We start from the raw sequence: 68,920 nt of genomic DNA on the forward strand, positions 1-68,920 counted from the left end.
CCCCTCTGCTGTTCATCTTCTGTTGCCGCCCACCGTCTGTATACATCCCATGTTTCTTGTATCAAGGATTAAACCTTTGTCTCACAGCCCTCTGTCTCCTCTTTCTGATGAGTTTACACCGAGGCCTGTACTCTGGAGCGGGATCGATTTGGAGTTGGAGGGTCCGTCATGGTCTGGGACGGTGTGTCACAGCATCATCGGACTGAGCTTGTTGTCATTGCATGCAATCTCAACGCTGTGCGTTACAGGGAAGACATCCTCCTCCCTCATGGGGTACCCTTTCTGCAGGCTAATCCTGACATGACCCTCAGCATGACAATGCCACCAGCCATATTGCTTGTTCTGTGCGTGATTTCCTGCAAGACAGGAATGTCAATGTTCTGCCATGGCCAGCGAAGAGCCCGGATCTCAATCCCATTTAGCACGTCCGGGACCTGTTGAATCGGAGGGTGAGGGCTAGGGCCATTACACCCCAGAAATGTCAGGTAACTTGCAGGTGCCTTGGTGGAAGAGTGGGGTAACATCTCACAGCAAGAACTGGCAAATCTGGTGCAGTCCATGAGGAGATGCACTGGAGGAGTACTTAATGCAGCTGGTGGCCACACCAGATACTGACTGTTACTTTTGATTTTGACCCCCCCCCTTTGTTCAGGGACATATTATTCCATTTCTATTAGTCACATGTCTGTGGAACTTCTTCAGTTTATGTCTCAGTTGTTGAATCTTGTTATGTTCATACAAATATTGACACATGTTAAGTTTGCTGAAAATTAACGCAGTTGACAGTGAGAGGACGTTTCTTTTTTTACTGAGTTAATGTTGCATTCATATTTTTGTTAAGTATAAATCGGCTTGAAAATATAATGAAAATGGCTGTCTAGCCATGTTGAACAACCAACTTGACAGAGCTTGAAGAATTTTTTCAACTAATAATGTGCAAATATTGTACAATCCAGGTGTGCAAAGCTCTTATAGACTTACCCAAAAAAGACTCACAGATSTAATCACTGGCAAAGGTTATTCTAACATATATTGACTCAAGGGTGTAAATACATATGTAAATTCATATTTCTGTATTTAATTTTAATGTGCTAAAATGTCTAAAACATGTTTTCACGTTGTAATTATGGGGTATTGTGTGTAAATGTGTGAGAAAAACATATTTAATCAATTTTGAATTTCAGGCTGTAACACAACAAAATGTGGAATAAGTCATGAATACTTTCTGAAGGCACTGTAAATTGAAAACACCATGTTAAAAACTYTGTTTGTGTGAGTATCCCTTGCCAAAAGACAAAAATAGCTGTGAATGGATCAGTGATTCACAATTTGGGGCCTTGATTGCCCTGGCAACTGTAACACGCCGTAATGTGTAATGAAACCATATTCATGAACATCAGGAAACGTCTTGACAACTGGAACACAGAATTGTTCTTGCAACTTTCCAATGAAACATGTCTATAACAATATGTTACATTCTGAGAAAATGGCAACRGTGTTTGGTGGSACGTTTGGTGGGATGTTGATGGAATGTTCTCCTAACCCTCAAAAAAACTGGATGCAGGAATGTTCTCGCAGCGTTCTCATGAAACGTGTCTACAACATTAATATCTAATATTGTGAGAACATGGAAACCATGTCCTGTGTATGTTCGGTGGGACGTTGATTAAATATTCTCCTAACCCTCAGAAAACTGGACACATGAATGTTCTTTCAACGTCCCATGAAACTTGTTTAGAACATTAATATTGTACTGTATATTCGGAGAACATGGCAATCATATTCTGTTTATGTTTGGTGGAACGTTGATGGAATATTCTCCTAACCCTTCAGAAATCTGGAAACATAAATGTTCTTGCAATGAAAACGTGTCTAGAACATTAAAGTACTGCTTGACATTAAGGGAATGTTCTAATAACTTTCACACCTCAACATGCTAAAAYGGTTCTGAGAAGGTTTTTGCTAACATTGATAGAATCTTCCCCTAACTAACTGAATACTGGACTGTCAAACATTAGGGACATTTGGCTTCCGAGTGGCGCAGCGGTCTAAGGCACTGCATCTCAGTGCAAGAGGCGTCACTACAGTACCTGGTTCGAATCCAGGCTGCATCACATCCGGCCGTGATTGGGAGTCCCATAGGGCGGCGCACAATTGGCCCATTGTCGTCCGGGTTTGGCCGGTGTAGGCCGTCATTGCTGGCCTTCACAGCAGAGTTGCAAAYAAAAAGCCATATCTCAGACTGGCCAATAAAAAGAAAAGATTAAGATGGGCAAAAGAACACAGACACTGGACAGAGGAACTCTGCCTAGAAGGCCAGCATCTCGGAGTCGCCTCRTCACTGTTGACGTTGAGACTGGTGTTTTGTGGGTACTATTTAATTAAGCTGCCAGTTGAGGACTTGTGGGGTGTCTGTTTCTCAAACTAGACACTCTAATGTACTTGTCCTCTTGCTCAGTTGTGCACCGGGGKCTCCTACTCTTCTTTCTATTCTGGTTAGCGCCAGTTTGCACTGTTCTGTGAAGGGAGTAGTACACAGCGTTGTACGAGATCTTCAGTTTCTTGGCAATTTCTCGCATCTTATAGCCTTCATTTCTCAGAACAAGAATATACTGATGAATTTCAGAAGAAAGTTCTTTGTTTCTAGCCATTTTGAGCCTGTAATCAAACCCACAAATGCTGATGCTCCAGATACTCAACTAGTCTAAAGAAGACCAGTTTTATTGCTTCTTTAATCAGGACAACAGTTTTCAGCTGTGCTAACATGATTGCAAAAGGGTTTTCTAATGATCAATTAGCCTTTTAAAATGATAAACTTGGATTAGCTAACACAATGTGCCATTGGAACACAGGAGTGATGGTTGCTGATAATCGGCCTCTACCCCTCTAGATATTCCATTAAAAATCAGCCATTTCCAGCTACAATAGTCATTTACAACATTAACAGTGTCCACAATGTATTTCTGATACATTTTATGTTATWTTTATGGACGAAAAAATTGCTTTTCTTTCAAAAACATGGACATTTCTAAGTGACCCCAAACTTTTGAACGGTAGTGTAAATATTTGGACAAGGAATGTCGGAGCGGCATAGACTAAAATATAGTAGAATAGAATAGAGTATATACAGTGAGGGAAAAAAGTATTTGATCCCCTGCTGATTTTGTARGTTTGCCCACTGACAAAGAAATGATCGGTCTATAATTTTAATGGCAGGTTTATTTGAACAGTGAGAGACAGAATAACAACAAAAGAATCCAGAAAAAAGCATGTKAAAAATGTTATAAATTGATTTGCATTTTAATGAGGGAAATAAGTATTTGACCCCTCTGCAAAACATGACTTAGTACTTGGTGGCAAAACCCTTGTTGGCAATCACAGAGGTCAGACGTTTCTTGTAGTTGGCCACCCGGTTTGCACACATATCGGGAGGGATTTTGTCCCACTCCTCTTTGCAGATCTTCTCCAAGTCATTAAGGTTTCGACYTTTGGCAACTCGAACCTTCAGCTCCCTCCACAGATTTGCTATGGGATTAAGGTCTGGAGACTGGCTAGGCCACTCCAGGACCTTAATGTGCTTCTTCTTGAGCCACTCCTTTGTTGCCTTGGCCGTGTGTTTTGGGTCATTGTCATGCTGGAATACCCATCCACGACCCATTTTCAATGCCCTGGCTGAGGGAAGGAGGTTCTCACCCAAGATTTGACGGTACATGGCCCCGTCCATTGTCCCTTAGCAGAAAAACACCCCCAAAGCATAATGTTTCCACCTCCATGTTTGACGGTGGGGATGGTGTTCTTGGGGTCAAAGGCAGCATTCCTCCTCCTCCAAACACGGCGAGTTGAGTTGATGCCAAAGAGCTCCATTTTGGTCTCATCTGACCACAACACTTTCACCCAGTTGTCCTCTGAATCATTCAGATGTTCWTTGGCAAACTTCAGACGGGCATGTATATGTGCTTTCTTGAGCAGGGGGACCTTGCGGGCGCTGCAGGATTTCAGTCCTTCACGGCGTAGTGTGTTACCAATTGTTTTCTTGATGACTATGGTCCCAGCTGCCTTGAGATCATTGACAAGATTCTCCCGTGTAGTTTTGGGCTGATTCCTCACCGTTCTCATGATCAATGCAGCTACATGTTCAACTCTTTTTCCTAACGACATCTCTCCACAGGCACCCCAGCCACTATGAACCAGGTGATGGGCAGCGGAACCTAAGCACGATCAGAGGAAGCAAATGGGATTGGAGGTGTGTGGATCTCAATTTTACTCCTTAACCTGCCTACGTTTTTGGGCATCTAAGTAATAAAACGTATCTAATGTCGTTGATACTTCTGATGGATGCCAATGATGGTACTTTTGCTATTTCTCTTCTCWACAGCTATTCATGGAGTCTGCAATTTTGGTACCATTGGTCTTTTACATGAAGAGAGACAGGTGGTGAGACCAAAATAAGACAACTTCATCCAATGCTTTTGATCCCTCTGGTGGCAACGCTGCACTTTTGATTGACTACCGGAATACTCCTTCAGAATTATTCACATTATTCCTGTTTCTTTAATCTACCCATTTCATCCGCTGATATTTAGCTAAGTATTTCACCCATTGATATTTAGTTTAATATTTGTCTTTTTAAAAAAAAATACTGTGATCAATAATTTCAAGCAGTTCTTCCCTCACTGATAATGACTCCTTTTAGGTCAGGCTTCATGATCGACAGCACTATATCAACATGGGGCAGGTGTTAGGAAAACTGGCCCATTATCTCACAAACATTCTGTAGAACTGTTATGTGTAAATACTTGAGTCGTTCCAACAATTCGGTGCCTTTGGAGAAGTGTAAGTTTGCAAAGAAAAAAAAAAAAATCGAATTCACCAAATTATAACATTGTCATAAAGAGCACATGTTCAAAAAAACTAGTTTTCCCATTTTAAGAAGTTAAATAAATAAAAAAGTGCCTATTAAGTGTCAAATAAAGTAACAGGGTTGACAATTTCATCTTAAATCAGCCATAAATCCCCCTGTGACAGYAAGCTTGTGTGCAACCGGGAGTGGCAATTAAATGCAAGCTTCACAAAAAATGAAATTGTTAAAACAGTTCTAGCCTATCTATGGGTAACAGGGTTGACATGTTATGCTTGACCTGCTCAGTTTTCCTCCACAAAACACCAGAAAATGGCCAAATACAGAACCAGCTCCCCTGCCTTTACACTATGATTTTACTATTAAAAAAAATCAAATTTTATTGGTCACATACACATATTTACCAGATGTTACTGCAGGTGTAGCAAAAAGCATTTCACTATTAGATGTCCAATGTTTCTTTAAAAAAAATCATTTAAAAATGAACCATTTCACCACATTAAAGCAAGCATTCCGTTCATGTAACAGGGTTGAKCTTTAAAATAAAGTACAAAACCAATACTGACTGAGGTACTGAGGGCTAAATAAAGGGAGAGTAATCAAGGTGATAATGAGGTCCAGGTGTGTGTAATGATGGGAGCAGGTGTGCGTAATGATGGTGCCAAGACCGGTGGTTAGTACACCGCTGACAGCTAGCATTGGAGAGGGAGTAGGTGTGACACTTGGAGACATTTTGGGGTTAAGAGGTGACACAAAGTTGATGGAGCGACATATCAAAATGCTGAATTTTGGCACTTCAAGTCTTTATTCATATTAAAAATGAGATTTGTTGAATTCTCCATGTTGTCTAAATTACAGAGCACTTCATATAATATAACAGGCTTTTAAAATGCAATATTGGTGCACAATTTCTACTTAAAATATCAAAGGGACGGAAAAGGAACCCATTTCGTGGAACGACCCACTTAATGTGTAATAAATCCAATGCATTTTCAATGACTAGATGTGTGTTTTTTGGGGGTAAGGAAGGGGAAGGGTGATTAATTACTTTCTTCATAATGTATATGAATGGAAGTTGGGAATTATGGGCCCCTGAAACATGCAATGACTTGGGGCATGTGAATGCATGCACAAAACAAAAAACTGGATGAACAGCACTGCATTAATGCAATGTACATATGTATGAGTCAACTGTATTGTTTGAAAGGAAGTCATTGTAAGATACAGAACACTACTCTCTCTGCTCATCTTCCTACTGGCTCYACATACTCACTGTAAAATGTCCTGATCGTCAACTGCACGTTGCATTGAGTAGAGAAAAAGTATTCCAGTAGCTAGGATTTTGAAAGCAAAGCCCATCTATACTGCAAGTACACACCTGAACTTTGCATATCTTAAAACACTGCCCAAGTGCATTTGTTTTTCACGCTATCTTCAACAATATTTCAACGCTGTGATGAGATTTGTCCCCCAACTATATTAGTAATATTGAAATATAATTGCTTCATATGTTCAGGTGCATCCAACATGCATTGCAATCAGTGCTAATTTGAAGATACTGTATGTGTATAGCTGTTCCTCTTACTACCCAAAACACACTGCATTGTCCTGGTTTAAATAAGGAMTTGAATGTCTCGCATTGAGTGTTTTGACAATAAAACATAGTAGGTAGCTGAATATAAATGATTAAACCCAATCGATGTCATGTCTGTTATAGCGTGAAGTATTTTGTTGACATGAAGCTAACTTTAGCTAGCTAAAGGAAACAGAAGTGTCAATGTAGCGGAAGTGGTACTGCCCTGAACGATTCGAGGAGAGAGACGGAGGACGGAGGCTGCATCGTCCAGAGAAAAAGCAGGAATTAGAGCCGTAAAAATTGTGAGTTTGCATACTCGGGGACCCGAGAAAAGTTCATTTATGTCTTATGTTTTTATTTCGTGTGTTCAATATTACACAGTATATCCGTTTCGGTGTAATTATATTCGTTAGCCATCATGCTAGCTCGCTAACTTAAATTATACAACGCTCCTCGGTGAAGTGTGCTGAACAAGGACTTGTTTTCTAGGTGGCTAGTAAACTAACTGAGCTCATGCCAAACTAGCTAGCTAGGCCATGTACGTGAATTGAAAATGGTTAGCTAACTTATCAGCTAACTGATAAAACGGGTAACATTAACTAAATCGTAGTAGAAAATAACCATTGACTTATTCCTACTGAAATGCACATTCGAAAAGTCGATAACCGCAAACATCGTATTTTACAGATAGCTAGCTACTCCTAGCCATTTGACCGACCCTCCACTATTCTGAGGTGGTGTGCTACAGCTAGCTGTCGACTAGCATCTATAGCTAGCTTCTAACAGGCAGAACACAGGCCTTTGCGGCTAATGTAATGTCACAAGCTGACCCGCAACGTTAGCCGGATAATTGTTTTGATTCAATAAGAACTCATGTCTAAGCCAGCTAGTTAACTACTTTAAATTATATCGTTTGACAAGGATAGTAACCAACGTTACCGTTTGCGAGTTAAAGTTAGTTACATCAAGCCTCTTTCCGCAACGTTAACTAGCTAGCAAATGCCCCGCCATTCAACCACCGTTTTAATATCGCATTAAATTGGCTAACGTTAGCTAGTAATAACCAACACGTTAACGTTAGATGGCAAAACAATATACATAACATATGCCCCATAACATAAAGAGCTTAGGTAGCTTATATATATATATACCAATCGACATTAACCTTTCTATATATTTATTTATTGAAATGAGCAACTATATTTATTGATTTCAAACGGGGTAGCTAGCTAGGGGCGGGTGAAGACACATCGAAAGGTTATTAATGTCGATTGATTGTTCTGTCAGAGTTGGATAGCAGTAAAGTTAACTAGCTTCTAGATAACTCAACGATATGTAAAGGTAGCTTGCTAAATTGATTAAATTAACAACCCATTAATATATATCCCTGGTTAGCAATTTTATGCATGTAGTCTTACAAGTTATGTAGTAGGTGGTGCCGCCCTACGGCCCCACAACGCATTACTGCAACTACTATCTAGTACAAGCTTGCGTGCAAAAACACAGGACATGAACACTAATGCCTAGTTGTATGGAACTCGTACAATGGCGGCCATGCACCAGTAAAACATTAAGGCTAAGTGTAGTTCTACATAGCTACCTGTTTTAGCTAACATTCAATTGCAATCATTCAAATTCATAGAAAATTGCATAATCATGGCGCAAATCGCAGAAGTAAATTATTTAGCTATATTTCAAATGGCCTTAGTCCTGGTAATATGAAAGTAGGCAATATCAGAGTCCCCTAGACATTAATTCATAAGAATGGCGTAATCTAACCAATCTATCTAAAAACCAAAAGAAGGAACATGAACATTAATCAGTTAGATTAACCTACTGCCCTGTCACCTCTCAGCAGTTTYAATAAATGCTGTAATTGACTAGTCATATGTAGGGTGCTATAGGTATATCTAATATCAATAGTRCTTTCCTTCATCTGCACAGATATGAGAAAAAGGCCCACCAGACTATTTCGATACACTCCTAACATTCTGCTCTCTTTTCTTCTCACAGACTGAAAAATGGACAAGAACGACCTGGTACAAAAGGCCAAGCTCGCTGAGCAGGCTGAGCGCTATGACGATATGGCTGGGGCCATGAAGTCTGTGACGGAGCAGGGTGGGGAGCTCTCCAATGAGGAGCGCAACCTGCTGTCAGTGGCCTACAAGAACGTTGTGGGGGCACGCCGCTCATCCTGGCGGGTCATCTCCAGCATCGAGCAAAAGACAGAGGGCAACGAGAAGAAGCAAGCCATGGCCAAGGAGTACCGGGAGAAGATTGAAACCGAGCTGCAGGACATCTGCAACGATGTGCTGGTAAGAACTTTTGTGGTCCACCCTCTGAATTATAACTTAAAATTTCTCTCTGGGTAGGTATGCTGATTTCAATCATTTTTGTCTTCTCTTACAGGGACTTCTTGACAAGTACCTGATTGCCAATGCAACTGCAGCTGAGAGCAAGGTGTTCTACCTGAAAATGAAAGGCGATTATTATAGATACCTGTCTGAGGTAGCAGCTGGCGACGCAAAAAAGAGTAAGTAAACAAGACAGAGTTTATTTAGTTATATGAAATACACCAAATCACATCAAATCACTGCTAATGGATCAGATGTGTGGATAGAGGAATATGTTAAAATATTCCCTAAAGATGTGATGAATTGTACTGCTACACACTAAGTGCTCAAATTCATCCTCTCCCTTCTTGTTGCCTTTAAAGCCACCGTGGATAATTCCCAGCAGGCATACCAGGATGCTTTCGACATCAGCAAGAAGGAGATGCAGCCAACACACCCCATCAGGCTCGGCCTGGCCCTCAACTTCTCTGTKTTTTACTATGAAATCCTCAACAACCCTGAGAAGGCCTGCACCTTGGCCAAGACGGTGAGAGAGCGACTTCAAGTGCCAAATCATGCCGCCTCAGCTTTCACCCCAAGACAATCAAAAAGTGCTTCACTCAAAGAATGCAGAGCCATTGTGACATGTCTTATCTTGCCAGTTTCTGCATTTGTAAGAAGGCACTTTGGCTCAGTTTGCAAACATGAAATTGGATCTAAAAATGTYCCCATCCTGCAGTTATTTCAGCATACCACTATTTTAACAAATGACTGGCGTGACAATAACTTAATGCATTTGTATAGCAAAGGGATAGCTGTGTACTGGAATAACTGGTGGCAATTTAGCATTCTATTCTTAGTGTAATTTCCTCTTTACAGGCATTTGATGAAGCCATCGCTGAACTCGACACCTTAAATGAGGATTCCTACAAAGACAGCACCTTGATCATGCAACTACTAAGGGACAACCTGACTGTAAGTATTTTCTTTTTCGTTTCTTTTTTGTATAATTATTAAATGGCTTGACACCAATTCTTCTTATTGTAATTTCTTCAAGTCGACCCATTGATGCTTCCAGTTACATGCATGTTTTGTTCATTTATATGGCATGGTGTAGAAGATACCAAATTCAGTTTGGGGAGTATAATGTAACAAACATGATTWAATTTTTTTTGCAGCTGTGGACATCGGAAAACCAGGGAGATGAGGGAGAGACCGGAGAAGGGGAAAACTAATGGAATTGCACTGTTAATCTACCTACACTCTTAAACACAAACAGCTTATAAACATCCCCCTCCACTCCATCAACCCCTCCCCCTCTGTATGACAAGCAGCCGGAATTGTTCCTGACCAACTAGTTTATCCKTCTCAGGTCACTGAGGCGACAGGGTAATGTCCAGTTGTTAGCAGGTTGTCATTTTGTTTGTGAAAATAATGTGGTTGTATTGAGTAGCGAGTCCATGTTGCTGTTATTTTTTMTGTGTGTATGTGTGTGCTAAATTGGGTGTGTGAATGACTGACTGTGTTGGGGGCGGGGGTTGTTAATTCTAATCGTCCTTAATTCCTTTGTCCCACCTAGCTGGTTGTGCATTTTTCATCACTTTTGTTACGGTCATTTTTTTTGTGTGATTTGTCATGGTATTGCAGGTTTAACYTGTGGTTATTAAACTGGCAGTTCATTTTCACCAACACTGTGATGCTAAGTGTTATATTTTCTTCCCCACGTCACTATTGCTTGCTTTTGAAATTCAGACACAGTACAATCCTGTATTTAACTAACAGTGCAATTCTGCTGTGGGCTCATACAGAAAGGAGGCAGGCTGTATTGTGACACTGGCATCTGGGCGTTTTGCTCTATAATCACTTTCACAATTTCAAGGTTTGATTAAGAGACCCCTTCGCCATGTTAGATTTCCTCCATTATAAGACATTCCACCAGAATTGTATTAGGCTTTATGAAAGGCAGAACTCTTTTTGAACAAAGTGGATTATTGTCCTAATGGTATAACTCACTGTTCAAGATCAAGCGCTGCTTGAACTCAATACAATGAAAATTGTATGTGCTTAAATGTTGTTKCATGTATTTTGCAAGATTGACTATCTTTCTGTAAAACCTAAAGTAACTGAACCTTTTTTCGAAAATGTCTTATCACACTGTATCAACCCTGCTTGCAAAAATATTCCTCTTAAAGCGGTTGTTTTCTCCAATGAATCTGCCTGGTTTTCTATGAGACACTTAAATGGAAGACGGTTTATGTTGCTTGTTTGACTGCCAAGAAGTTGAAATTAAGCTTAGACCGTCTTCTGTTCTCTCTTAGAATCTCAACATATTTGTTATGTTTGTTCTATGGTTTGTAAGGTATGATGTCATAATTTGCTCTCATGCCCCTAAACTCCACTGCTTTGAACATAAGCCTCTGAAGCCATTGCTGTACAATTTATTGTGAAGCAGCACATTGGAGACCCAACCCATACCACAACCCAAGTAAGAAGCGGTGTCACAAATTCACAATATCAACACCACCATTACATCCCACATAGAGTAAGAAACCCATCTACATATAGCGGCCAGTCTGCTTTCTTAGAGTCAATTCTCATCTTTATCTGAATAAATAAAATGTGGAACAGGCTATCTTGCTTTGTTTTTACTGACCAGTATTCTTTCTGGCCAAAAATGTGCTCCTATAACCAGGTTTTTATCAAACCTTTTCATGCGATTTAAAGTACATGTTGGAGAATTGGTTTTAATGACGGGCCTGATGGAAACAGCTGATTTGTTGGTAAACTTTCCAAATTTCGACAAAACAAAATATGCTAGACAAGGAGGGTCTTTTTGTATTGGTAAAATATATTATACGAGAAATGCTTTTATACATATCGACATAAGCATTATATCGAAGTAAACTTGCAGTCTCACGATATGCTGTGTGGTACTCCCACTGACTCGGGAAAGATATGGTTGATGCTTGGCTGCCTTTTGACAAATGCAAATTTCATGTAGTATAGGCTATCCTACTTGCACTGTATCTGCGAGCTGTTGTTTAGAGCACACTTGCCAAGAACACAATATAGCTGAAAATGTTTTGTGACAAAATCATCAGTAAAGTTAATCATTCGATGGAAACCCATTTAACTTTTAGTCATTATTTGGTACATGGGAATTTAACAGCAAAGTCGTTTTTATGTGTACTACGTTATTGTGTACTACGTCATCACGCACGTCAATTTGATGGGAAAATGCACATTGTATTTATGTTTTTTTTATAATATTGTTATGAAAATCTGTGGCCAATTGGATGGAAACCTAGCTTGAGACAGTCTATTTGCACAGTGTGCACATGGTTGTCAAAAGTTAGAATAGCTAAAAGTAGCTATTAATGAAATTGGGAAAACAGGTTATAGATAAAATGTTTGTCTTCCAAAAAACATCCCAGTTTCACTTAGGTAATAATTTGTAAACTGTCAAAGTCCAAGTGAAATAAGGTTGTGTTTAAGATTTTTTTTAAAAGGCAGAATGTCTTCATCTTTATTTTTCAACAGTATTTACAAAGTACATTACTGTACAATTGTACAATCATTGGTTTTTGCCAATTATCAACCTGGTCTCTGAGCATTTCGTATTATTCTGTATGTAAATCCGAGATAACATAGTAAATAGACTATATTTCATATGGCATGTATTAATTTTGTGGATGTCCATCTCCCATRTCGTATGATATGTTATGAATTCTAGCAAGCTGGCTAACATTAGCTAGGCTAGGGTTAAGTTTAGGAGTTACATTAATAAGGGCAAGGGTTAGATAAAGGGTTAGAGTTAGAAAATATYATAAGTAGTTGCAAAGTACCTACTTGCAACAATTTCAAATATTTTACTAAGTTACAGTTCAAATCAGTCAATTTAAATAAATAAATTAGGCTCTAATCTATGGATTTCACATGACTGGGAATACAGATACTGTATGAATCTGTTGGTCAGATACCTTTAAAAAAATAGGTAGGGGCATGGATCAGAAAACCAGTCAGTATCTGGTGTGACCACCAATTGCCCCATGCAGCACTACAAATCTCTTTRGCATAGAGTTGATGAGGCTGTTATAATTGTGGCCTGTGGAATGTTGTCCCACTCTTCTTCAATGGCTCCGCAAAGTTGCTGGATATTGGCGGGAACTGGAATACGCTGTAGTACACATCAATCCAGAGCATCCCAAACATGCTCAATGGGTGAAATGTCTGGTGAGTATGCAGGCAATGGAAGAATTGGGACATTTTCAGCTTCCAGGAATTGTGCATAGATCCTTGCGACATGGGGCCGGCCACGCATTATCATGCTGAAACATGAGGTGATGGCGTCAGATGAATGGCATGACAATGGACCTCAGGATCTCGTCACGGTTTCTCTATGCATTGAAATTGACATTGATAAAATGCAATTATGTTCATTGTCTGTAGCTTATGCCTGCRCATACCATAACCCCACTGCCACCATGGGACACCAAATTCATAACGTTTACTTCAGCAAACCGCTCGCCCACACAACACAATACACGTGGTCTGRGGTTGTGAGGCCAGTTGGACATACTGCCAAGTTCTCTAAAGCGACGTTGGAGGTGGCTTATGGTATAAKAWTMTACACATTTTCTGTCAATAGCTCTGGTGGACATTTCTGCAGTCAGCATGCCAATTGCATGCTCCCTCAAAACTTGAGACATCTGTGGCATTGTGTTGTGTGACAAAACCACATTTTAGAGTGGCCTTTTATTGTGGCCTTATATTTTTGTTCAGTGTAGTTGAAAAGTTGAAAAGTTGCTAATTAGCTAAAATTATGAGATTCAAACGCTCAACCTTTTATACACCCACCCATCCACCCTACTTTTGTTTTTTGCCTAAAGTAACCATCTGTCTTATGTAACCATACAGTACCAAACATAACATATTCTAATTTAGTATAACGAATTTACATTTACGCTACGTCTAGTATATGAGACGAGGCTGCAGTGATGTATACACCTGTCACTCATTTGTTTTAACAAATGTTGGACTTTTACTAAGTGCATATGATTAACAATGTTCCATTGTACATTTCCTTATCCTTTAACTGTTTGCAAAAACAAGTGTCGGGGACCCAGTTTTCTATTTTTTCGAATCCCAGAATGTAGCTTTTCAATGTACGTGGACTACTTTTTCACGCAGAACATTTAGTCTGGCCGCGTCGACATAGTTTATAATATTGTAGCGAACCGCACAGACAGCYGTGTGTTATGTGGTAGGCTATTAGTGTTGTACTTACCACTTTTCGCTTGGTCCGACATGCCAATCAACCTGCTATCTGCCAATCACGGGGATGCCTGGAATGTTCTGATGCCGGGCATCCTGGTGTTTGGCGGAGTGGTGTGGAGGGGATTTTGGCAGGTGTATGGAGCATTGGAAGTTAATACCAGGTTTAYCCATTGTTCTCTCTCTTACGTRTGGGCTTCACAAGAGAAGGTCGCGGTTGGCTTGTGGGGTATATTTTGTTTATTTGGCGTGGGCTACGGCCAAACAGTAGCCTGTGTAAAGTTGGGTTAATAAACCGTCAATTCYGTAACTCAACCCTCTGTCTGGACAATTGTTCCTTTYTGATCTAGTCAGGTCATTACAATATTCATGGTCACGGAGTGACAAGGTTGGTGATTCACAAGGGAACGCCGTTGGGGTCTTTGAGTGTCAAAAAAGATACACGTCAAAGAACACTATTTGAGGAGTCAATAAGCTTTTAATTTGATACGTCAAATAACACACTTCTATTATAGAATGTTGTGTGTGCTGAATTTGCACTTGCAAGCCAAGTGCTGRCACTACTATTAGTAGCACTGTCAAAGCTGTACAAAAAAAGTCTGCGAACAACACAGGCGAACGATGTGTTTACAATACCGAGTTGGTAAAAATGCCTTATTTGTTCCACCAAATGGGAAAACGTATGTGTGAGCATTTGGAATAAGATCAGGATAAAAAAAGGAAATATATTTGATACAGATGTTATTAGCAACATCTGGAGTAGCTAGCTAGCTTTAGCTTGGTAACGTTACCTAGCTAGCGTCAATGCAACCAGCCTGAAACTGCAGTCACTTTCAATATTCTTAGCAATGATGTATGAATCGTTGTAAGTATTAGCTAGGTAGCCACTTGTTGTTCGCCTATTGAAACTGAATTTAAGTTCATGAAAATAACTAGCTAGCCATCTACTTAATCCTGTTGCCCATAGCTAAAATGATAAGCAGCCAGCTAGCTTCGTTCGTGGACGGTGGGTGCTTGTTTGAATAKTTTTTTAGTACAGCTTTGACAGTGCTACTGAWAGTAATGGTGGCGCTTGGCTTGCACGTGTAAATTCAGCACACACAACATTCTACAATAGAATTGTGTTATTTGACGTGTCAAATTAAAAGCTTATTTGAAGCGTCAAGTGGTGTTATTTGACATATCTTTTTTGACACGCAAAGACCCAAACGGCGTTCCATACTGTAGTTTAATGACAAAAACATGTTTTTTTTTATAGGCCAGCACTTTGTAAATTAAGTAATCTGACTGAGCTCTGTTTCCACCTTGGGCATTTGAATAAGGTCAGTCATTCTCCAATAATATAGATTTATAAATGCTATTTTCTGGAATTTATTTTGATTTCATTAGTGATGCTGGAATTGATTGGCAATCACGAGTCCGCCAACTTGGCTAGTAACCGTACCTAGCTAGCTGACATTAGCCTAACGTTAGGCTTATAACAGTTAGGATCAGCTTGATCTCCCCCTTTAATAAATAAAGGACTAACCGTGGCTGCCTTCCAAGCAATGGGAATCTCCCCAGAGAGAAGACAGGTTAAAAAGGTCAGGGATAGGCTTGGCGATGACAGGGACAGCAACCTTAAAGAAGAAACGGTCTAAACCATCTGACCCAGATGGTTTTTTGGGGTCAAGTTTAAGGAGCTCCTTTAGCACCTTGGACTCAGTGACCGCCTGCAGGGAGAAACTTTGTAGCGGGGCAGGGGAAAAAGAGGGAGCGTCACCTTTGGCACCAGTTGTGAAACTGGGCTGCACTGGTCCGGGTTTCCATCAACCCAGCTCGAATTTCAGAATTCCATTTGAGCCAGCTCAAAACTTGGCCCTAATTTTAAATGCCAATGGAGACAAGGCTTTGGAGTCACGCTATGGCATGTTGTGTGGTCCTCCCACTACAACTCTTCAGGAAAGCGTGCTGTTTATTAGGCTACAGATTAATAAGGGCTAATAAATTATGAACTTCCCAGGGTGCTGAAAGTGCAAGGTGATTTGCTTGATGCTCCTTTCGTATACAAATCTAAAATCTTATTCTGGTGACATGATCATCGATGCTTGGTACGCAGTGAGTTAAATTAACTACTGTAGCTAACTAGCAAATCGGTATTGCTTACTAGTTCGTCGTTGAAACAGATTGCAGATTTCTAGCAGGTAGCATTCAAACGGTCCGGTCATTTGTTTGAAATACAATTTGTTTGCTTAGCTACATGGCTTACTAGCTAGCTATTTAGCTACGTACATAGATAGCTAGTTATCTATTTCTATTTTGCCCTGTTTATCAAACGTGTTGGAAAAAGTTGTAAATAATCAACTGACTGGCTTTCTTGATGTCTAGTTTTCTCTCTGGTATGTAATCTAGTTTCCGCTCAGGTTATGGATGTGTTACCATTGCCCTTGATTCTAAGCAATGTTGTCCTGCTCTTTTTATTGACTTGGCCAAAGCTTTTGATACGGTAGACCATCCCATACTTGTGGGCTGGCTAAGGWGTATTGGTGTCTCTGAAGGGTCTATGGCCTGGATTGCTAACTAACCCTCTGAAAGAGTGCAGTGTATAAAGTCAGAACATCTGCTGTCTCAGCCACTGCCTGTCACCAAGGGTGTACCCCAAGGCTCAATCCTAGGCCCCACGCTCTTCTCAATTTACATCAACAACATAGCTCAGGGAGTAGGAAGCTCTCATCTATTTATATGCAGATGATACAGTGTTATACTCAGTTGGCCCCTCTCCGGATTTTGTGTTAAACTCTCTACAACAAAGCTTTCCTAGTGTCCAACAAGCTTTCTCTGCCGTTAACCTTGTTCTGAACACCTCCAAAATAAAGGTAATGTGGTTTGGTAAAAAGAATGCCCCTCTCCCCACAGATGTGTTTACTTCTTCTGAGGGTTTAGAGCTTGAGGTAGTCAGTCACCTCATACAAGTACTTGGGAGTATAGCTAGACGGTACACTCCTCTCAGCACATTACAAAGCTGCAGGCTAAAGTTAAATCTAGACTTGGTTTCSTCTATCGTAATCGCTCCTCTTTCACCCCAGATGCCAAACTATCCCTGATTCAGATGACCATCCTACCCATGCTAGATTATGGAGACATAATTTATAGACCGGCAGGTAAGGGTGCTCTCGAGCGGCTYGATGTGCTTTACCATTCGGCCATCAGATTTTCCACCAATGCTGTTGCTGCTTTGCGTGATGTATTGTTGTCTCTACCTCCTTGCCACTTGTGCTGTTGTCTGTGCCCAATAATGTTTTGTACCCTGTTTTGTGCTGCAACCATGTTGTGCTGCTGCCATGTTGTGTTGCTACCATGTTGTTGTCATGTTGCTACCAAACGCTATGTTGTTGTCTTAGGTCTCTCTTTATGTAGTGTTGTCTCTTGTCGTGATGTCTGTTTTGTCCTATATTTTATTTAATATGTTTTTATTTTTAATCCCAGCCCCTGTCCCCACAGGAGGCCTTTTGCCTAGTTAAATAAAAAATAAAAGATGCTGTTACTWTGCAACCACTATGTTGATCACTGCTGGATGCTGACACAACATTAGCTAGCACGTCTGGGCTTGTTGCTGTTAGCTAGCACATGGACAAGCAGTACTGCGGTAATCCCACATTACACAAATTACCACCATAGCTGTTGGTTCATTTTTGCACTACACAAATGTTTTTGTGAGAACAGTCAGCCCTCAAATGCTAGCTACCTAACATTAGCTAGCAGGAATTTTAGCTGTCCAGGTCATATTGAAAGCTAGCTAGGTACATCATATCAAACCTGTCGTCTGGTTTGCTTGGTTAGCTTGCTAGCTGATAATCAACTCCATGGCAAGCAAGGTAGGAATTAAGATAGCTAGCTTGTAATGCTAGTGAAGACGCTAACCGTTTAGCTAGATAGCTAACGTCAGCAAGCTAAATATATGGCTCTGGCTGGCACCCTGCTGTAATGTTAGTTACAGCATGGTGAGGTTGAATAAAATTCTTCAACATGCTAGCTAGCATCATTAGAGAAGCCGACTGCAGTCACACAATGGCTACTTAGCAACATTACATAATTTGTCATTTCTGGAGGCAGTGGAAATGCAATTTGAGCCAGCCCACCAAGGCCTGCCAAACCTGGTTTGACTTTAAAGTGATAATGGAAACGGGCCTCAGGTTTACTCCAAGTTTACTTCGATATAATGGTTGTTATATTTACAGACACAAAATGAGCTTGTCTACCGTATTTAGTTTTGTCGACATTTGGAAAGTTTATCGGAATTTATAGGCCTGTCATCACTTTTTTTTTTTTATCCAGCATGTAAATTACTTTACTTGCATAAAAAGGTTAACATAAACTCACCCCATTCCGTACAAATGTGCGCAACCGCAACATTCAAACGAGGCTACAAAGAAAACTAATGGGACTGTAGCGACTGTGTTGACTTCAAAATCGGGGGTGTGAACTAGGTTTCTATTTAAGCGTTGATCGACATGGTAATGGCTCTATAGTATTGGAGAAAAGTAGAAAAAACGGACCCTCTGTTACATCGTGACGTGTCATGTCGTAACGTACAGCACGGATAAAGCAACTATTTCTGTCTTACAATCTCTCTCTACCAGGTGTAGCACTTCTCTCATAGTTTAAAAACAAGAAATGGACAGTGACGGGAGTAAGGGCTCATTGAATTATGCTTGAATTATGCAGAAACGGGCAGCGTTTAGGTCATGTAATTGATTCTGTTGGAAAGGGGAGAAATTGTGCTTTACAATGGTATTGACATTACAGTTGATCTGGAAGTATTACGTTTTTGGGGCGCTAAAATAAGGGCAATTGTACGGACCAAGGGGATGTACGAGTTTACGTTAGATGGAAACCTGGTTACTGTGCCAAAATGGATGAACAAATTTTCAAGTCTGACATGTTAAAATGATCTTGGCAACCGGGGCTCTCAAATTATGGATAAAAATATACAGTARCAGTCAATAGTTTGGACACACCTACTCATTCCAGGGTTTTTCTTTATTTTTACTATTTTCTATATTAAAGAATAATAGTGAAGACATCAACACACTGAAATAACAKATGGAATCATGTAGTAACCAAAAAAGTGTTAAACAAATCAAAATATACTTTATATTTGAGATTCTTCAAAGTAGCCACCCTTTGCCTTGATGACAGCTTTTCACACTCTTGGCATTCTCTCAACCAGCTTCATGAGGTAATTACCTGGTGTTCTTTGTTAAAAGTTAATATGTGGCATTTCTTTCCTTCTTAATGCGTTAGAGCCAATCAGTTGTATTGTAACAATGTAGAGGTGGTATACAGAAGATAGCCCTATTTGGTAAAAGACCAAGCCCATATTATGGCAAGAACAGCTCAAATAAGCAAAGAGAAACAACATTCCATCATTACTTTAAGACATGAAGGTCAGTCAATCCGGAAAATTTTTATAACTTTGAAAGTTTATTCAAYTGCAGGGGTAAGCCAAGACATAACACTACTGAACAGGTAGACAAATGGCTACCCGGACTATTTGCATTGTGTGCCCCCCCCCAAACCCTCTTTTACGCTGCTGCTACTCTCTGTTTATCATATATGCATAGTCACTTTAACTATACATTCATGTACATACTACCTCAATTGGGCTGACCAACCAGTGCTCCCGCACATGGGCTAACCGGGCTACCTGCATTGTGTCTGGCCACCAACCACCCGCCAACCCCTCTTTTACGCTACTGCTACTTTCTGTTCATCATATATGCATAGTCACTTTAACCATATCTACATGTACATACTACCTCAATCAGCCTGACTAACRGGTGTCTGTATGTAGCCTCMCTACTTTMATAGCCTCGCTACTGMATATAGCCTGTCRTTTTACTGTTGTTTTATTTCTTTACTTACCTATTGTTCACCTAATACCTTTTTTGCACTATTGGTTAGAGCCTGTAAGTAAGCATTTCACTGTAATGTCTACACCTGTTGTATTCGGCGCACGTGACAAATAAACTTTGATTTGATTTGAAAAACCATCAAGCGCTATGATGAAACTGGCTCTCATGAGGAACGCCACAGGAAATGAAATCTGTCCTTTGGTCTGATGAGTCCAAATTTGAGATTTTTGGGTCCATCTGCTGTGTCTTTTTGAGACGCAGAGTAGYTGAARGGATGATCTCCGCATGTGTGGTTCCCACCGTGAAGCATGGAGGAGGAGGTGTGATGGTGTGGGGGTGCTTTGCTGGTGACACTGTTTGTGATTTATTTAGAATTCAAGGCACGCTTAACCAGCATGGCTACCACAGCATTCTGCAGCYGTACGTCGCCCTATCTGGTTTGCGCTTAGTGGGACTATCATTTGTTTTTCAACAGGACAATGACCCAACACATCTCCAGGCTGTGTAAGGGCTATTTGACCAAGAAGGAGATTGATGGAGTGCTGCACAGATGACCTGACCTCCACAATCACCCAACCTCAAGCCATTTGAGATTGTTTGGGATGAGTTGGACCGCAGAGTGAAGGAAAAACAGCCAACAAGTGCTCAGCATATGTGGGAACTCCTTCAAGACTGTTGGAAAAGCATTCCTCATGAAGCTGGTTGAGCGAATACCAAGTGTGTGCAAAGCTATCAAGGCAAAGGGTGGCTACTTTGAAGAATCTAAAATACATTTAGATTTGTTTAACACTTTTTTGGTTACTACATGATTCCATATGTGTTATGTAATAGTTTTGATGTCTTCACTATTATTCTACAATGTAGAAAATAGTAAAACATTAAGAAAAAACCCTTGAATGAGTAGGTGTGTCCAAACTTTTGACTGGTACTGTATATATGATTTGTATTTTTTTTGTATAAGATACAAACAGCCGAGGAAACTGGGGAGGGGGGACTCTTATGACATTGCCAGCAGTAAGATATGAGTTCGACTTCCAAAAAGACAAGGAATGTAGCTTTKAAAAAATGTCACTTTCACCCCAAACTCACTGGAAACAACCACTGAGTTAAATAGGTTAATGAGGTAGTCTTTGGTGATTTGTGAGGTTCAGACATTGTTGTGTAACATGACAAACATTTTTATGGAGGGCAGGTGCTAGCATAGACCTCACACAACRAGTTCAGACGGAACAGAGTTGCCACACTGGGCTTGATAGGCCATTCTGATCCTCAGCTCGTCAATTCCGTTATGTGCCACAGGTGACACCTCCCCTTCCACCCCCACCCAAGAGACAGACCATGTGTCTCAAGTCCCAGGTCAGATAAACTAGCATAAATCTGTAAGAGACTTGGCAACGTCATAAGATAGCAGTCAATGAAATGGTGCAAAACAATAGTCTCCAACTCAACGTTAGTTTGTATTCTGCTGTCTGCCATTTTCAGTCTCTATCATCTTCACTCTCTCTGTGTTTMCAGGATGAACAGCAGTGGTTAATCATACCCGTTGTCCTCCCAGTACATAGGGGACCTGCACCCTGATGTCACAGAGGCCATACACTACCAGAAGTTCTCTCCTGCTGGGCCCATCATGTCCATCTTCATCTGCCGTGATGTCATCACTCGCAGGTCCCTAGGATAAGCCTACATCAACTTCCAGCAGCCCACTGATGGTAACATTATTTTTGTATTCAGATTTTTACTACGTATCAATCATGGACAAATAGACATAAGCTGATGGTAACTCACACCATATGAGAGCTTTGTCTCTAGAGCCACTCCAAAGGTCAACTACATTGAAGTAGACTTTGCTATTTGCTTTGATCAACTGGATGGCAAGATTAATCCTGCTAATTGATTAATATTCCAATGATTAAACCAATTAAATATATATTAGTTTATTCATGGACATTTGTGTGTTGAGCTGATGTCTGAGTGGATGTCTTTACTCYTAATTTTTTTTCTGCAGGAATGTGCTCTGGATACGATGAACTATGAGGTCCTCAAGGGTCGACCTACCAAGGCTACGGAAGTCTGGAGCTGGAAACATTTTTATCACGAACATGGACGAGTCCATTGACAACAAGGCCATGTATGACACATTCTCAGCCTTCGGGAATAGTCTCTTGCAAGGTAAGGTAGACAGACATTCTATTCTTGTCTGAGTGTCAGGGTATCATTTTTCTGCACCTAATTTCCAGCATTAACTTTTAAATTTCAGGTTGTGTGTGATYAGAATGGCTCCAAAGGCTACAGCATTGTTCACTTTGAGACTCAAGAGGAAGCCAATCGATACCATGAATGGAATGCTGTTGAATGACCGGAAAGTGTGAGTGAACAAATTCCTACCAAGAGCTATTTATTCTATCCATATGGTACTTCTATTTAATTTTTGACATTTATTTCAACTTTCAACTGGTCTTTAAACCACCTGGAATTTGATGAGATGTAAGTGGGGAAAGTGCAAAGAAAATCTGTAATGGTTAGGGAGGAGGAGGGAATATTGATTTGTTCAACGTTYTATCATATTCAGACCGTGATAAACGTTTTTGCAGATACTATTTTCATGTTCTTTGCTCAGGCTAGAGACAGGCAGTGACTAGCAATGCAGACCCAAAGGCCCATTTCCTGTGGGAAAAATGTCAGTTTGCCACGATTAGGTGAAGGAAGTGGTAGACAGTTGTTCCTGTCCTTTTTTTTTCTTTAAATAAGGTTTGGTCTGATGGCCACAAAGTTGAGACTTGCAGTATTTTCTAAATCAAGCATTGAAAACATGCTTATGCTGAATGATAATCAACTGCCTGTCAAGAATTTGTCAAATCAAAGGTTGATGTCAGTCACTTGTCTCTTATCTTGCCATGTGTTCATCAAGGTGAGAGAGTCAATGTAAGTCTCCACACTTAAACTGCTTCACATCCCAGCATATGAGTTTATTCTGTTGTATATTTGCATCATCCTCTGTTTTCTATYAAGATCATTTTCATTTTCTTTCCATTTCTATCGTTCAACTGTCCCTGGTGATGGGTGTGGTGTTCAGTTTTGTTGGCCACTTTTAAGTCCTGAAAGGAATGACAGGCTGAGTTTGGTGCCAAAGCCATGAAGTTCACCAATGTGTACATCAAGAACTTTGGCGAAGAATATAGCGATGACAAACTCAAGGAGGTCTTTTCTGCATTTGGTAAGAACATTGTGAAAGTAGGACTTATGACTAGCTTTGACATTACTTCATATCCCTTTCTTTGGGAACTACTATAAACTGGTGGTTGATGTTGTATTTGTAATCTGATGTGGGGGGTGAATTGGCATGAAAGCTTATGAAATACAGTGTCTTCAGAAAGTATTCAGACCAATTGACTTTTTCCACATTTTGTTACGTTACAGCCTTAATCTAAAAATAATGACATTGTTTTTTCCCACGTCAATCTACACCCTGTAATGACAAAGCAAAAACATTTTTTTTTGAAATTGTTGCTCATTTATATATATATATAAAAAAAAAATGATATCACATTTACATAAGTATTCAGAGCCTTTACTCAGTACTTTGTTGAAGCACCTTTGGCAGCGATTACAGCATAGATTCTTCTTAGGTATGACACTACAAGCTTGCCACACCTGTATTTCGGGAGTTTCTCCCTTTCTTCTCTGCAGATCCTCTCAAGCTCTGTCAGGTTGGATGGGGAGCGTTACTGCACAGKTATTTTCAGGTCTCTCCAGAGATGTTCGATCGGGTTCAAGTCCTGGTTCTGMCTGGGCCAGTCMAGGACATTCAGAGACTTGTCCCGAAGCCACTCCTGTGTRYTCTTGGCTGTGTGCTTAGGGTCGTTGTCCTGTTGGAAGGTGAACCTTTTTTGGTACCCTTCCCCAGAGCTGTGCCTCGACACAATCCTGTCTCTGAGCTCTACGGACAATTCCTTCGACCTCATGGCTTGATTTTTGCTCTGACATGCACTGTCAACTCTGGGACCTTATATAGACAGGTGTGTGCCTTTCCAAATCATGTCCAATCAATTGAATTTACCACAGGTGGATTCCAATCAAGTTGTAGCAACATCTCAAGGATGAACGACGGAAACAGGATGCACCTGAGCTCAATTTCGAATCTCATTGCAATGGGTCTGCAATACTTATGTAAATAAGGTATCTGTTTTTATTTTTAAACATTTGCAAAAACGTCAACCTGTTTTCGCTTTGACGTGATTGGATATTGTGTGTAGTTTGCTYATGATTTTGTTTTATTTAATCCATTTTAGAGTAAGGCTGAAACATAACAAAATGTGGAAAAAGTCAAGAAGTCTGAACAGGCTTCTTGTCTGTTCTTGGTATCCCAGSCAGGACCCTCAGTGTGCGGTTGATGATGTACGAAAGGGGCCGGTCTCTTGGAAACCACTACTACTCTGAAGTTGCTTCCTTATGTGTCATCTCATCAACCAGCATGATGTCATTATAATGTGAACATTTGGGAACATGACATTTAAAATTGGGCTTTTCTGAGTTGACTTTGGCTGCTTTTAGGCAGTTGAGGAGATTAATGGGAAAGAACTKATTCCTGGTCGAGTTTTGTACGCGAGCCGCACTCAGAAGGGGATTCCGCGACAGAGGGAGCTGAAACGGAAGTTTGAGCTGACGAAACAGGAACGCATCCACCGCTATCGGGTACTATGGGGAAATGCACACACCTGTGTCATGAAGAAAAATGTCTTTAACGTAAATTCATTGGAAGAAGTGTTTTGTGTTGTTTCAGTGGGTCAATTTGTACGTCAAGAACTTMGATGATAGGTTAGAAGATGAGAAACTCAGGAAGGAGTTTGCCCCTTACGTCACCATCACAAGTGCCAAGGTAGTAATACCCATACTTTTTCATAAGCCATCCAATGATGTATCACAAAGGTGAACGAGATGAACGGTGACTGAGAAGAACGGCCCCATCATGGCCACCAAGCCGCTGTACGTGGCTCTAGCCCAGTGCAAGGAGGGGAGCAATGCCATCCTCACCAACAAGTACATGAAGAGGCTGGGCACCGTCGGGACCATGCCCAGCCCAGTTATCGACTCCTACCAGCAGGCAGGCTACTACATGTCTGCTGTGCCTCAGGTCCGTAGTACAGTTGGAGGGAGGAGGTAATCACTAGATAGCTCACAGGCTTGCTAATTTTGTCGGTTACCTTTAGTCTTTTATCTTAGGACTGGCCCGGAAGAGGCGACTCTGGGATGCTGGCCTTCGCGGTAGAGTTGCAAAGAAAAAGCCATATCTCAGACTGGCCAATAKAAAAAAAGATTAAGATGGGCAAAAGAACACAGACACTGGACAGAGGAACTCTGCCTAGAAGGCCAGCATCTCGGAAGTCGCCTCTTCACTATTGACGTTTAGGCTGGTGTTTTGCCGGTACTATTTAATGAAGCTGCTAGTTGAGGACTTGTGAGGTGTCTGTTTCTCAAACTAGACACTCTAATGTACTTGTCCTCTTGCTCAGTTGTGCACAGGGGCCTCCCACTCTATCTATTCTGGTTAGACACAGCGTTGTATGAGTTCTTCAGTTTCTTGGCAATTTCTCGCATGGAATAGCCTTCATTTCTCAGAACAAGAATAGACTGACGAGRTTCAGAAGAAAGTGCTTTGTTTCTAGCCATTTTGACCCTGTAAMCGAACCCACAAATGCTGATGCTCCAGATACTCAACTAGTCTAAAGAAGGCCAGTTTTATTGCTTCTTTAATTAGCACAACAGTTTTCATCTGTGCTAACATAATTGCAAAAGGGTTTTCTAATTATCAATTAGCCTTTTAAAATTAAACTTGGATTAGCTAACACAACGTGCCATTGGAACACAGGAGTGATGGTTGCTGATAATGGGCCTCTGTACGCCTATGTAGATATTCCATTCAAAATCTGCCGTTTCCAGRTACAATAGTKATTTATAACATTAACAATGTCTACACTGTATTTCTGATAAATTTTGTTATTTTAATGGACAAAATTCTTTGCTTTTCTTTCAAAAACAAGGACATTTCTAAGTGACCCCAAACWTTTGAACGGTAGTGCATATGTGAAAATAAAATCATGCTGTTTGCAGTGGGTTATGTTTATTCTACCAGTGTTAAACATTTAAAGGAAAAGAAAAAGTCAGATTTTTGTGCTTTAAACCTGTCTATCACGTCTCATTTGTTGTGGATCTGTGGAATGAAATCCCCTTCAATTTTTCTGTTATAGATCAATGATTAGTTCAAAACAATAGAATATGAAGTGTGAAATTGTGGTAAGGATTGTGATGTAACTGTAATTCCTTGGAGAAGTAGTTAATGTTGATAATAGCCTAATACCCCAATGGGATCTTTGAAAGGTGAAAACAAACTAGAGGCAAGAGGGGATCATATTGAGATGGGAATAGTTTCTGAATGTTCCAATAATAACAACATATTATGATGGAGACATTCAAACTAACCGGTAGGTACAGGTACCAATTGAAACATCTTGGCTCATGCTGAATTTAAAASTAATACATAGTACATTAATGGTCAGTAACACAATTTAATCAAATGTTCTATATGTAAGCAATAAGCATTACCTGCTGTGCTTGAGAAAGGGCWATACCAGATTGCAGAGCAGATGGTTTATTACTTAGATGTGCAGTATAGCAAATAATTGCTGTTATTGTACACYTTTAAGCTCAGACTACGTTATTTCACCATTGGCTCTTTCAACTGCAGGTATCATGCAACAAGTGTAGCACTGCACCTGACAACATTCATGTAAGTGCAGTAGAAATTTCTAGTAGCAATGTTCTACATGTTGCACTGGTTTACCCCACTGAAAATTCCCCCAGTGCTTTACGTTTCAGTTAGGTTTCACTACCGGATTGGTTTTCATACAAAGAAGAGAACCCTTCATGTACTTCTTAAACTTCTGATCTCTCAGACCGTAGATGAGAGGGCTGAGCAGCTGGGGTAACATGTTAGTTATGATGTTATTGCAGAACAGTATGATGGAGCGGAACTTGGGGAAGAGGATGATGAGGGTAGTGTCCATGACAGGAGTGATGTAGGACAGCATACAGAGCAGCAGCTGCACCCCATGCAGTAGTATAGTAATCRGGGCTTTTCTGGCTGAAACTGGATCTGAGGTTGCAGCTTTGGCTGAAAGCATCACTCTAAAGTAAGTGTAGATCAATGTGATCCACACAAAGCACATGTAAATGATATTGGTGGCATAGTTGTTGTTGTAATTGTGAACTGAGTCAAAGACATTCTGATGATAGCACATCCTACCGGTAGAGAAAAATGACAAAGGCTTAAAGACAAAGGCGATAATGACATCTATGAACCCAGGGATGGCCCCTACAACCCAAATACAGGCGATGAGCACATAGGTCCTACTCACTGTGCAGATCAGAGGGTGCTGTAAAGGATGACAGATGGCTACAAAGCGTTCAATAGACATGATTGCCAAGTTCAGAGGAGTGTTCTTATGAGTGTTGKCTCCTATTAGAATCAGAATTATACACACAGACACATTTAGGAAAGGGCAGACATAGGACATGACAAGCAAGAGCACAATGAAAGACATCTTGATGCTGTCATTGATGATCAGCTGCATGTACAGGATGTACCTGGAGTCGCTGTGGAAGGTCACATTGGTGAAGAAGGTGTACAACAGGGTCCCATTGATATAGTTAATAACAAGGCCTAACAGAACCACTGTGAGGTTCTTGAACAAAGCCTCCTCAAAGAAGTCTCTTCGCCCGCTGGGGGAGGAGAAGTTGCTAGTCATCCCTGTGGCCTCTGGTGCAGAATCAAACACCAACGATGAACCTGTTACCTATCTCTCACTGCTACCTCTAAGGTGTGTGAAGAGCAGACACTATAGTAGCTTTGTCTCCAAAACACGACAAAGGAAGATGCATTAAGTACAGATGTGCTATGAAATGAATCAAGAAAAAGATAAGGAACACATGGCTACTGTTAACCATTGCAGTTCCTTGAAAATGGATACATTCAGTACTGAATATCTGTTCTGTTGAATGGATGAGAGATGTCTTACCCCTCTTTGAAGGGGGCTAGAAGYGTTTCTTATAGTCACTGGTGTGGAAAACAAGTCACCCACTGGTGATAGAACATAMGATGATGTACTCAAGGGTCCCAGCCTAATGTCAAGAACCAAGGTACAGTAAAGGGACCAACGTTTGGGTATGAGTTCATGTTTATTGGTGAAGTCTGCAGGCTCTCAACAGATCACTGCTGACTTGGGACTTGTAGAGTTCTACAGATAAACATCTTGTCATGGGGGCTTAGGGGACCCAGTGACATTTCACATTCTCCTCAGAGTCAAGCCCAAGCGACTCCTAAAAAGGTTATTACCAGAATGCATCACTGTCAAGCAATTCTCATGAGATGCTGATGACACAAGTTAGGAATGATTTGATGCGGGTTTCAGAATTGGCATTCATGGGAGTTAGTGCTGTCCTAAGGGATTGAATTGTGAGTTCGAGAAAAGTCAAGACTATCTGAAGCGCAAAACTTCTAAATCTATTGACCAGTTCTGTACTGCTAAATGTATTGATTTATCAAATCAGTACCATACCCATGGTGTAACTGTGTAGGATTACAATTTCTACAGATGCAGGCTTACTGTATATTTAAACAGTATAATTATAAAGCAGGACATGGGGTTGCGTAAACACCAACTCAGAGAATAAGACCAGCTGTTGTAAACCAGGTTATGACAAATGCATATGACTTTGGATTGTTTCATCTGGAATGGAGGGCAAAGTCATTAAGATGACAAAATGCATCACATTGACCCACCCGAATCAAGTTGATTACAAAATGTTAACGTAAAGTAGTCTCAAAACAATGAATATCTTGGAGTTGTAAAAAAGAAAAAACTATTTGTAGGCATCGTTTTTTTATTTAACACATTAACTGACAAAAAAAACGTACATGGCAAATGAACATTTCTAAAGCACAACTGAATGACTAAATGTACAATATAAATGCCCTAATGGGATGACAGCATAGGGCAAACTGCAATTCGAGTCACAGGTTAATTTGGTTGGGCTGTCCAAAAAGGGGTCGTTCTTCTGGGGTCAGTTTCAACAGAAATATACGCAGACTTCCCACTGTAAAACAACTCCGTACCCTACGTTCCCCTCCCCCACCAAAACCCCAAAAGGTAGTATTTTCACAATGCAGGTTGAAACAACGTAATTTGCTCAAGTGCAGCTACAGAAATGTGTGGCTACAGAGGAACTCAAGCTTAGCCTCTAATAGCTGTCAGACTGAACAAGAAAACATTGCGTGATGAAGATAGGGTGGAACTGGTACAGTAATTTGCTACTGCGTTCAATAAGATCCCAACATATTGGCAAAAATGATGTACATTATTGAAGCCAACGGGCATTGTGACATCTACTCCATGCATGGTAGAATCATTGCCGCACAGGCATCAATAACTGGGCTGCCGTTAACGAATCAGGGAAAAGGTTATGGTAGGTCGGGAAAGGTACGTACGCTGCAGTGATCATTTTACCTACAGAGAGAAAAAAAAAACATTTAAATCAATACTTGTCAAATACATATGCATTAGTCATGTATTAAATGTAGAAACCTGAGTTCTAAAGAACACAATCTAGCTACAGATGACAAATCAGCAGCACAAATTCCCTAAACATGGTACTATTTCATTTTGGTTAATTCCCACCATCCCTAGCCACAAACATAACTGATTTAAAATGCAAGGTATATAAATATCAAATAATGACCATACATAATCCATTGGTAGAAGGATACACACCTGCAAACCACCGCCCATGTAGCGCATTCACTGCAGCCATTGCTGTTGGGATTGTGGGGCATTTTATGTACACTTTGCCCTATAAAGGAAAGGAAGAAGTAATAAGGTAAGGGTAAACTATCAATCTGCAACAGACCATTTGATGGGTAAAAAGGTAGAAACATATACATTTGTACATTAAACCATAATAGAAAACAAAGAAATGGTAACTGCATTTATAATTTTTTTGCAAAGTGCACAATTTGCTGGACCACCTTAGACCTATCCACTTCTATAAAGTTGTCATGAAGTTGCCCTGTTGTAGGAAGTTTATGACCCCCATACATACATTTCTCCCTTTTCTCTCCACCCTACAGAATGGACTCTTGGAAAGCCCTTTGTTAACAACGTATGGTAACATCAAAAGGTTGGGGAAAGGTACAATATTTCTGTAATCCAACCAGTTGAAAGTGTCCGTTGGTACGACAAATTGTCGGATCTGGGAAAGTCTACACGTTCTAGTTAACAGATTCACATGGAATTGTGCAATTTAAAATGTTTAAATATGAAACTATTTGTGAAAAGATTAAATGTAATTTTAAGATTCTAAATGAGAGAATTGTTTTCCTAAGTAAACTATGCTCAGTGGCCACACCCAAGTGAACAGACATTGGTTGAGAACTATGAAACACACCCCCTTCTCTCCCCCAATACAAAAGCCCGTTGACGGAAGTCAACTTGGGTTCGACGACTTGAGGACTGGTGTTCATACGTTTAAAACGGCTAATTTCAACGTGGAGGTGACGATCACCATGCTGGAAGGATGAATTTCTACTAGAATTCAGCGTGAGCTAATTATGGCAAAATGAACTTTGAACTCTTATTCACTAAAGAAGTGATGCATCCTAGAAGTCGAGTTATCAGCTGCAGCTGTAAACGTACGTGGCCTAGGAAGGGACAGAATCTCTTAATAAGAACGACAGGGTACAACGTATCCGCTCTACAACCAGAAATATTCTTCAAAGGACATGGGCGATCTCTGCTGGGCAAACCAGTCTTCCATCTATCGAAGCGCAGTTCAGTGTAAATATATATCTTGCATTTTCCTTATCTGAATGGGCGGTTAATAGAATTCATAAGATTCTGTATTTATGGCAGCATAGCTTCTCAAGGACCGATAGAGACCCAATCCTTTTGTTCCTCAGTCTTCCCGCTCTTTCATTCAAACCCAACCCCCTTTATTTGTGTAATCAGCRGTCATATCGGTTTCGTCCGCTAGGGACTTTCTTTTATGARATGATTTMAAATCAATGTATGATCCATCCTGTGTATATGTAATTCTGTGTGATCATTTAGGTATTTAGTAAATAAACAATTAAGCCAATTTTTGTAATGCTGATTCAACTTGTTAGCCAGGGTTCAATAACCAAGGATTTTACGACGTTCAGATGAGACTGAATAAGGTGACGATTAATAATTGACTGCTATTGATATATAAGATCTTCAGATGTTTAAGAGTTTATTCAGGAAGCCAGCAGCTCTATAATCATTCTTATGTGGTTCAGAAGGTTATTAACGAGTTAATTGTTGCATGGTTTAATTCAATCACGTAATCAATAAAACGTTAGGTAATCGATTTGATAAAGTAGCCTGTCATATAATTTAATCAGTCAGAGACACAACAAAGTGCATTTCAAAAGTTGTTTACCTGAGGGGAGTCCTTGTCGAGGTATATGTGGACAATTCCACCGTGTTTGTTGCACTCCTCAATGACGTCATCTTGAATCTCAACATCCCAGCCGGGTTCATTTTCCCTGGAAAAGAGGCAGGTAATTTCAAGCCATTCATCATTCATTCATTCATGACCTAACCCAGCTTAAGGAAATGATCAGTTACATTCATTTAATTAAAGATCAAAAACAATGCTTCCTTTCATCATGAAATGAAAAGGTTAAAAGTAGTGTCTCACAACTGTGGGTTGAACATGTTGGACAGCTGTAGGCAGAGAGTAGCCAGTGGCTGCGTTGAGAGGTTCATGGCTTGGTTCCTGCTTGGAGCCAGGTTCAGTGAATGGGTGGCAGGAGCTGTAAAAGGAGATGACAGTATCATTAACAGAGGTCCTTCTCACCAGAGCTGCTGTCAAGTGCAGATTAATTCCTGTCTGTTGAATTGAACATCGGTTCCTGAACTGACTGGAATTTCAAATGGCATTAATTGACCCCAACCCTGCTTCCAACTGAGAACATCAGACTGACAATCCTTTCCATTCCCTCCCCCCAATGAATACATCTCAAAGTACAGGACTAGTTTTTCATGTGTTGTTTCAATGCACATTTAGACACAATGTAGTTACACACAAGAAAACCAGAGAAGATGAAAACGGACAGCTTGAGAATCTTATCATTTGGCTTAAACCAAAATAAAATGTGGGTATGCATGACAGCAATGATTTCAAACCAATACAAGAAAAAAGGACCATTGGAGAGCTCTTTCCGGTTTGAAACATGAGAAATTTAAACAAAAGGATTTATTTTAGATGAGCATTAAATAATGTGCAGATTTGAGAAGCTGTACACTTTCACGTTCACCTTCAGGGGGTGGGTTCAGGCTGGCTTGTATGTCTAAAAGATTAGAAGAAGAGAAATTAAAGACGCACTTCAGTTAGAAAAGGTTGTGAGGATGGAACGATGCACAATGGATGAAGACCATTGACTTACTACACTGCAGTGCACATTAAGCCTATGTGCTAGAGGGGGGACAGCCATAGCATTAGCCACACAATATGAGAGAAGCAATGGTTATCTGCATGCTAGTTCAATATCAGCATTCACATCTAACATGGTACTGTGATATTGAAGTGTGTTACAAAAGTTTGAAGAGTCCCTTCACCTAGCAAGACAAACTGCTGGCTTTGGCAAGGCAAAACACACAGGTTGACTTGAATGATGTTAACTCATTTCTGGGTTTCGTACCAGTTGCCCATGATATTCAATGTGCTCTTTTCAAGCAGGGCCATAGTGAGTGAAAAAACAGCTTTCACATAGACATCTCAGAGACCGGCAGGTTGTTGAAGTGATTAACATACCTCATAATGAGTGTTGGTGGCAATGCCAGATTGGCCTTTAGTGTTTACATGTGGATCTATTGGATAAATGTGGAAGAGATCATTAAAAGGAGAAATGATAGTGAGAAAAGAGAAGTCTTACGGCGGTTCATTTGAGATTATCATATACTGGTGGTCATGGATGCAGATCATGTTAACACATTTAATCTCCAGATAATGTTCGCCCTCTTTGCACTGTTTTCTGACATCACAGACCAAATTAAGGGAGGAGCAAAAAGGTAACTGGAAATCATCCTGRCAAAGCAGGTGTGACAGCTTTCCTTTGCTACCTACCTTTGGCTATTGATCATGAAACTCATTCTAAAGGAAACGTAGTGGTGAATTTCACATTTGCACGAGGTATCAAAAAGCTCAAACTTCAAATGCCTCTCCTTTGAGGAGTCTGCAGTGTTCTTAGATGAGGCCAGTGAGTAGTTCATTCCACAATATGTAGTATGATACGTTACACATGGATAATGAGCCTACCTGTACCAGCTGCCATGTTGACGAAGTGGATTTGAGTCGAGTGGATGGATCCACTCATCTGTAGAGCCTGCTGTGCAGCCGGGGGGATCTGAAGACCAGTACCTGAGGGAAACAAACTATTCATTAGCATCAAGTCTGTTCAAAGCTATTCAAAACAACTCGAGCACACACTGGAGCGATTCTAGAAGTCAACTGGGGTAACACCTTGGTTGACCAAATCAGTTTTAGATTTCAGCACAAAAGTAGACATATCGAATACTAAGCTCAACTTTCCCTTACTGCTGACAAATAAACCTAAATGGCAATTTTGAGCACCAAAAAGACCAAACTACATTCACTCAAAAACAGCAGCTAATATCTCACCCTCTGCCAGCCGGGCCATGAGCTGCAGGCGCCCGGTGGTGCCCAGGTCAATGCCTGTCCTCTCCAGCTCGTCGTTGTCCAGGAAGGAGCTGGCGTTGGAGGGGTCGGTGCGTTCCGTCACGTGACCAACCTTCATGGGCCGTCCGGCCAGCTCAAAGCCATTCAGCTGCTCCATGGCCTTCTTAGCGCACTCTGCATCTGCAAACTACAATAATACAGTGTGAATCAGCTAACTAAAATGGCACATACCCTAATCTATTGTAAGTCTAAAATCAGGAACTTACTGAGATGAAACCATATCCTTTGGATCGTCCAGTTTCACTGTCATTCATCAGTTGTATGCTCTCAATCTGTTAAGGAAAACAGTTAGATACAAGAGAGTTAGTGTAAAAGGAAGTTAAAATGTAATTGATAAGTGATGGTGTTTCCTCCTTACCCTTCCGAAAGGCTCGAAGACACCTCGCAGCATCTCCTCTGTGATGTTGAAGTGCAGAGAGCCCACATACAGCCGCATAGGGCCAGCATTACCCTTCTGAAGGTTGTGGGCCATTGCTGCAGCTCTGTTCTTCTCAGCCTGCACACACACACAAAATGGTGAGTCTATGCCATCTGCCAAGTAAGCGGTGAAAGGTGACATCACATTTACTGATTCCATCAATGCTAAATATTATAGTTAAATCAACTACCTGAGGGGCCTGTACGATGATGGGAACTCCTAGAAGTCTCTGACCAGTTAAGCCAATAGCCAGCGGGACTGAATTCACTTCCAGAAACTCAATGTAGGCAATGCCCTTTGACTTCCTGGAGTTTCTGTCAGAGATCATCCTCACGTCTCTCACCTACAGGGGATAAAATAGTAATAGTGTGTCAAGAGTGAGCACCTTCCTAATGACCATGAGCTAAATTCTGTCACAATAAAGTCTGTTGAATTATTTCATACGGCAAAGATAATGCAATCTACTTTTAAGTTTGTAAACTGCGAATACTGACTTTCCCCACGGCTGAGAAGAAGTCCTCCAGGTCTCGTGGTTTGATTCTGGCTGCCAGCTGCATACAAAAAACAGTGCGGGTATCCCTCTCCTCTGGGGTCAGGTTGTCAATTGGTTTCCTTGAAAAAAAAGTGCAAACAGAGTTTAACACATATCATTTTCAGGGATGGTGAGCAAAGAGTCCAGTTCACAAAACCGAAACCACGATAGAGCTTATAAATCACATCAAAGTTTATTGGTCGCATACACAGATTTGCAGAAGTTATCGTAGGTGCAGCAAAATGCTTATGTCCAGCTCCAACAATCTAGCAATACAACACACAAGTAAAAATAACAACGAGCAGTATCTGAACGATCAATGTCCAGAATATAAATATACAGTATATGAATAGAAAAGGTGTGTACAGCAGTAGTTATATAGGATAAGCCATGACTATACACATACAAACACACACACACACAGTCGTGGCCAAAAGTTGAGAATTACACAAATATTAATTTTCTGCTGCCTGCTGTCTGCTGCCTCAGTTTGCAATTTGCATATACTCCAGAATGTTATGAAGAGTGATTAGATGAATTGCAATTACCTGCAAAGTCCCTCTTTGCCATGCAAATGAACTGAATCCCCCAAAAACATTTCCACTGCATTTAAACCCTGCCACAAAAGGACCAGCTGACATGTCAGTGATTCTCTCTCTCGTTAACACAGGTGACAGTGTTGACGAGGACAAGGCTGGAGATCACTCTGTCATGCTGATTGAGTTCGAATAACAGACTGGAAGCTTCAAAAGGAGGGTGGTGCTTGGAATCATTGTTCTTCCTCTGTCAACCATGGTTACCTGGAAGGAAACACGTGCCATCATCATTACTTTGCACAAAAAGGGCTTCACAGGCAAGGATATTGCTGCTAGTAAGATTGCACCTAAATCGGATTATCAAGAACTTCAAGGAGAGTGGTTCAATTGTTGTGAAGAAGGCTTCAGGGCGTCCAAGAAAGTCCAGCAAGCGCCAGGACCGTCTCCTAAAGTTGATTCAGCTGCGGGATCGTGGCACCAGCACTACAGAGCTTGCTCAGGAATGGCAGCAGGCAGGTGTGAGTGCATCTGCACGCACAGTGAGGCAAAGACTTTTGGAGGATGGCCTGGTGTCAAGAAGGGCAGCAAAGAAGCCACTTCTCTCCAGGAAAAACATCAGGGACAGACTGATATTCTGCAAAAGGTACAGGGATTGGACTGCTGAGGACTGGGGTAAAGTCATTTTCTCTGATGAATCCCCTTTCCGATTGTTTGGGGCATCTGGAAAAAAGCTTGTCCGGAGAAGACAAGATGAGCGCTACCATCAGTCCTGTGTCATGCCAACYGTAAAGCATCCTGAGACCATTCATGTGTGGGGTTGCTTCTCAGCCAAGGGAGTGGGCTCACTCACAATTTTGCCTAAGAACACAGCCATSAATAAAGAATGGTACCAARACATCCTCRGAGAGCAACTTCTCKCAACCATCCAGGAACAGTTTGGTGARGAACAATGCCTTTTCCAGCATGATGGAGCACCTTGCCATAATGCAAAAGTGATAACTAAGTGGCACGGGGAACAAAACATCGATATTTTGGGTCCATGGACAGGAAACTCCCCAGACCTTAATCACATTGAGAACTTGTGGTCAATCCTCAAGAGGCGGGTGGACAAACAAAAACCCACAAATTCTGACAAACTCCAAGCATTGATTATGCAAGAATGGACTGCCATCAGTCAGGATGTGGCCCAGAAGTTAATTGACAGCATGCCAGGGCATATTGTAGAGGTCTTGAAAAAGGGTCAACACTGTAAATATTGACTCTGCATCAACTTCATGTAATTGTCAATTTGACACTTGTAATTATACTTCAGTATTCCATAGTAACATCTGACAAAAATATCTAGACACTGAGGCAGCAGACTGAAAATTAATATTTGTGCCATTCAAAACTTTTGSCCACGACTGTGTGTGTGTGGCCAGGTGGTGCCAGAACAACAACTTATCKWTCAACGTAACCAAGACTAAGGAGATGATTGTGGACTACAGGAAAAGGAGGACGGAGCACGCCGCCATTCTTATCGACGGGGCTGTAGTGGAGCAGGTTGAGAGCTTCAAGTTCCTTGGTGTCCACATCAACAAACTAGAAAGGTCCAAACACACCAAGACAGTTGTGAAGAGGGCACAACAAAGCCTATTCCCCCTCAGGAAACTAAAAAGATTTGGCATGGGTCCTGAGATCCTCAAAAGGTTCTACGGCTGCAACATCAAGAGCATCCTGACTGGTTGCATCACTGCCTGGTACGGCAATTGCTCGGCCTCTGACCACAAGGCACTACAAAGGGTAGTGCGTACGGCCCAGTACATCACTGGGGGACCTCTACACCAGGCGGTGTCAGAGGAAGGCCCTAAAAATTGACGAAGACCCCCGCCACAGACTGTTCTCTATTACCGCATGGCAAGCGGTACCAGGGGCCCAAGTCTAGGACAAAAAGGCTTTTCAACAGTTTTTACCCCCAAGCCATAAGACTCCCGAACAGGTAATCAAATGGCTACCCAGACTATTTGCATTGTGAGCCCCCCCCCCCCCCCCGAAAACCCCTCTTTTTACGCTGCTGCAACTCTGTTTATCATATATGCAGTCACTTTAACTATACACACTACCTAAATTGGGCCGACCAACCAGCGCTCCCGCCACCAACCCCTCTTTTACGCTACTGCTACTCTCTGTTCCACCATATACGCATAGTCACTTTAACCATATCTACATACTACCTCAATCAGCCTGACTAACCGGTGTCTGCATGTAGCCTCACTACTGTATATAGCCTGTCTTTTTATTTCTTTACCTACCCACTGTTCACCGAATACCTTTTTTGCACTATTGGTTAGAGCCTGTAAGTAAGCARATCATTGTAAGGTCTACACCTGTTGTATTCGGCGCACGTGACAAATAAACTTTGATTTCTCACACAGACACACGTGGTTAGAGCGTTGGGCTAGTTACCGAAAGGTTGCTAGATCAAATCCCTGAGCTGACAAGGTAAAAAAATCTGTCATTCTGCCCCTGAAAAAGGCAGTTAACCCACTGTTCCTAGGCCGTCATTGTAAATAAGAATTTGTTCTTAACTGACTTGCCTAGTTAAATGAAGGTGAATTTTCATTTATTTTTTATATATATATAAAGTGGGTTAAAACAGTATGTAAACATTATTAAAGTGACCAGTGTTCAATGACTATGTACATAMGGCAGCAGTCTAAGGTTCAGGGCAGGGTACCAGCTGGCTAGTGAAGGCTGTTTATCAGTCCAGCTTTGATGCACCTGTACTATCTCCACCTTCTTAATGATCTTTCTTGCCTTCCTGTGACACCGGGTGCTGTAGATGTTCTGGAGGACAGGAAGTGTGCCCCCGATAATGCACTGGCTGACCGCGCCACCCTATGGTTGCGGTCGGTGAAGTTGTTGCGGCCATACCAGTCGTTGAGACAGCCCGACAGAATGCTCTCGATGGTGTATCTGTTCAAGTTTGTGAGGGTCTTGGGGGGCAAACGCCAAATTTCTACAGCCTCCAGAGGTTGAACCTTCTTCACCCCGCTATCGGTGTGCAGGAACCATTTCAGGTCCTCTGTGATGTGCATGCTAAGGAACTTGAAGCTTTTGACCCGCCCCACTGTGGCTTCTAAGACAATCCGGCTGTGTATCTCACCTTACTGGACTCTTGTCTTTCTTGAAGGGGCTACGACTTCTTGAGTGTTTCCGACTGAAAAAAGGAACAATCACAAGGTTTAGTTCTTACCCAGACTTTACATACATACTTTATTGACAAGACATCCAACAGGCAAACACCAACACGTCACATAACAAAAAATTATAAAAAACCTAGTTTGTTGGCATGTTGTGGACCAACCTTCCCTCCCGGAACACCACAACATTTCATCTCCAAACTAGGGTGTAAAACAAGGTTCAGCTCAGTATGTACGCCTACTATGCCAAACTGTATGGTTTTTTTAATACATAAGTATTATTCTATTCAACTTAGTTTCCTTCCCTCATTTGGGCCTACTTTGTGTACTCTACTTCTCTTGAAACATCAGCCCGGTCACAAACAGGGAGGGGATTGACCTGAGGACACAAAACCAGGGCTATGGCTTCAGTTATCCGTCTCATCCGTGAACTTCAACATAGAACATAGGCCAAGCACGCCTCCAACTCAATCATCAAGTTCAGACGACAACAGTAGTAGGCTTGATTATCAACGATGACTAGACAGCCTACAGGGAGGAGGGGAGGGCTCTGGGAGTGTGGTGCCTGGAAAACAACGTCAACAAAACAAAAAGGAGATGATCATGGACTTCAGGAAACAGCAGAGGGTGCACCCCCCTATCTACATCGACGGGACCGCAGTAGAGAAGGTGGAAAACTTCCAAGTTCCTTGGCGTACACATCACTGACAAAGTGAAATGGACCATCCACACAGACAGTATGGTGAAGAAGGCACAACAGAGCCTGTTCAATCTCAGGAGGTTAAGAAATTTGGCTTGTCACCTAAAACCCTCAAGCTTTTACAGATGCACAATTGAAAGCATCCTGTCGGGCTGTATCACTGCCTGCTATGGCAACTGCACCGCCCGCAACTGCAAGGATCTCCAGAGGGTGGTGCGGTGTGCCCAACTCACTACAGGGGGGAAACTACCCGCCCTACAGGACACTTACACCACCCAATGTCACAGCAAGGCCAAAAAGATCATCAAGGACATCAACCACCCGAGCCAATGTCTGTTCACCCCGCAACCATCCAGAAGGCGAGGTCAGTACAGGTGCATCAAAGCTGGGACTGAGAGACTGAAAAACAGCTTCTATCTCAAGGCCATCAGACTGTTAAACAGCCATCAATAGCAGATTAGAGGCTGCTGCCTATAGGCATAGACTAGAAATCACTGGCCACTAAGGAATGGAACACTAGTCACTTTAATAATGTTTACATAACTTGCATTACTCAGCTCATATGTATACACTGTATTCTATACCATCTTTACCAGAAACAAGTCTCTCACCGTTGCTGCTTGTTATAGACCCCCTTCAGCCCCCAGCTGTGCCCTGGACACCATATGTGAATTGATCGCCCCCCATCTATCTTCAGAGTTCGTACTGTTAGGTGACCTAAACTGTGACATGCTTAACACCCCGGCCGTCCTACAATCTTAAGCTAGATGCCCTCAATCTCACAAATTATCAAGGAACCTACCAGGTACAACCCTAAATCCGTAACCATGGGCACCCTCTTAGATATCATCCTGACCAACTTGCCCTCTAAATACACATCTGCTGTCTTAAACGAGGATCTCAGCCTCATTACCTGCGTGTGTAATGGGTCCGCGGTCAAACGACCACCCCTCATCACGGTCAAACGCTCCCCAAAACACTTCAGATAGCAGGCCTTTCTAATCGACCTGGGCCGGGTCCCCTGGAAGGATATTGACCTCATCCCGTCAGTAGAAGATGACAGGTTGCTCTTCAAAAGTGCTTTCCTCACCATCTTAAATAAGCATGCCCCATTCAAAAAAAATGTAGAACTAAGAACAGATATAGCCCTTGGTTCACCCCAGACCTGACTGCCCTTGACCAGCACAAAAACATCCTGTGGCATTCTACATTAGCATCGAATAGCTCTCGCGATATGCAACTTTTCAGGGAAGTCAGGACCCAATATACTAATTTAGTTAAGCTAAAGTTAGCTTTTTCAAACATAAATTTGCTTCCTGGGACACTAAAGTCCATGGAGAATAAGAGCACCTCCACCCAGCTGCCCACTGCACTTAGGATAGAAAAAAAAACTCACCACCGATAAATCTATGATGATCAATAATTTCATTAAGCATTTTTCTACAGCTGACCATGCTTTCCACCTGGCTACCCCTACCCCGGCCAACATCTCAGCACCCCCTGCAGCAACTTGCCCAAGCCGCCCTCCACCACTTCTCCTTCACCCAAATCCAGACAGCTGATGTTCTGAAAGAGCTGTAAAATCTGGATCCCTACAAATCAGCTGGGCAAAACAATCTGGACCCTCTCTTTCTAAAATGATCTGCCGAAATTATTGCAACCCCTATTACTAGCCTATTCACCTCTTTCGTATCGTCTGAGATCCCCAAAGATTGGAAAGCTGCCGCGGTCATCACTCTAGACCCAAACTGTTATAGACCTATATCCATCCTGCCCTGCCATTCTAAAATCTTCGAAAGCCAAGTTAACAAACAGATCAACGACCATTTCGAAWCCCACCGTACCTTCTCCACTATGCAATCTGGTTTCCGAGCTGGTCATGGGTGCACCTCAGCCACGCTCAAGGTCCTAAACGATATCATAACCGCCATCGATAAAAGACAGTACTGTGCAGCCGTCTTTTTCGACCTGGCCATGGCTTTCGACTGTCAATCACCGCTTTCGACTGTCAATCACCGCATTTTTTAAATCGGCAGACTCAATAGCCTTCACTTCTCAAATGACTGCCTCGCCCACCAACTACTTCTCAGACTTCAGTGTCAAATCGGAGGGCCTGTTGTCCGGACCTCTGGCAGTCTCTATGGGGGTGCCACAGGGTTCAATTCTCGGGCCGACTCTTTTCTCTATATATATATATATATATATCAATGATGTCGCTCTTGCTGCTGGTGATTCTCTGATCCACTTCTACGCAGACGACACCATTCTGTATACATCTGGCCCTTCTTTGGACACTGTGCTAACAAACCTCCAAAACGAGCTTCAACGCCATACAACACTCCTTCCGTGGCCTCCAACTGTTCTTAAATGCTAGTAAAGCTAAGTTCATGCTCTTCAACCGATTGCTGCCCGCACCCTCCTGCCAGACTAGCATCCCTAAGCTGGACTGTTCTGACCTAGAATATGTGGACAACTACAAATACCTAGGTGTCTGGTTAGACTAAACTCTCATTCCAAACTCACATTAATAATCTCCAATCCAAAATGAAATCTAGATGCTGACAAACATACCATCCTACCGATCCTTGACTTCGGCGATGTCATTTACAAAARAGCCCCCAACACTCTACTCAGCAAACTGAATGTWGTCTATCACAGTGCCATCCGGTGTCACCAAAGCCCCATACACTACCCACCACTGCGACCTGTATGCTCTCGCTGGCTGGCCCTCACTACATATTCGTCGCCAAACCCACTGGCTCCAGGTCATCTATAAATCTTTGCTAGGTAAAGCCCCGCCTTATCTCAGCTCACTGATCACCATAGCAACACCCACCCATACCGCACGCTCCAGCAGGTATAATTCATATTTCACTTGTCATCCCCAAAGCCAACACTTCCGTTGGCCACCTTTCCTTCCAGTTCTCTGCTGCCAATGACTGGAACGAATTGCAAAAAAAACCTTATAAACAAAAAGCACTGAAGCTGGAGTCTTATATCTCCCTCTCTTAACTTTAAGCATCAGCTGTCAGAGCAGCTTACACAGCCAATCTGTAAATAGCACACCCAACTACCTCATATTATTACTTACCCTCTTGCTTTCACATCCCTGTATCTCTTCTTGCACATCATCATCTGCACATCTATCACTCCAGTGTTATGGCTAAATCGTAATTATTTCACCTCTATGGCCGATTTATTGCCTACCTCCATACTCTTCTACATTTGCACACAATGTACATAGATGTTTCTACTCTGTTATTGACTGTATGTTTGTTTATGGGTAACTCGTGTTGTTTATGTCGCACTGCTTTGCTTTATCTTGGCCAGGTCGCAGTTGTAAATGAGAACTTGTTCTCAACAGGCCTACCAGGTTAAATAAAATACAAATAAAATTCTACTGTATCTTAGTCCGTTCCGCTCTGACATCGCTTGTCCATATGTATATAGTCTTAATTCATTTTGCTACACCCGCAATAACATCTGCTAATCACGTATGTGACCAATACAATTTGATTAGAAAGGCAACAAACTAAACCACTTTTAAAAACAAAACCAGGTTTCATTTCATCATCAACAGAAAGTTTCTATAGACAACAGCTTTCACAGTGGAAAACACAAATTATGTCCAAGGAGGAGATATAGCAGATTATTCCAACCCATTTGTCTGTAGACAAAATAAGGAAGCCCAAAAATTGTGACACAGGAAAAAAAATACATAAGCGTTTCCAAACCCGTTTTGGTTTTTACCCTAAACAGCTGACTAAAATGACCAAAGCTTGATGATCAGTTGATTATTTGAATCAGCTGTGTAGTGCTTGGGCAAAGAATTCAACGTGCACAGAGTTTGGAAAACCCTGCAATACGTACAAGGGGCTCCGGCGTCCTCTGTAGCGTCCAGCATGTTCCCTGCTACGGGAAGCACTGCGCCGGCGCTCTTTACTGCGGCTCCGTTTCTTCTCCGGACTCTTGCTCCTTTTCCGATCCTGGCTCTTCTTCCCAACTTTGCTCTTGCACTTGTCAGAGCTCGGGCTCCGACTACTCATAATGTGGCTCCTCTTTTTCCTGGAACACAGGATGACATTACCACGGTGCAGTCACAGAATACAATTGTAAACAGATACTTTAGACATCTATCCATCACTGATGCAGTTTCCAAAAGGTTACACGATTGAAACATGACTAGTAGCAACTGACAAGATAAATCAAATGTTATTTGTCACATGCGCCAAATACAACAGGTGTAGACCTTACAGTGAAACGCTTACTTACAAGCCCCTAACCAACAACGCAGTTAAGAAAAATAAACAAAATAAATAAATAAAAGTAACAAATAATTAAAGAGCATCAGTAAAATAACAATAGCGAGGCTATATACATGTGGTACCGGTACGGAGTCAATGTGCGGGGGCAACGGTCAAGGTAATATGTACATGTAGGTAGAGTTATTAAAGTGACTATGCATAGATAATAACAGAGTAGCAGCAGCGTAAGGGGGGGGGGGGGGGGGGGCAATGCAAATAGTCTGGGTAGCCATTTGATTAGATGTTCAGGAGTCTTCTGGCTTGGGGTAGAAAGCTGCTTTAGAAGCCTCTTTGACCTAGACTTAGCGCTCCCGTACCGCTTGCTGTGCGGTAGCAGAGAGAACAGTCTGTGTGGAGATGGTTTAGCAAAGAGTTTAAAAATCAGTACTTACTTCTTACTACTGCGCTCTTCGTGTCCATTAGCACTAGAGGACTTTATCTCATCCTAAGCAGGGTTGATAGAAGAACATCATGAGGATGTAGAGGAAACATTGCAAGTCGTCAGGGGTGAGGGAGGGAACAAGAAAATACGGAACATAGCCATTAGGTTAAAATACTGTTAACATTAATATGTTTGGACAAGTATGTAAGGGGGTCCTTCTACAGCCCCTGTAGAGTTCCACTCCAATTACTCCCCCTGCTGTTATAACTACATATTATACAGTACTCAATCCAACCAAAAGTCAAAGTCTATTGGAAAAATATATACTATTTTGGCATGATACAGTTTGGTCATCTCAACCCCACCCCTCCTTTGTCGTACCCGTACCACTATCTGTTCCTAAGCCCACTGAGACCATGCTTGGCCCACAGCCGCTAAAAGAGATCCTGTGGTTGATGTCAGTCCAGTGATCTTCACCCATTTTCCTTCTTGGACTGTAAGAGTTCGATGCCACCTCTGTCACACATCTCGCCCTGAAGCAAACAGGGAGTCACACTGCTTAGTAATATGGACTCCCAAGTAAAACTGAAGCAAAAAAAATTCTACTAGTTTAGCCTCATGTTAAATGTCCTATATATTTTTTTGTGCCAGCTGAATGGAGATGTTTGTATTTGAATGGTTTGAATTTTATGAGGGGAAAAATACTCATACTGGTGAAATCATTAACTAAATGTATAATAGAAATGAAATCTTGAAATAAATCTTACAAATAAATTGTGGTAAGAAAATAAACGTAAAGTATTACTGGTGTTAAAAGGCATGCAAAGTCAAGATGCTGATTCACAAAATCAGAAACCATCACAATAGACTTGGGCAGGGAGACAGTATTCATATTTTAAAATAATCAATAGCTTGTTTTGTTGACCGTGGCAAAATCATGACTACACATTTAAGCCTTATTTGTTAAAGTATACTATAGAGAAGGCTAATCTACTAAAGCCAAATGTAAGGGTAAAATAGGTACTAACACATGTAAGGCCTATTTTAGGTCAGACTTACTTGATTGACACTGAAGCATAACAAAAGAATATGTGCTACTGGTACCACAGTAATTATATTTCTATGGGTCGATCCAACTGTAACATTAGGTGTAAACATTGTGAAAATGCCTTTAGCTACCATATCAACAGAAAATGTGAATATTGTCTCCTTTGCATGTGGGGTAAAATGTGCTGATTATCATCCATTTGCATTCACCTTGTTGCAACCAAACAGGTGATAGGATGTTCTAAGATGAAGCTCTTTTTGTCCTAGGGGATCACAGTACATCAATACATTGCGCAATTACTACCTTAACCTCCCCCCCCCCACCCCCCACCCCCCACAGTTCACACTCGAATCAAAAGGTGAGAGAAGAGGGGAGATATCGTTAGGCAAGTCTACAAAGAGAGAGATGGGTGTTTATTCAGAATTTTTGATTATGTCAATGCATCACACACCTCATTCAAACATTGAGAGGCACAACAACCATTTAACTATAAATAATAGCAACATATCTCTGAGCAGCAAGATGATACAAGACCAGCAAATAGTGAAGGCGCAAAAAAAAAAAAAAAACATAGCTACAAGGCTGGCAATTCTAGCTACCCACCTTTCTGTATGGAGCCTCTAGCATAGCCTCAACATCAAAGTCGTCTGCCATGGTCTCCTGAAAGAGAAAACCTGATACAATCAAGTCAGAACATCAGCCATGAGATAAAAACAGAAATATGTCTAATATAGATAGCTAGATACTACAACTGGCACAGAATATTGGGGTTAGCTGACAACATCACGAAAACGATGTGCACACTTCATTGGGGCAGAAGTCTGTGCTGTTGTGATTCTGGACAGCCAGATAGCTAGCAACAATGACAAGAACCTGCCATGTGGGGAATCGTAGGTGGCTTGGTTCAGCTTGTCCTTGATACCATGTCTTGTTTTGACTGGTGTCACGTCTATGTTAATACTGCTAAAATTCGCTAACCAACTAACGATGTATGAGAGACAAGTGCTCATTGTGAAAATGTATTTATGTTTTCAATAAACATTGGAGACAAAATATTGTTGACATGTTGTCAATCTAAGCCAACCCTGTCTGTTTTGCGCCATAGTTGTGCACGCGTCGGTTTTATTGCTCAACACCCAACCCATCTATATACCTAGTAAATTAGCACTAGCTACTTAACGTTAGCCAAGCCGATCGCTTGCCTAGCCTGTTGGTCTAATTTGAATAATATACTAGCCAAAATAGATTCCGACCCTGCTTGCTTACAGCTGCACCGAGTTGGACAGGCTTCCTGTTTAAATTAAGACACCACGGAGCCGGTGTTGTGCCGAAAATCCCCCCCACCCTTCACGTGTACACGCACACACTTCATTTCAGTGATCTTGGTAGCAGAAAGCATGTTTTATTTGTGTCCTTCAAGGCAGCTGTCAATGATCACGTTAGGCTGCCTTTCATTTTATTTTTTTATAGCGGTTTGATCACGGGGGAGGCACTAGTAATGTCTGCAGTTTTCAGTTTGGCTATTTGTTTAATGTTTATTAGTCTATAAATACATATTGGCCAAAATTCATTCTCTCTTCCATGTCTTATTCGACTAGTATAATGAGTGGCACCTTACTCCTCAGTGTACACTCCCAGTTCTGCATAAATATGTAAACAATATGGCCACCTTACTTTATATGAATGGGCGTAACATGCTGTAATTTTTTATTCCGTAGACGAATTACCACATTACTTATCTGATTTGCATAAAGTAGTATAATTTTTTTAATTCTAATTTCATAAATGGTTACAAACTCAGTTTTGCATAAAACATTTTGATTTGTTAATATGACCACCCTACCTTAAATTGGGCTTAAATTACTGTAATTGTGTATTCCATACTGCCTAATTTGTGTAACAGTATAACTTACGTCCGTCCCCTCACACCGACCCGGGACCCTCTGCACACATCGACAACTGACACCCACGAAGCATCGTTACCCATCGCGCCACAAAAGCCGCGGTCCTTGCAGAGCAATGGGAACAACTACTTCAAGGTCTCAGAGCGAGTGACGTCACCGATTAAAACACTATTAGCGCGCACTAGATGTGAAACTAGCTATTTCACATCGGTTACATTTGTATAATATTGCATTTTACTTTATTTGAATAATCTGTGTTCTACATTAGCTCTGAAAATGGCAAAACAATATGACCACCCTATCTTGAGATATTGGACAAAACGTGTTGAATTTTTGAACCCAGACAAGTGATTTGGTGCCATTGTTGACTAGGGATTAACATTGACCTGTCCGCAACCTTTGACCTTTTCTGATCATTTGAAAATAAGATCTCAGCAATGGTAAATCCTATTCTCATGGAATAAACTGTTRTGTGTTACCATAACATGGAATATAAAGTATAACACCAGAACCAAAGTTTAATTTTGTCCCCCAACACCCTAGGAAGCCTGTCCGACCCCAGTGCAGCTGTAAACAAGCATAGGGTCAGAATCTATTCTGGTTAAAATTATACCAAACAGTACAGTATGAAGACAGGCCAAAACTGCTTCTCCAATAGAAATCCCCGATCACACTTGTAGGCGAATCCATGGCGAAGCTAAGCTCATATTTAGTAACACGTCACCGGGTCTAACAGTCGTCATGTGCAAGCCGTTAACTGTCAGTCTTTCAATAGAAAATAGTTTGACAAATTAAAACGTGTCAGTATGTCACTTTCACGAGGTTGGAGTAATAACACGTTCAACTACTTAAGACATTGGCTCATATCTATGTTGTGCATTTTAAGATTTCGAGAAGAACTAAGGAAGAATTTCAATGCCTTCTCAATCCCCGGTCTGTGTCGCAAGCGTTCCCGGAAGTCTCGCCTCTAGGTTTAGAAACTATGACAGTACGGAGCCTCATTACATTAGCCCTTTACAATCTGCTAGCTAGCGCATTACTGTCCCTTTTATAGACCAACACTCCTGCAGCTTCCAACTAGCTTGAGCAAGAACCACATGGAACTTAACTAGCTTACTACCAATATGTTTTCTAGTAACGCTAGCTAGCTAGCTAGACAACGTTAGCCAAACTCTGTGAGGAAGATGTGCCTGTGGCGATTTGTAATGGTAACGTTATCTAACTTACCGCAGGGATTTGTCCCAACGTCTGCTTCTTCTGTGACCAGAAACAATTAAGTTAGCTTGCAAACTTATCAAATCAGCCAGTGAACTACCGTTAGCCAACTACGCCTTCAGGATAAAATTGGCCCAATTTGACCTCGGATTCGCCTGCTGCTGTTCTTCCCAACAACACACAACAGCTTAAAAAGAAATGCTCTCGTTCCGCGCTAGTGTACAGTAGTATGCAAACGAAATTATTAACAGCAGCCAGTAATGAATTCAGCCTTATATTAGCTAGCTATAACGTGTATAACTTTTTTTGTTGCGTTTAACAACTTCATTAGCGTCTCTAAAATGGCGTTCTCTCGTTTTATCAACACGCGACTTGCGATGAGCGTGGTCCTATCCAGTGTTGCCAACTCCTCAGTAAGGAAAGCAGCTATTGGCTGTCCTAGAAGTCGCTAAATGACGTCATCACAATTTGCATAAGTGGCCATGTACTTGTAATTGTGATGGACGCTGTAGGAAAGATAACGAYAGACAAAAAGTGAGTAAAAAACACCCTAAATATGTTTAGAACTACAAATGAACTTTCTTCTGTCGATTCTTGTTTTTTTTATGTCACAATTCCGACCCTCTTCCTTTATCTGAGCTTGGGACCGGCAAAAGTAACCCAAAAGAGAAACTCTGGCGGAGTTACTTAGTTTTTTATTAAAATTTTTGTTTTTTAGGTTCGTTTTCTTAATTTGGTTTGGTTTTTAACCTTATGGTCCACTTAGGAGCCTACAACAAGTCACAGTAAAACATGAACATTTTTAACCATAACATTTTTTCATTTTTTTTGTATACAATCTACATTAACAATCTAAATGGACCAAAAAGAGACAATAGAAAAAACTGTCAATAGCAATGTGAGAGAATTATGGTAACTAGTCTGGCCCTAATTCAGGTTAATTGTTTAAAAAATAAATGTAAGCCAGGGTGGGATCAGCCAGCAGCGGCTTCCCACATGCGTGATTCATTTGCAGTCTGGACACGGAGGGGTGAACATCTCCTGCTCTGACTGCAGCTAGGTAGGAGGGACTGCTGTGCGAGGACTGGGCCGCCTACGTGCTTTCAAGTCAGAGTCTCCAATAACTCCAGAAAAAGTCCCTAGATTTGTCGCTAGAGGGGTCTGAATACTCGCTAAATATAGCGACAAAGTCGCTAAATTGGCAACACTGGTCCTATCTAAAAACGGATTAGTGCAATCCAGGATCCTTTTAATTTACCTTAACCCCCTACTACTTATTCTATGGTATATTGGCGATCACACAATGTAATATGCATCCCGCCACCTACTTTGCGGGATGGAAACAGGATTCCCTCAAACTGAACTACCAAAAAATAAAACATATCTGATCCCTACACAGGCTCAAGGGGAACCTGGGAAGGCGGGTCTTCCAGTACCCCTTGCAAGTCTTCCAAGGTTAAGTCTTGAGTCCCGAAAACTTTTCTGCTGCAGCCACAATAATGTCTAGTTTCTTCGAATTCTGCTGTACAATTTATAACTGTGGCAATGAACACAAAACCCCCCTTTTTGAGGCATAGGGTGTCTTTTGTCTGTCAGCGAACATTTACAACAGGCTGTGGGGTATCCACTACCATCTCTTCACTAGCATTACTTGTTTTCTCAAACCTTTTAATCGCCTCTGCATAGAAGATTCGATTGACCGCTCTAACTTTTGCCACCTCAATTTCCTTCACCCTTACAGGGCACTCCAGGAACTCAGGATCATGATCCCCACCACAATTGCAACATCGTCGTCCTTCTACATACCTTTCTTCAGTATACACTTTTCGTCTGCACGCGCTTGAAACATGGCCAAATTCTTTACAATTCTTACACTGCAGTGGTTTGGGGACGAAAGCTCGTACGTCGTATCTTACACAACCAAGCTTCACATGCATAGGTATTTGCTCTTTATTTAAAAAACAGCAGGACTGACAGACTTTCGTCTTTTTCTCCACTCACCCAGCGGGTCAGACGCCGGGCACCAACCACACCAGTAATTCTCTTCAAGTATTCAACCTGAACATCCGTCGGCACCCCTGAGATGACTCCTTTGACCGGTGCTCTACTCCAAAGTTCAAAACACAAAACTTCTGTTRTCCGGATCCTTTTGAGGCCCACAGCAATCTTCCTCTGCTCTTCAGAAATACAATTAATTAAAATAAGACTACTCCTGGTCACTCTGAAAGACTCTTCCAAGCGCGTACTTCACAATTTGACACCTGAAACGGGTTTCCCACATATGCATCCCAACAAGAAGCGATTCATTATCATTTACACACGTATTCTTCACTCCAATTTTACACAGACTAGGGATCAACTCCTGGAGCTCCAGAAGCTTAGGGTCTCCTTCCATAGGTGCCCTATGGCTAAAGATCTCATACATACTGGGTCCATACACCTCCTCAGTGGCTGTCACGATGGCACATATGCCCACAGCGCTTTTTTGCCATTCTCATTGCAGGAGGTACATAAAACCCTGAAATCCTTAGATGAGAGAAAGCCTGCAGGTCCTGATCTTCTTGATCCCTGCTTTTTAAAACTGGCAGCTGATTTCATAGCTGAACCACTTACCTACCTGTTCAATCTAACCCTGGAATTTAATGAAATTCCAAAGATCTGGAATCAGCATTTGTCCTACCACTTTTAAAGGGGACTATCCAACTCTTTGAAATAATTATAGGCCAATCTCAAAGCTGTCACCCCTGGCGAAAATACTTGAAACCCTTGTTAGTCTATAAAAACTATTTTTATCTGTTCACTAACTCTCTTTTATCAACGTACCAATCGGGCTTCAGAAAGAAGCATAGCACAATTACAGCAGCCATGAAGGTTTTAAATGATATCACTGAAGCCCTTGACAAAAAAACAGCACAGTGTCTCACTTTTTATTGATCTCTAAGGCTTTTGATACAGTTGATCATGCTATACTGAGGCAGAGATTGTCGAGTGTAGGTCTTCCGGAGCATGCCGTTGCATGGTTTGCTAACTATGTGTCTGATAGAATAACTCAATTTGATGGGCTCATGTCTGTTAAATTGTCTGTCTAATGGTGTGCCCCAGGGCTCTGTACTTGGTCCCCTCTCTTATTCACTATTTATATAAGTAATTTAGTCAAAAATGTGCAACTTCACTTTTATGCTGATAATACTGTTATTTATTGTTGTGCCTCATCTCTCACAAAAGCTTTCCAGAACTTGCAAACTGCTTTTTATACTTTTCAACATACCTTGTGTCAATTGAAGCTTATCCTCAATACTGACACCTAAACTAATGGTGTTTGTTTCCTAAGGCAAGAAATAGACCTCTGAACCTTTCACCTATTACTACCTGTCAGGGCAATGAGATTGAGACTGTAACCTCATATAAATATATTGGAATTGAATTGATGATGGCCTCTTTTAAATTGCATATTCAACAACTTACAAAACAATTTAAACCTTTGTTGGGATTTTATTTTAGGAATAAGGCCTGTTTTTCTTTTGAAGCCAGAAGGAGCCTAGTATCAGCTACATTTATGCCTTTACTAGACTATGGGGATATGTTATATATGAATGCTTCCGCACGGAGCATTGAGATCTATTTTAAACTGCAAAACCCTTACGTCCAATGCACTTTATATACAAGGGTTGGCTGACCTTTTCTAGTCAATCGTAGTCACTGGTATACTTTTATTTAAAAAGCCATTTTGGGTTTACTGCCATTTTATTTGGGAATTTTTATTGTTCAGAAATGTGGTACTCTTCGTTAGCAGGACTTTATCCTGCTAACTGTTCCAAATGTCCGAACTGAGTTTGGTAAAAGAGCTTTTATGTACTCTGCGCTATCGGCTTGGAACGCCTTACAAAATACTTTTAAATTGGAAGAACTTGTCCCAATTGGTGTTTTTAAATCATTGATGAAGGATTTTGAGACGGATTCCCTGACATGTCAATGTTTTTAATTTGCTGTTTAATGATTTTGAAATACTCTTGTGAATTCTATGTTTTTTTCCTAGGTTACCTGTAGTTGTTCATGTTGTCTGTCTGTAATTGTGTAATGACTTTGTCTGTAATTGTGTAATGACTTGGTGCTGCCTATTTTGGCCAGGACGCTCTTGAAAAAGAGATTTCAAATCTCAATGAGCCATTCCTGGTTAAATAAATCAAATATGAGTCCTGTGAGGCCATGCAGGTTATGGACACCACACTGGTCCTGGATCCGGAAGTGGCGGGCCAGAAAGGGGCTGAGATAGTTGTATCCCAAGCGGTGCAGCCCATCACACCCAGCACGTATGCTGCTGCAGGAGTGATCATCATGTCCACCGACAACTCCACCGCCACCCCGCCTGCCAGTGTCACGTTCTGGATGTCGGCCATGGTGATCTTGCCGTTCTTGTTGAGCATGGTGGAGAGGGCAAACGCCGTGAGGATGGAGGAGCTGAAGCCTATGAAGGTGTGCAGGATGGCCCTGTGCTGGTCATCTCCCTTCAGGGTTAGAGCCGAGTTAAAGGAGGGCCAGAACACCCAGAGGAACAGGGTGCCCATAACTGACAGGATGTCTGACTGGTAGCTGGTGTTCTCCTTGGCGTGACCCTCATTCAGACGTGGCCTATACAGGACAAATGTTGCACCCAGGCCGAAATAGCAGGCAAACAGGTGGATGAGGATGGATCCCCCTGCGTCGTTGATCTTCAGGTACTTGAGCACAGCCCATTCATTGACTGAAAACACTAGGATCTCCAGCAGGGCTTTGACTAGGAGCTGCACTAGGCTGGTCTTCCCCAGGACGGCCCCCGAAGGAGATTAGCACCACGGCACAGGTAAACTCTGCATTGATCAGGTTGATGACCCCCAGGTGGATATTCCCAGTTGAAGACCGTCCCACTGAAGCCGTAGAGGCAAAAGAAGGCCAGAAGGCACCCGAAACCGATTAATATCACCTGAATGTCAGCAAAGAATGGGTAATATCTGTAAAGTGCGTTGTCCATGGGTTTGATCTCATTGTTCTGCAGTTTAGCATCATCGTCATAGCTGACAAAGGCAGCATAGAGGGATAGGAAGAGCACCTCCAGGACCAGGACAGGCATTCTCACCCTCAGATTGGTGGAATGCTTCTTCACGCTGACCGCTGTTTCACAAATATGACCAGCATTACTTTTTCTTGCCATTATATTATCTCTCCCTAGATAAGAAAAGCATAGAAACACTGCTACTTGTACTTTGGCTTTTACAATAAGCCATCTCAGGGTCAGTGTTGGAGAAGCTACTCTATAAAATATATCTACCAATTACTTCACATTGGAAGAAGTTGAGCTACAGTAAAGCTACCCTGAAAATAGATATAAACGCAACATGCAACAATTTCAAAGATMTACAGTTTATATAAGAAAAGAAGTCAAATTAAATAAATTCATTAGGCCCTAATCTACGGATTCCACAGGACTGGGACAACAGATATGCATCTGTTGGTCAGATACCTTAAAAAAAGTTAGGGGTGTGTGTCAGAACCAGTCGGTATCTGGTGTGACCACCATTTGCCTCATGCAGATCTCCTTCGCATAGACTTGATCAGGCTGTTGGTTGTGGCCTGTGGAATGTTGTCCCACCCCTCTTCAATGGCTCTGAAAAGTTGCTGGATATTGGCGGGAACTGAAACATGCTGTCATACACGTTGATCCAGAGCATCCCAGATGTGCTCAAGGGGTGACATGTCTGGTATGCAGGCCATGAAAGAACTGGGACATTTTCAGCTTTCAGGAATTGTGTACAGATCCTGGTGACATGGGGCAATGCATTATCAGACTGAAACATGAGGTGATGGCGATGTATGACTGGCACGACAATGGTCCTCAGGATCTCGTCACGGTATCTCTGTGCATTTAAATTGCCATTGATAAAATGCAATTGTGCTCGTTGTCTGTAGCTTATGCCTACCCATACCATAACCTCCCCTGCCAAAATGGGGCACTCTGTCACAACGTTGACATCAGCAAACCGCTCGCCCACACAACACCATACACGTGGTCTGCGGTTGTGAGGCCGGTTGGACACATTGCTAATTACGGTGTAGTTCGGTTCAGCGTAGTTTTAGGTTTTCGCTCCAACCATAAAAATTAGCTGGTTGATAAGATAAATCAGGTTAGTTACAACTGGGGCTGTAGTGAAAACCTACAGGAGGGTAGCGCTCCAGGAACAGGGTTGGAGAGCCCTGGACTAGACCTTGTCTGGTGAGTGGCACTTATTTTTTATGTTTTTTGTTGTTGCAGCTAACCAGTGCTCCCGCATGTTGACTCTCTGTACCGGTACCCCCCTGTATATAGTCTCGCTATTGTTATTTTCAGGGGTGGAAAGAGTACTGTAAAATCCTACTCAAGTAGAAGTACTGTTACTTTTAATGAAATTGTAATCAAGTACTGGTGTAAAAAACTACTCAAGTAAAAAGTAGCACATTTAAAAAGTTACTTTTACTCTGAGTACTGTTACTTCTAAAATTTGCTATTTAAAATTTGATGGTTATTTTTACTCTCCTTTTACAATAATGGAAGTTTGAATGCAAGCTTCACAAACAAATGAATATCAAAAACATTTACTTTTCTATATACTACTGTATATTGTGGCGTACAGCAGGTCAGCCACCAGGGGGAGACTCGTCGAGGCCTGGTGACAGACGGAGTATACATCACGAGGCGATGGCTCCATCTGCTGGACGTGCCAGGTTTRGARGGGCTCTCCGGCCAGGACTAATTGGGGTTTGGTGAGTAATCAAGGGCTGATTACTCAAGTCCCATAAAGCTGCCAGAAGGGCAGCACACAGGGGAGAGACTGGGGGAGGAAAGGAKTCCTGTATAGTTGGGGACAGTACCAGAGGTAACAGGAGGGAGTTKAGTTTTTGTRTCCCACAGGATACASCAAGACCCGGAGCCCAGAAGACGGTATCCCAGAGAGGGTCTCTTGGGGGAGACCTATTTTCTTTTGGACTTTTATTTTAATAAACACCTTTGAAACTGAGCTAATCCTACTCTGTCCGTGTCTGATCTGTGTAAACGTTTTGACCCAACCCCCTGGTCTGCCACAATATGTAATATTGTTTACATGTAATGCTTGACAGGCTAAATTTTTCATGAAACACCAGAAAATAACCAACAAGATAAAATCCAGCACAGCTGATTTTAATATTAAATCTTCAACTTCACATATACAAATGTTCAAAAGGCATATTTTCTTTGTGGAACTACCTATCGAGCACTTAACTCACTTCACTTCTCTCTGAATTTGCCATTCAGTTTCAGTAGGAGCTGATTTTCTAACTTAATTGAGTCTGCCCTGGCTCACTTTGCAGTGAAGAGTAGTCCAGCACAGATAAAAAGACGCTCGCAGGCGACAGATGCAGGCAGGTCTGTGTTGAGTTTGAGGGACAACTTCTTTATGTACGGAAACAAATGAAGTAAATCTATTTTGTCCGATGGACTAGCAAGATACCCATCCAGCTCACCTGTACCGTCTGACCGTTTGGTTGTCAGTGATGAGAAGAAATCCTCTTCATCAGATGAATTCTGCCTTAGATGCTCAGTCTCGTCCTGTGTAACTGTGTCAAAATTATTCTTCAGGTACGCCAAACTTGTACATTGGAAACAGCACAAAATTCACATATTCAGTGCTTCAGCAAACTGTTGTATGTGGCTGGCAACACAATCATATTATTGGCATTGCAGTAGCTCTAACACAGACTTACACACTTGTTATTCTCAGATACTGAGATTGATTTGAGTTGTTCAAATGCATTCAGACCTAACACATTCTCTAATGTTGAGTTGAGGCCATGTCTGGCTGTACCCAAACATAGTTATACGCAAAGGTTATTGTCCAGCACCTGTAATGAAACTTAAACAGAAACATAACAAAAAACAATTAAAGAAAAGACTCAAATATATCATATGGACAATGAGGTTAAAACCTTTTGGAGTAAAGAAATCATACCGCCTGTGATGACATCAGCTTTGTCAGTCCAAGACGTCTTGAACTTTGGCAGAAGGATTGCAGCAGCAAAAAGCTGTGGCTCCTCCATCATTTCTCCAAAGAACCTTTGGAGACCGTTCTGAATGGCTCTGATAAAATGGTTGGCACATTTGGCAAYATGCTTCCGGCCTTTGAAGTTTTGTTTTTTGAAAGAAATCACTGGCAGCAGCCACCCCATATGCGTGTTGGTCTCGGACTGTAGAATGTTCAAAGCTGCATGTTCAAGGCTTCATCACTTTGCAGTACTCATTCAAGAAGGACGTTTCTGCCGGGCTCAGCCTGAAAGGTAAGGTAAATGTAATACCTCTTAGAATTCTAACATCTCATGGACAATAAATATTACTGTAATAGGAAAACATTACAATGATTCAAAGAATTGCTACTCACATTTTCACTTTTAATTCTTCACACACATTTCTTATGGCATCCTCCCCCTTCTCTTGTATGATACGCGTGATCCTCTCCACAGCCAGGTAAGTTGAGTTCCAACATGTCTGATTTGGACGGATCAACTGCAGATTGCACTCGTTCTCTACAACTTCAGCAGCTAAGGTTGACCGGCCCGTTTCATTCCGCTTGGCATTTGGCAAAAGACGACCCTTTGTAGCCATTACTATTTGTTTCTGCCAACGCAGAACCTGTTGTTGCAATGAGGTTCAGCAGGTGACATGCACACCGTTGATGCTGAGGGAGTTGATATTCTAGGCCACTGTCATTTTCTAGGATGGAATAGGTTTCTTGGTATTCAACCTGCTCTGCTGGCTCTTCAGCATCCGAGTCTCGGTCTGCTGACTCGACTGCCTGGCTCTGCTCACCAAAAACATTGAATGCTTTGATGAAGTTTGATCCACTCTCTGTTGTGGTTCTTACCACTTTCCCCCTGATCCTGTATGCACAATGGATGTCATCGAGGGCATCTGCAAGCACATCAAATGTGTGGGAACCTCTCAATCTCTTGCATGCGAGTGCAGCAGAACGTCTCACCAGAGTTTCTTCATATATCCTTTGATGAGCTGTCCAACAATCAGTGGTGGTGGCAACATAATTTACCCTGCCAAGGTGTGCCATAACTCTCTTCTTCATGTGATTGGCAGCTTCATGTATTCTTGAATGAACAGTAGATCTGGAGATCACTTTACATTGAGGATGCAGGGTGGTTACCAACTATTTAAAAGCTGGTTGTTTGACCAGAGAATAGCTGATGGCCCTCACAGATCAAATTATTGACAAGCTTGTCAACGGTTGCCTGTGAGACGCACCTGGCTCCTCCCACTGCCATTATTTCAGACATCTTTGTTTTCTTGCAAGTTGAAGAGGTGTTTGATAGTTCCTTGGTTSGCTTGTTTGTGGTTGCAGAGGTGAGCATATTGTAGTTTGTCATCTTTAAATGGATGTTTCCTCTGTGGACAAAATTATTGCATCAATATGGGCAAAATGTATATAGCCTGACCAGTTTGGTTTTATACAAATTAACTTAAACCAGCACATAAAGTGCAATCTGTAAGTATTTGGGCAATGACAACATTTTTGTTTTGGCTCTGTAGTCCAGCACATTGGATTTTAAAAGATACAATGACAATGGGGTTAAAGTGCAGACTGTCAGGTGTTTTTATTCATATCAAATGAACCATTTAGAAATTACAGCATGTTTTGAACATTGTCACTGTCCAAATACATACGGATATTGGGGAATATTGTTCTTTCTTTTCCCCAGTTATAAGAACTATAGTTTTACCAAACATGATTTTTGGCTATTATTCGAAACAATGATCCAAACAGATATAGCTAGGTAATAAGCAAGCAAAAAAAGATAATGTACAAACCTAAAAATCCCAGGTCTCAAAATGATTTATTTATTTTATCTTCACAAGTTCATTAATTTCACTTTTAGCTATCCCCAACAACTTACATTATGGGGATGGCTAACGTAAACTCACCCCATTTCGTACAAATGTGCGTAACCGCGACATTCAAACGAGGCTACAAAGAAAACTAATGGGACTGTAGCGACTGTGTTGACTTCAAAATCGGGGGTGTGAACTAGGTTTCTATTAAAGCGTTGATCGACATGGTAATGGCTCTATAGTATTGGAGAAAAGTTTAAAATATTGACCCTCCGTTACATCTTGACGTGTCATGTCGTAACGTACAGCACGCATAAAGCAACTATTTCTGTCTTACAATCTCTCTCCACCAGGTGTAGCACTTCTCTCATCGTTTAAAAACAAGAAATGGACAGTGACGGGGGTAAGGGGGGATACCTTGTCATTTTTTTCGTCATCATTGCATGCGATCATCATTTTCAAAGCRGCTGTTTACTTCTAAGATCACTTTAGCACCGCTCTAAAAACCCGATTCGAATAGGTATGTAATCACACATTATATGAACTCTTTATAGTGTTTTATTTACATTTTAGAGGCGATAAGGTGATAAGTTGGACAGATCGAGTGAAAAAAGCAATTTTCCCACACGACATCTGTCCTTCTCATTACCACGCATTAGTTTCGCTTCCCCACTTTTAAAAAGACCCGACATGGCTCATTGCCTGCTTGAATTATGCAGAAACGGGCAGTGTTTAGGTCATGTAATCGATTTTGTTGGAAAGGGGAGAAATTGTGCTTTACAATGGTATTGACATTACAGTTGATCTGGAAGTATTACGTTTTTGGGGCGCTAAAATAAGGGCAATTGTACGGACCAAGGCGATGTACGAGTTTACGTTAGCTACTAGCCACCATAATGTCAATGCGGTAATAGCCCGCACTACAGTTTATAGTTCCTTCAGCTTAATAAAGACGTTGGTCAGGGTTAGCTTCTAACTAGCTAGCAACAGGATTAGCTAGCTAACGTTAGCATTATGCTACAGATTGAATGCAGCTGGCTAGTAGCAACACTTTGTTAGCTACATTACATAGCCTACACAACAAACGCCATTCATGGCGATAAAATATATTTATAACTTTACTTTTTGTACCACTACATGTTTTCTCAAGTTTGACGCAGAGTTTTTGTAGGCAGCCACCTCCACCATCTTTGGTAAGCAGAGTTTACATTCCATAATTAAACTGATTCCTCTTTTCTGCTTGAGGCTGAAGTGTTCTTTGAGATGCGGCCAGGGATTTCCTTCTTCATGGTCTTCAGAAGATCTGCCACTGGCTCTGTCTGTATTGTGTATTGTCTCCTGAACCTGCTTAATCTCGTTAGGCTCCATTTATTTTTCAAGTTGATTAGGAAACCTTTTTTTTTCATGGCATGTAGCTACCTTTTTTGTACTGTTAGAAAATCCTGCTACCGATCATCATTTGGTTTGCATACACAGCTATGATTGGGCCATTTTGGCGCGATGCGTGAAATTGTATTGGTCCATCTGGTCACGTTACTTGTCACTGACAAACAAGTGAACAGTTCTAGCCGCTACAAAATGCTCACTTTATGTGCTTGCCATGATGATGTGTATCCCTTTTCTAGATTGTACTCTGTGTAACGTGTGGCAGCCCACTTTCCAGCTCCAGATCCCATTCACAGGAATTCTAATCACCTGTTCACAGACCTGCATGTCATCATCCCACACTATTTAGTTCAGTTCCTTGCACCCCATCACTGTGAGGTATTGTTTGTTTTGATAGACACTTTTTCGGAGCACAGGGTTTTCCCCGTCTGTCTCTCCTCCCATCTATGATAGTTTTTGCCTGCCTGCCTGCCTCACTCACGACGCCTTTTGCCTATTCCCTGCCTGTACTGTTGCCATTTTTGGACCTACCTTGTATGACCTTCTGCCTGCCCCTGGACCCAGCTACCTGCCTCCTCCTAATGGAGGAGATTTTCTCAATTTTTTWGTTTGATACAATGTATTGGAAGATTTTTTGTCCCTCTGAAGGCCTAGGTCCTATAGTCACGATTTGCCACTGTGACTACCGCATCTCTGTACCCCACACCTACAATTATCTGTAAGGTCTCAGTCAAAATTTCAAACACAGATTCAACCACAAAGACCAGGGAGGTTTTCCAATTCCTCACAAAGAAGGGCACCAATTGGTAGATTTCAAATGATAGCCATGTGCTCAATAATCAGTTTAAAACTTTTACTTTGATTTATATAACACTGAAGCCTCTGGAGATTCCCAGTTGACAGACACTTTCCCCTCAAGTTTACCAATACAGAAGCTAAACGACAAAGTGAGAATGGATCTTAATAAACCACTTGACTCTTCAGAAATTTTACAAGCCATAAAGTCCTGAAAGAATGGCAAAGCACCGGGACCAGACAGGTTCTCAGCTGAATTTTTTAAAGAGATTTGCTAAACAACTCGTACCGCTTTTAGCCTCAGCCTTCTCCCACCCGTTTGATACCAAATCTCTACCCCAGACTTTTTACCAAGCCACTATATCAATAATTCTAAAGAAAGATAAGGATCCCATTGAGTGTGCCTCCTATAGACCTATTAAGCTATAACATATTGTATAAAACCCTATCACCTCTCCTTGAGACTGCCTTACCTTCTATAATCAACCCCGATCAGACAGGGTTTATTTAAAAACAGACACACTTTTTTTTTGTTTTTTTTGATAAGGCTGTTTAATATTATATATATACAGTGGGGAGAACAAGTATTTGATACACTGCCGATTTTGCAGGTTTTCCTACTTACAAAGCATGTAGAGGTCTGTAATTTTTATCATAGGTACACTTCAACTGTGAGAGACGGAATCTAAAACAAAAATCCAGAAAATCACATTGTATGATTTTTAAGTAATTAATTTGCATTTTATTGCATGACATAAGTATTTGATACATCAGAACAGCAGAACTTAATATTTGGTACAGAAACCTTTGTTTGCAATTACAGAGATCATACGTTTCCTGTAGTTCTTGACCAGGATTGCACACACTGCAGCAGGGATTTTGGCCCACTCCTCCATACAGACCTTCCCAGATCCTTTAGGTTTCGGGGCTGTCCTGGCAATACGGACTTTCAGCTCCCTCCAAAATTTTCTATTGGGTTCAGTGTCTGGAGACTGGCTAGGCCACTCCAGGACCTTGAGATGCTTCTTACGGAGCCACTCCTTAGTTGCCCTGGCTGTGTGTTTCGGGTCGTTGTCATGCTGGAAGACCCAGCCACGACCTATCTTCAATGCCCTTACTGAGGGAAGGAGGTTGTTGCCAAGATCTCGCGATGCATGGCCCCATCCATCCTCCCTCAATACGTGCAGTCGTCCTGTCCCCTTTGCAGAAAAGCATCCCCAAAGAATGATGTTTCCACCTCCAAGCTTCACGGTTAGGATGGTGTTCTTGGGGTTGTACTAATCCTTCTTCTTCCCCAAACACGGCGAGTGGAGTTTAGACCAAAAAGCTCTATTTTGTCTCATCAAACCACATGACCTTCTCCAATTTCCTCTCGGATCATCCAGAATGGTCATTGGCAAACTTCAGACGGGCCTGGACATGCGCTGGCTTGAGCAGGGGACCTTGCGTGCGCTGCAGGATTTTAATCCATGACGGCGTAGTGTGTTACTAATGGTTTTCTTTGAGACTGTGTCCCAGCTCTCTTCAGGTCATTGACCAGGTCTCCGTGTAGTTCTGGGCTGATCCCTCACCTTCCTCATGATCACGAGGTGAGATCTTGCATGGAGCCCCAGACCGAGGGTATTGACCGTCCTTGACTTCTTCCATTTTCTAATAATTGCGCCAACAGTTGTTGCTTCTCACCAAGCTGCTTACCTATTGTCCTGTAGCCCATCCCAGCCTTGTGCAGGTCTACAATTTTATCCTGATGTCCTTCACACCTCTCTGGTCTTGGCCATTGTGGAGAGGTTGGAGTCTGTTTGATTGAGTGGGTGGACAGTGCTTTTATACAGGTAACGAGTTCAAACAGGTGCAGTTAATACAGGTAATGATGGAGAACAGGAGGGCTTCTTAAATAAAACTAACATGCTGTGAGAGCCGGAATTCTTACTGGTTGGTAGGTATCAAATACTTATGTCATGCAATAAAATGCGAATTAATTACTTAAAAATCATACAATGTGATTTTCTGGATTTTTGTTTTAAATTCCGTCTCTCACAGTTGAAGTGTACCTATGATAAAAATTACAGACCTCTACATGCTTTGTAAGTAGGAAAACCTGCAAAATCGGCAGTGTATCAAATACTTGTCTCCCCACTGTATATACTCCACCTCTGCAAACTCAGAAATAGTTATTTCGATGGATGCAGAAAAAACATTTGACCATATAGAATGGGATTATTTATTCCAAGCATTAAAGGGCTTTGGTTTTGGAGATGCATTATTTAAGGAGTAAATGTAACTATTCGTTGGGAGAAGAGAGGAGGACCAAAGCGCAGCGTGGTAAGTTTCATGATGGAAACTTTAATAGAACAAATTGAACACTGAATACAAAACAATAAAGTGAACGAACTAAAACCGAAACAGTTCCGTGTGGAACACACAGACACGGAAGACAACCACCCACGAAACCCAGGTGAAAAAAGGCTACCTAAGTATGATTCTCAATCAGAGACAACTAACGACACCTGCCTCTAATTGAGTCATACCAGGCCAAACAAAAAAACACAACATAGAAAACGGCGTCCTTGCGGCGACCCTCGCGCCGACCTTGTCCTGGCAACCCTATAAAGGACCCCACTGACTGAGGAGCGCCCTCTGGACTGAGGGGCGTTTCTGACTGAGGGGCAGCTCCGGACTGAGGCGTGGCAGCTCCGGACTGAGGGGCGCTCCGGACTGAGGGCACTCCGACTGAGGGCAGCTCCGACTGAGGGCGCTCGACTGAAGCACTCCGGACTGAAGGGCACCGGAAGGAACTCCGGACTGACGGGGCAGCTCCGGACTGACGGGCAGCTCGGACTGAGGCAGCCCGGACTGAGGGCAGCTCCGGACTGACGGCAGCTCAATGGCTGAAGAGCATCATGGATGAAAGCAGCTCCTGAACTGGCGGCGGCTCTGGCAGCTCCTGACTGGCGGGCGGCTCTCTGGCATCGATGCGGGGCTCTCAGTCCTACGGCGGGCGGCTCTGGCAGTTCCTGACTGACGGGCGGCTCTGGCCACTCCTGACTGACGGCCGGCTGGCACTCAGACAGACGGACGGCCAGCGCGCTGGACAACGACGGCTCAGGCGCGCTGGACAGACGGACGGCTCAGGCGGCGCTGACAGAGCGGACGGCTCACGCGCTGCTGACAGACGGAACGGCCAGGGCGCTGGACAGACGGACGGTCAGCGGCGCTGACAGACGACGGCTCAGGCGGTGCTGGACTGGGAGACTCTGAGCGCTGAGCAGGCGGGAGCACCTGTAGTGCGGAGATTGGAGAGACAGCCTGGGTGCGGGGGCTGCCACCGGAGGCTGGTTGCGTGGGTGTACCGATAGACCGGACCGTAAGCGCACTACAGGTCTCGAGCCCCGAGCCTGCCCCAACCCTACCTGGCTGAATGCTCCCCGTAGCCAACCAGTGCGGCGCGGGGAGATAGCCGCACTGAGCTGTGCTGGCAACACCCGGGGACACCATACGTAGGGCTGGTGCCATGTACCCCGGCCCGAGGAGACGCACTGGAGACCAGATGCGTTGAGCCGGCTTCATGGCACCTGGCTCGATGCCCACTCTAGTCCAGCCAATAGGAGGCGCTGCTATGTACCGCACCGGGCTATGCCTGCTCACCGGGGACACCGTGCGCCTCACGGCATAACACGGTGCCTGCCCGGTACCTCTCTCTCCACGGTAAGCACGGGGAGCTGGCTCAGGTCTCCTACCTGACTTAGCTATACTCCCCGTGTGCCGCCCCCCAATAATTTCTTGGGGCTGCCTCTCGTGCCTGTTGCGCTGCCGTGTGCGTGTCGCCAACTCCATTCTCCTGTAACCCTCCTCGCACTGCTTCAGAGAATCCCAGGCGGGCTCCGGCACTCTCCCTGGGTCGACCGACCACCTTTCTATTTCGTCCCAAGTTGTCATATAGTCCAGATCACGCTGCTGCCCGATACCACGCTGCTTGGTCCTTTGGTGGTGGGTGGTTCTGTAACGATCTTCGTTGGGAGAAAGAGAGGAGGACCAAAGCTCAGCATGGTAAGTGTTGATGATGAATATTTAATGGAACAAAACTGAACACTGAAATTCAAAACAATAAAGTGAACGAACTAAAACCGAAACAGTTCCGTGTGGAACACACAGACACGGAAGACAACCACCCACGAAACCCAGGTGAAAAAAGGCTACCTAAGTATGATTCTCAATCAGAGACAACTAACGACACCTGCCTCTGATTGAGAATCATACCAGGCCAAACTAAAAAACCAACATAGAAAAACCAACATAGATAACCCACCCAACTCACGCCCTGACCATACTAAAACAAAGAAATAACAAAAGAACTAAGGTCAGAACGTGACAGTCAAATAATATACAAATTTCCACTGGCTTCTGTTCGAAGTAATGCCATCCTTTCTGAATACTTTCCTTTACAACGTTCCACTAGGCAGGGCTGTTCAGTGTCTCCATTACTTTTTCTTTAGCCAAAGAGCCACTAGCCATCGCTCTATGTAGCAGTGAGGTTGTGAAAGGGTGATAAGAGGTCTCAAACACAAAATCTCACTTTAGCTGATTATATACTTTTATTTATCTCTGATCCAATGTTATCTGCACCAATGGTTTTGAATACTCTTGAAACCTTTGGGGAAATATCTGGGTATAAACTGTGTTTCCTATTCTCCCGCATGATGGATCCACCAGTTTGGCTACACTTCCATTCAAAAGAGTCACAAGCAAATTTACGTATCCAGGTGTTTCAGTTACCCGCCATTTGAAAGACTTCCGAAAGGCAAACTTTACAAAGCTACTAGAACATATTAAACTTGACTTTGAGCGTTGGTCTCTTCTCCCCCTTTCACTATCTGSATGCATAAACACTGAAAATGAATGTCTTGCCCATGTTTACCCACCTATTTCAATGTGTTTTTGGGGATATTTTTTTCAGCTCATGAAACATGGGACCAGCACTTTACATGTTGCGTTTATTATATTTTATCTATCTATCAATAAAAAAGTGGTCAGATGAAGCGGATGCTAAGCTACAGGACTGTTTTGCTAGCACAGAATGAAATATGTTCAGAGATTCTTCCGATGGCATTGAGGAGTACACCACATCAGTCACTGGCTTCATCAATAAGTGCATCGATGACGTCGTCGATGACGTCGTCCCTACAGTGACTGTACATACAGTGGGGAGAACAAGTATTTGATACACTGCCGATTTTGCAGGTTTTCCTACTTACAAAGCATGTAGAGGTCTGTCATTTTTATCATAGGTACACTTCAACTGTGAGAGGCGGAATCTAAAACAAAAATCCAGAAAATCACATTGTATGATTTTTAAGTAATTAATTAGCATTTTATTGCATGACATAAGTATTTGATCACCCTACCAACCTGTAAGAATTCCGGCCTTCACAGACCTGTTAGTTTTACTTTAAGAAGCCCTCCTGTTCTCCACTCATTACCTGTATTAACTGCACCTGTTTGAACTCGATTACCTGTATAAAAAACACCTGTCCACACACTCAATCAAACAGACTCCAACCTCTCCACAATGGCCAAGACCAGAAAGCTGTGTAAGGACATCAGGATAAAATTGTAGACCTGCACAAGGCTGGATGGCTACAGGACAATAGGCAAGCAGCTTGGTGAGAAGGCAACAACTGTTGGACAATTATTAGAAAATGAAAGAAGTTCAAGACTGACGGTCAATCACCTCGTCTGGGGCTCCATGCAAGATCTCACCTCGTGGGCTCATGATCATGAGGAAGGTGAGGATCAGCCCAGAACTACACGGCAGGACCTGGTCAATGACCTGGAAGAGAGCGGACCACAGTCTCAAAGAAAACCATTAGTAACACATTACGCCGTCATGGATTAAAATACTGCAGCGCACGCAAGGTCCCCTGCTCAGCCAGCGCATGTCCAGCCCGTCTGAAGTTTGCCAATGACCATCTGGATGATCCAGAGGAGGAATGGGTGAAGGTCAGTGGTTGATGAGACAAAAATAGAGCTTTTTGGTCTAAACTCCACTCGCCGTGTTTGGAGGAAGAAGAAGGATGAGTACACCCCAAGAACACCATCCAATCGTGAAGCATGGAGGTGGAAACATCATTCTTGGGGATGCTTTTCTGCAAAGGGACAGACGACTGCACCGTATGAGGGAGGATGGATGGGGGCCATGGTATCGCGAGATCTTGGCCAAACACCTCCTTCCCTCAGTAAGAGCATTGAAGATGGGTCGTGCTGGGTCTTCCAGCATGACAACGACCCGCAAACACACAGCCAGGGCAACTAAGGAGTGGCTCCGTAAGAAGCATCTCAAGGTCCCGGAGTGGCCTAGCCAGTCTCCAGACCTGAACCCAATAGAAAATCTTTGGAGGGAGCTGAAAGTCCGTATTGCCAGCGACAGCCCCGAAACCTGAAGGATCTGGAGAAGGTCTGTTAGGAGGAGTGGGCCAAAATCCCTGCTGCAGTGTGTGCAAACCTGGTCAAGAACTACAGGAAACGTATGATCTCTGTAATTGCAAACAAAGGTTTCTGTACTAAATATTAAGTTCTGCTTTTCTGATGTATCAAATACTTATGTCATGCAATAAAATGCTAATTAATTACTTAAAAATCATACAATGTGATTTTCTGGATTTTTGTTTTAGATTTCGTCTCTCACAGTGTGAAGTGTACCTATGATAAAAATGACAGACCTCTACATGCTTTGTAAGTAGGAAAACCTGCAAAATTGGCAGTGTATCAAAACTTGTTCTCCCCACTGTACATACCCCAACCAGAAGCCAATGTTTCAGGCAACATCTGCTCTGAGCTACAGGGTAGAGCTGCCGCTTTCAAGGAGCGGGACCAGGAAGTCTATAAGAAATCCCACTATGCCCTCCGATGAATCATCAAACAGGAAAAGCGTCAATACAGGACTAAGATTGAATCATTCTACTGTACATTGGCTACGACACTTGTTGGATGTGGCAGGGCTTGCAAACTATTACAGACTACAAAGGGAAGCACAGCCGAGAGCTGCCCAGTGACACGAGCCTACCAGACGAGCTAAATTACTTCTATGATCACTTCGAGGCAGGTAACACTGAAACATGCATATGAGAGCATCAGCTGTTCCAGACAACTGTGTGATCKCGCTCTCCGTAGCCAATGTGAGTAAGACCTTTAAACAGGTCAACATTCACAAGGTCGCAGGGCCAGACGGATTACCAGGACGTGTACTCAGAGCATGCGCTGACCAACTGTCAAGTGTCTTCACTGACATTTTCAACCTGTCCCTGACTGAGTCTGTAATACCAACATATTTCAAGCAGACCACCATAGTCCCTGTACCCAAGAACACTAAGGTAACCTGCATAAATGACTACTGACGACCTGTTTCACTCACGTCTGTAGCCATGAAGTGCTTTGAAAGGCTGGTCATTGCTCACATCAACACCATCATCCCAGAAATCCTAGACCCACTCCAATTTGCATACCGCCCCAACAGATCCACAGATGATGCAATCTCTATTGCACTCCACACTGCCCTTTCCCACCTGGACAAAAGGAAAACCTATGTGAGAATGCTATTCATTGACTACAGCTCAGCATTCAACACCATAGTGCCCTCCAAAGCTCATCACTAAGCTAAGAACCCTAGAACTAAACACCCCCTCAGGAGACTGAAAAGATTTGGCATGGGTCCTCAGATCCTCAAAAGGTTTTACAGCTGCACCATCGAGAGCATCCTGACAGGTTGCATCACTGCCTGGTATGGCAACTGCTCGGCCTCCGACCACAAGGCACTAAAGCGGGTAGTGCGTACGGCCCAGTACATCACTGGGGCCAAGCTTCCTGCCATCTAGGACCTCTTACCAGGCGGTGTCAGAGTAAGGCCCTAAAAATTGTCAAAGACTCCAGCCACCCTAGTCATAGACTGTTCTCTCTGCTACCGCACGACAAGCGGTACCGGAGCGCCAAGTCTACGTCCAAGAGGCTTCTGAAACAGCTTTTACCCCCAAGCTATAAGACTCCTGAACATCTAATCAAATGGCTACCCAGACTTTTGCACCCCCCTACGCTGCTGCTACTTTCTGTTATTATCTATGCATAGGCACTTTAATAACTCTATCTACATGTAAATAATTATGTCAATTACCTCGACACCGGTGCCCCCCGCATATTGACACATTGACTCTGTACTGGTACTCCCTGTATATAGCTCCGCTGTTGTTATTTACTGCTGCTCTTTAATTATTTGTTATTCTTATCTCTTACTTTTTGGGGGGGATTTTCTTAAAACTGCATTGTTGGTTAAGGGCTTGTAAGTAATCATTTCACTGTAAGGTCTACACCTGTTGTATTCGGCGCATGTGACAAATAAAATGTGAATTGATTACCCCCAAGCCATAAGACTTCTGAACAGCTAATCAAGTGGCTACCCTGACTATTTGCATTGTCCCCCCCCCCCTTTATGCTGCTGCTACTCTCTGTTATTATCTATGCATAGTCACTTTAACTCTACCTACATGTACATATTACCTCAATTACCTCTACTAACTGGTGCCACCGCACATTGACTCTGTACCGGTACACCCTGTATATAGCCTCGCTATTATTATTTTACTGCTGCCCTTTAATTATTTGTTACTTTTATTTAACATTTTTTACTTAACACTTATTTTTCTTAAAACTGCATTGTTGGTTAAGGGCTTGTAAGTAAGAGTTTCACTGTATGGTATTCTGTTGTATTCGGCGCATGTGACAAATAACATTTGATTTGACCTATCTATCTATCTATCTATCTATCTATCTATCTATCTATCTATCTATCTATCTATCTATCTATCTATCTATCTATCTATCTA

The 68,920-nt window shown here is 42.2% G+C and overlaps 3 protein-coding genes and 2 pseudogenes across 8 annotated transcripts; 2 read left to right on the plus strand and 3 right to left on the minus strand.

The window, feature by feature from the left end:
• The first annotated feature begins 6,627 nt into the window (after nucleotides 1-6,627).
• On the plus strand, nucleotides 6,628-10,979 carry LOC111966164 (14-3-3 protein beta/alpha-2). The gene is made up of 6 exons (XM_023990579.2): nucleotides 6,628-6,736; nucleotides 8,448-8,749; nucleotides 8,844-8,967; nucleotides 9,151-9,314; nucleotides 9,647-9,742; nucleotides 9,946-10,979. The coding sequence occupies exons 2-6, from the start codon at nucleotides 8,456-8,458 to the stop codon at nucleotides 10,000-10,002; spliced, it is 735 nt and encodes a 244-aa protein (XP_023846347.1). The 5' UTR covers nucleotides 6,628-6,736; nucleotides 8,448-8,455; the 3' UTR covers nucleotides 10,003-10,979.
• A 10,472-nt stretch (nucleotides 10,980-21,451) lies between these two features.
• On the plus strand, nucleotides 21,452-25,544 carry LOC111966060 (embryonic polyadenylate-binding protein-like; annotated as a pseudogene).
• Nucleotides 25,545-26,804: 1,260 nt separating this feature from the next.
• On the minus strand, nucleotides 26,805-27,737 carry or90j1 (odorant receptor, family 90, subfamily J, member 1). Its single transcript, XM_023991830.1, has one exon. The coding sequence runs from the start codon at nucleotides 27,735-27,737 to the stop codon at nucleotides 26,805-26,807; it is 933 nt and encodes a 310-aa protein (XP_023847598.1).
• A 1,117-nt stretch (nucleotides 27,738-28,854) lies between these two features.
• LOC111966165 (RNA-binding protein 39) lies at nucleotides 28,855-48,373 on the minus strand. 6 transcript variants are annotated; one of them, XM_023990583.2, is made up of 17 exons: nucleotides 48,002-48,372; nucleotides 45,474-45,530; nucleotides 45,080-45,132; nucleotides 44,210-44,355; nucleotides 43,833-43,885; nucleotides 43,007-43,201; nucleotides 38,400-38,453; nucleotides 34,681-34,798; nucleotides 34,377-34,529; nucleotides 34,127-34,264; nucleotides 33,975-34,040; nucleotides 33,691-33,895; nucleotides 33,328-33,429; nucleotides 31,708-31,822; nucleotides 31,447-31,552; nucleotides 29,760-29,838; nucleotides 28,855-29,495 (listed from the first exon to the last, which is right to left on the minus strand). In XM_023990583.2, the coding sequence occupies exons 6-17, from the start codon at nucleotides 43,180-43,182 to the stop codon at nucleotides 29,395-29,397; spliced, it is 1,413 nt and encodes a 470-aa protein (XP_023846351.1). In that variant the 5' UTR covers nucleotides 43,183-43,201; nucleotides 43,833-43,885; nucleotides 44,210-44,355; nucleotides 45,080-45,132; nucleotides 45,474-45,530; nucleotides 48,002-48,372; the 3' UTR covers nucleotides 28,855-29,394. The 6 variants fall into 6 exon arrangements, with proteins under 6 accessions (XP_023846351.1, XP_023846352.1, XP_023846354.1 ...); XM_023990584.2 differs by having other exon boundaries at nucleotides 44,204-44,355; XM_023990586.2 differs by lacking the exon at nucleotides 45,080-45,132.
• A 3,765-nt stretch (nucleotides 48,374-52,138) lies between these two features.
• Nucleotides 52,139-61,697, minus strand: LOC111966166 (ammonium transporter Rh type B pseudogene; annotated as a pseudogene).
• Between the last annotated feature and the right edge of the window lie 7,223 nt (nucleotides 61,698-68,920).

The sequence above is a fragment of the Salvelinus sp. IW2-2015 genome, linkage group LG7, assembly GCF_002910315.2.
Source record: "Salvelinus sp. IW2-2015 linkage group LG7, ASM291031v2, whole genome shotgun sequence".
In the NCBI taxonomy this organism is placed as follows: domain Eukaryota; kingdom Metazoa; phylum Chordata; class Actinopteri; order Salmoniformes; family Salmonidae; genus Salvelinus; species Salvelinus sp. IW2-2015.

Excerpts from the sequence above, each read along its gene's own strand:
- LOC111966165 (XM_023990581.2), bottom strand. The coding sequence starts at position 45,524 with ATGGCAGACGACTTTGATGTTGAGGCTATGCTAGAGGCTCCATACAGA. Across the intron at positions 38,454-43,006 it reads AGAGGACGCCGGAGCCCCTT|TCGGAAACACTCAAGAAGTC; the intron begins GTACGTATTGCA and ends TCCTTTTTTCAG. Across the intron at positions 34,799-38,399 it reads AAAGACAAGAGTCCAGTAAG|GAAACCAATTGACAACCTGA; the intron begins GTGAGATACACA and ends TTTTTTTTCAAG.